The sequence below is a fragment of the Mytilus trossulus genome, chromosome 7 (genome assembly GCF_036588685.1).
Source record: "Mytilus trossulus isolate FHL-02 chromosome 7, PNRI_Mtr1.1.1.hap1, whole genome shotgun sequence".
NCBI classification, from domain to species: Eukaryota; Metazoa; Mollusca; class Bivalvia; order Mytilida; family Mytilidae; genus Mytilus; species Mytilus trossulus.
The window spans coordinates 60,212,184-60,280,344 of NC_086379.1; the positions used below are offsets into that span (position 1 = coordinate 60,212,184).

The 68,161-nt window shown below is 32.7% G+C and overlaps 2 protein-coding genes and 1 long non-coding RNA gene across 3 annotated transcripts; all 3 read left to right on the forward strand.

The window, feature by feature from the left end:
- Positions 1-7,291: 7,291 nt before the first annotated feature.
- On the forward strand, positions 7,292-8,473 carry LOC134727186 (uncharacterized). The gene is made up of 3 exons (XR_010108734.1): positions 7,292-7,390; positions 8,058-8,193; positions 8,357-8,473. It is a non-coding gene; the product is annotated as an uncharacterized LOC134727186 (long non-coding RNA).
- A 25,639-nt stretch (positions 8,474-34,112) lies between these two features.
- Positions 34,113-44,473, forward strand: LOC134726563 (uncharacterized). Its single transcript, XM_063590969.1, has 10 exons — positions 34,113-34,186; positions 34,741-34,932; positions 36,082-36,191; positions 36,865-37,006; positions 37,175-37,300; positions 38,048-38,200; positions 39,274-39,390; positions 41,595-41,663; positions 42,804-42,879; positions 44,137-44,473. Exons 1-10 carry the CDS (start codon positions 34,135-34,137, stop codon positions 44,471-44,473), a joined length of 1,374 nt encoding a protein of 457 aa, XP_063447039.1. The 5' UTR covers positions 34,113-34,134.
- A 14,540-nt stretch (positions 44,474-59,013) lies between these two features.
- LOC134726564 (uncharacterized) lies at positions 59,014-60,165 on the forward strand. Its single transcript, XM_063590971.1, has one exon. The coding sequence runs from the start codon at positions 59,014-59,016 to the stop codon at positions 60,163-60,165; it is 1,152 nt and encodes a 383-aa protein (XP_063447041.1).
- The last annotated feature ends 7,996 nt before the right edge of the window (positions 60,166-68,161 follow it).

Sequence of the window (68,161 nt, forward strand, 5' to 3'; positions counted from 1 at the left end):
CACAAACTTTTTTTTTTAAATATTGTCTGTATAAAAACAATTATGTGAATCGTTCTACTCTACTACATGTATCTTGTAAACAAATTAGAACAAATGAGCACTCAGGTACTCCACATACGATACATATCGTTTGACAAAAATGAATATTTGGAGAGTTTTGCTTGTTTATTTGTATCTGATACCTGAGAATTATATGTCTCACAAAATTATGTACAAACAAATCTTCATGTTTAACTAAGAAACTGTCCATTACACCGACTATATATTGTGTTAGCAGTGGAGGAATATGTTCTGTAAAACCTTTTGATTGGTTATCTCTGATTAACACCATTCCTAATACAAAATAAAAAAATGTTCTAAAAACAAAATCCATAATGCTTTTCAACCTGAAAATGATAGTATGAGCTATAAATTTATTAAAGATAACACAATGAACATATTAATACAATAAGATCATTGTTTTATAAAAATTATACACCAACACAGTTCTAATAGTTTAACACATGACATGGGTAAAATGTCTTTGTTCTTACCCAAAATCAAAAGATGGGACATACAACTTTATAATGTTTTGTGTAAAATGTTAATCTAAAATCAGTGTTAATCAGTTCACAGTTAAACAAGGTAATAATTTGTTTTTGGTTATTTCTGCTAAAAAAAGAAATTAGAGTATCGAAAGACATAATTTAAAATTTAATGTGGATCATGTATACCAAAACTACGAGGGAATGGGGTAAACTGCAGATTAATTTGACTTTGTGTAATACAGTAGAACAAAATTTGGAAGAAAATTGAAACGCAAGCATTTTTTTGTCTGTTCGCTAATTATTTTTTTTAAAGGACATTGCCACAGTCCCAAAGGAAACTATTTCTATTCATGGGAAGGTCGACTTTCCATTGAAAGAAACAAGTGCCTGTGTACATCTCTCCTCTGTCCATCTTCCTTTTAGTATGTTATATATTGAGGGGAAGAAAGACAATTATTCCATACCCAATAACCGATTTAGTTATACAAAACTGTTTGAGATGTAGATTATACGTTTATAAGACAGCCATCAAATGACAAAGACAAACTAAGGACATCTAGTATAGTTTTCATCAATATAGATAAGTGTCTATGGTTATGAGTATTTGGTACCGTATGTGTACTCTTTCAAAAAACGAATACGGTCGAACTGTTTTTTTTTTTTTAAATAACCCGATATCTGAGGGAATATAAAGAAAAGTTGATAAAAATATTAACTAAATTTTTATCTGCGTTTTCTGCATACCAAATTAATTATTGATATAAGTATATCATTTTGAATGAAATGTTGAACTGGTCCTTATAAGAACTGGTAAATTGATTTATAACCATGCACATTATGTTCAATTTCAAGCATCGGTATTTTCCTCAAAAATCAAGATCTTGCACGAGTTGACAAATCTTGAACTTACCATTTCGTTCACTATAGCAGACAACGTTAACCTTACATTCTTCTCTTACAATGTGACGGAAATTGTATCAACACTGATACAACAATTTGTGATACAGTTCAGACCAAAATAACATCTGACAACAAAAAGCTCTGCAATAACAGAAAAACTATAAAACAACTTGTTATGAATTTCATACAATCAAAGACCGATTCTCTATTTGTCAATTACGCTTAGAGCCGAATATTTTGAACCAAGGATGCAAAAAGAACAGAAGTCTTGATGCATGATGTTTTTGTTAGTTGTTAATGGATGTCAATTAACTGCATGTACTCTCAGATCCGTTCCTAGTGTCTTTTTGTTGTTGGGATGTACAAGTACCCGACCTTGTCCACTAGTATTTTTGTTCATCTGATGAATCAAACCTTTTTCAACTGATTTTTATAGTTCGTTCTTATAATGTATTGTTATGCGACTGTCCCAGGTTAGGGGAGGGCTGTGATCCCGCTTACATGTTTAACCCCGCAACATTATATATGTATGTGCCTGTCCAAAGTCAGAAGCCTGTAATTAAATGGTTGTCATTTGTTTATGTGTACATATTTGTTTTTCGTTTATTTTATTTATATATATAAGGCCGTTAGTTTTCTCGTTTCAGTTGTTGTCTACGTAATATGGGCTTTGCCCATTGTTGAAAGCCCTACGATGACCTATACTTGTTAATAAAATAAACGGTCCCAATTGTCTTGCACCAGATGCGCATTTCGACAATACACGTCTCTTCAGTGATGCTCGTGGCCAAAATATTTGAAATCCAAAGCTTATATAAAAGATGAAGAGCTATTATCCAAAAGGTCCAAAAAGTATAGCCAAATCCGTGAAAGGAATCAGAGCTTTGAATGAAGGAGATACATTCCGTAATTTATGTTAATTGCTTTGTCATGTTGGTCTCTTGTGGAGAGTTGTCTCATTGGCAATCATACCACATCTTCTTTTTTGATAGAAACAATTGAAGAGCTATCTGACCAAAAAGGACCTAAAAATGACCAATAGTTATCAAATGTACCAGGTTTATAATTTAGTACGCCAGACGCGTGTTTGTTCTACATAAGACTCATCAGTGACGCTCATATCAAAATATGTATAAAGCCAAACAAGTACAAAGTTGAAGAGCGTTTAGGATCCAAAATTCCAAAAATTTGTGCCAAATACGGCTTAGGTAATCTATGCCTTGGATAAGAAAATCCTTAGTTTTTCGGCCAAATCAGTTGAAGGTCAACTTTTCCTGGTGGAGTTAAAACCTTAGTCATCATATCAAAATTTATGGACAAATAACATGATTAAAGGTGATTTCAGAATCAAAACGTCGCTTTCGTCAAAATGATTCCTAAGTTATCAGTTTGATATTTGTAAGATCCATAATTCATTCCAATTTAAATCAACAATTTATTACTAAGGTCTGGAAGACGAATGGTCGAGGAAGGAAGTCTTTTAGGGGCGGGAAACAAGTTGTTGTTTTACAACGTATCAATGTTAAATGTACTCTTAATGTCGGATAACTAATGCTGCTGTATATGTTATAAAATGAATGTTCAGCTTCGATTTTTCAGTACTATTACCTCCACATCGCAAACTAGATAAAATATTATATCACAAATTTCATCTTATCTTCTGCTTGTTATCCCATGTATCTAAGTTATGACAAGCACAATTTTATATTTATATTTATATTTTTTCTTATTTGGTTTCAATCAGATATTCATCAAAAGTTGATAAATAGGGTCACTTGTGTAGTGCAGAGACACATTTAAAAGGGACACATGTACACGATTCAAAGATTAGAATAATTATATTTCTTACTGAATAGATCAGAATGGCACAAAAAATACAGAAGAAAGAAATATAGACCCCTCCCCTTTCCACACACACAGACACCCTCTCTAGCTGTATTCAAATAGAGTATTCGTTCAAAGATGTGATGGACAATATATACCATATCCTCTCAGCCGTCATAGTAATTTCATTTCAATAAATGAAAGTATTAGAAAGCCCCCTGCCTGTGCAATAAGTATTAAACTCGTTAGGCTGAATAATTTACAGGAATACTTGCATAATTCTTTAATCGCACTTAATTCTGTATTAAGTTTATATCTATAATAAAAGTGTCTTATTTTGATTATTGAAAAGGGGCTTAAATTCTTTGCTTGCATAAATATTGATATAAACATATCGTCCTAATAGACCGCTTTCGAGTTCATCCGTCACCGGAAAAACACGTCAATTATACGCGCCTTTATGACGTCATTAACCAGATAGAGGGGATCGCCTGTATACCTGCACTATTAACGTCCAGCAAGCGTCTTAGTGATCGTGTGCATGATAAACTGCAAACAATGGTTGGTTTGTAGTTACTTATGGACAATTCCCTAATAACAGCAATGCTTATTGTCCATTTTGCAAATTCAAGTTGCCGAATAATTCGTACAATATAGAACTATAGTTTTCCAACCACTCGCTCAACATTGAAATGGAAGTGACGACGCCCATTAAAAGAACAAATGACGTTCACTTAAACCAGAGTTTTTGACGGAATTGCATCGAACTCGAAAGTTGTCTATCAACCATCCGTTATAATTATTTAAAAGTTAACTTGGCATGCCATACTCGTTAAAAATTGTGGACGTGAAAGAAAGTACTCTTCTCGGTTATGCCCGCGTCACACTGTCCCGATTTTGATATAAGATGGACAGCCGAATGCGAAAAATGTAAGTTCGTACGAAGTTGGTCCCGATCTCGTTAAAATACCAAAAGGTAACCGAAGCAAGTACGATGAATAACGAAGTCTATGGATTACGATGATGGCGCGATGACCGTACGATGTCTGAAATGCGTTTTACCTGTTTTGAAGTTTATTATTCCCATCGCCTACTACCTCTAAGTTGCGTGTAGATAAATTGTTATGGACACTCTAGAACCAAAATGCTCAAAACTTGATATGGTGTTACTCGTTAAGAATAGCTTAAGCGCTATTGACTTTAAAGTTCAAAGAACAAGGCCACAGTGGTAGTTGTAATACAAGACAATATTACCCTTGTGGACACTCTAAAACGATTATGCTTCAACAGATTTTAACCAAATTTGGTATATTGTTCCTCCTTGTAATGATCTGACATTTTTTACGTTCAAGGCCAAAGGTCAAGGTCATGCAGATGGACTTGTTTTTCTCCTTGAAATAGCATAACATACAGGAAATTGGTTGCTCAATGTTTTATGTCAAAAGACAATATTAAAGGTATTTTCAGTTACTGAATGTTTTGGTTGATTTCTAAAAAAATAGTTAATGTATCTAACATGTATATTCAATTTACCATTTTCTGCATGTGTCATATACAAATATAGTGTCCATATTTGTCCCCAATATATTACACAAGTGGAGATGCCACGTTCGGCTTTGCCTTGTTTGAACTGTAAAATGTGTTGACTAGTCTGAAGAATCACTCATAATTATGCCCATGTTTACTGATCTATCTTAAAGGTAAGATAATGGGTTCGTTGATCCCTTTTATTCAAAAAGAGCTTTTTCCAGGAAAAAATCATAATAGAATTTTCATTATGTTACTTGATATGAAAAATTGACAAAAAATAATATTTGACTTGTAAAAGGGTTCTAAATTTTTAAACATGTTAAAAGGTGCGTCCGATGTTGAGGGTTCGTATTGAGTTCGTAGCACCATCCTTACCATCGTAATGTCACCGGGAATGCATCTTTGAACATCGTATTGCATTCGTGTTTCCATCGTTTCCATCGGGCAGTTTTGACATTAGGATGTGTACACGAATGAATTACGAAGCTACCCGAATGTCTTACGATGGCAACACGACATCGTGAAGACCTTTTAATACCGTCGTGTTGCCATCGAAAAAAGTACGAAGGCGACAAGATGGAACTACGACGGCAATAAATCCAGCTAAATGTAAGTTAATTTTCGCGCTAAAATACATTTAAACTGTCATGCGCGATATGCACTGGTCAGTCTAATACGACAGTTAAGAAAGACGTTCACAAAACATAAAGCTCATATCACATGATTCTATGAGAACAAGAAAGGCGACAGCGTTTTTTCTATTAATTCAAATGAAACAAGAAAAGCAGCTTATACAGGCTCAGGATTTACTTTTTCAAGTAAAATATGATTTTTTTTCAATTTTTCATATCAAGTAACATAATGAAAATCATAATTGCGCCTCGTACACCAACACTGCATGTACACGTCTATATGGAAACCAACTTTTTCTTCATTATTCTGATTTTTTATGTATCGTCTGAGTTGTCGTCACACGAATGTTTTCTCCATAACCATTTTGTTTTCTATATGCATATCATATTTTGAAGCATTTGTTGCTTTCCCAACACCCTTCCTTTGTCTATATTATTATGATTTTCTCCTGGAAAGAGCTCTTTTTGAATAAACGGAATCAACGAACCCATTACCTTACCGTTAAGATAGATCAGTAAACATGGGCATAATTATGGATAATTATTCAGACTAGTGCACACATTTTACAGTTCAAACAAGGCAATGCCGAGCGTGGCATCCCATGATATGTAACATATTGAGGGCAAATATGGACACTATATTTGTATATGACACATGCAGAAAATGGTAAATTGAATATGCATATTTGATACATAAACTATTCAGTAACTGGAAATAACTTTAATATTGTTTTTAGAACCAGCAGGTAAAAAAATGTTTATTATGCTATTTCAAGCAGAAAAAAAGTCCATTTGCATGACCTTGACCTTTGGCCCTGAACGTAAAACATGTCAGATCATTACAAGGAGTAACAGTATACCAATTGTGGTTAACATGATTTGAAGCATATTGGTTTTAGAGTGTCCACAAGTGTGATATTGCCTTGTATTACAATTGCCACTGAGACCTTGACCTTTGAACTTTAAAGTCAATAGCGCTTAAGATATTCTTGACGAGTAACACCATACCAAGGTTTGAGCATTTTGGTTCTAGAGTGTCCATAACAATTTTATCTACACGCAACTTACATGCAGTAGGCGAGGGGATAATAAACTAAGTTTTATAAGAATTAGACAAAAAGATCGATTTCCCGCCATGCATGGCAGACTTCTTCACAAACGATATGTTGTCGAAATTCTATTCGTATCATAATGATTTACAAAATGTAAATGCATCGTAAGCTGTACACGACGTCTTTTAGACATCGTATGGTCATCGCGCCATCATCGTTATCCATCATGTAGCCTTCGTAATCCATCGTGTAGCCTTCGTGATCCATTGTGTAGGCTTCGGCTGAGATATGAAGCTTAAATACCCGTCTTCGATTAACCTTCGTATGTCCATTTTTTGTAATCGTATATAATTTTGGCAACATCGTATAGACTTCGTTATCTATCGTGCTTGCTTCGGTCACTTGTTGGTATTTTAACGAGATCGGGACAAACTTCGTATGAACTTACAATTTTCGCATTCGGGTGTCCATCGTATATAAAAATCGGGACAGTGTGACGCGGGCATTAACGATACACTTACGATGCTACACAGGAAGTAACTTGCGATCAACTTAGTAGTCATTTACGATGCCTTTGTGAAAAACACGTAAGGTGAACGTAGAACCACACGTAAACGGTTTTCAAACTGATACGATGATCGTAAGTTAAGAAGGCTTTGTGAAACGGTGGCCTGTATTTTCCGACACACTTAGGGACCAGAAAAAAGTGTCGAATTAAAAAGGGTGTCGGATAAGGCAGGTAGCACTGCATATTAGTTTACAATGCTAATTCAAGAAAATCACTCGGGGAACTACTTTATTTCTTTAATTGACAGGATGTGGCAGAAGTCTTTCCCATATAGATTCGGGGATAAGTGTAAAAACGGCTGAAGACTGCTTACGACATTGTTCTGACTATGTAACTGCTACACACTTTGTCATTAAGGTTTGTTATCAGTGAATGCAAAAAAAGTAAAGAACATTGATAGGAATGTGAACATTGTGTGGGTTTGTTTGGTGCTACTCATTACTTTTTATGTATGATTGAAAATTATAGTATGTTTAAAACCCCATCTGTAATTATTAGTGACCATATCTAAATACAATTATTTTATCTAGCAATGTCTAGTGAATATTAGAATTACATGTATTCAACTGCATGTATTGTGCCGTTTCAATGCTTAGATTTGAAAAAAGTATAAATATTAAAAGTATGAAAAGCTATTGAATATAAACTCATCATAGATACCAGGACTTAATTTAGTATACGCCAAACGCGCGTTTCGTCCACAAAAGACCCACCAGTGACGCTCGAAGAACAAGATTTAAAATAAAAATTGTCACTGTTTAACATATATCAAACGCCTAGCAGATTAATTTTGAATAAATCTCCTAATCTGTAGGCTTAACGTAATTTGTTGTTTCTTTGTGAATAACGAGTTACTGTTTACTTTTTAAGAGAAGTATCGTTTATACACATTTTCTAAAACTCTCCAAAGTCATTATCTTTTTCACAGCCGATTGTGTTGCATTTGAGTTTATAAATTCAAACATTGTTAGAATGTTTGCCTCTGCATTTTATATAATATATAGATATGGGTCTGTATTTTCAGGACTCTACCTGCTATTGCCTTTCTTATGAACCTACAATCAATGGTGATATAAATGACTGCAGGATGCAATGTACAAACGCCAGCTACTCTCCTTGTAGCTCAGGTCGGTCAGCCATGGTTTTTACATTTGTTGAAGGTAAACATAAATATGATTGAAGTTGTATAGCAATCACTAATATTCGATTTTATTTTTACTCTTTTGATTTTTATCAATTTAAATCAATACTCAAAATCTTCAACACCGTTGAAATTAATTTAATGTTGTTCTTCATTCGCAATATTTTTTATTTTATTCGCAGTTTTAAGCACGAACCCAACAAAGAAGTACATAGAAAACGAGTGTCTTGCAACAACCAAAGACAAAAGCAAGTTTGTTGTCAGTGACTGCAATGAAAACTATTTATATGGATGTAACAATAATTCATGTGAGGTTTATTTTTTTATTATTATTTATCGTAATAATTAAATAACCTTGCGTATTCAACAATCTTGATCATTCTTGGTTTTCACATGTTTGGGATTGTTATTGGGAAAGATAAATCAAAATCGGACGCACCATATTGATAAACTTTCCTTTACGTGTGAAATGCCAGTCGCCTCGAGTGCTTGTGGACCGATTACATCATCAGATCAGTCGTCACTGTTTCAGTACTTACATAATTTATGATTTACATTCCTAATTGATATGTCGATAAATTGAGAAACTATTTTTAAACATAGGTACAACTCCATTACTCAAGGTTGATGTACGATGAATCTAGCAATACTTTTGATAGTCATTTGTTGGACAAACCATGTCTTTGTACGTCTTTTGACATCAAATATTGTGTTTTGATCTACCCTGAAAAGAATTTTAAACGCGATGAGTTTGTATGGACGAATTTTCATTTGCGAAAAACGCCAAGATAATATCAATAGAAAAGTGTCATTCAAAAGTAACCGTTTCTTGGTAGAAGTGGTATCATTTGGAATATATTTGTATATGTGGATAAATACGCGAAACAGCTTCACGAGTCTTCAATTAAAAAGTATTACATAGTGTTGGTGAATCAGTTTTAGTTTTTTAAAGAAATGGTACTCATGTTCATTTTCTGTCTTACATACTACTATTAGTAAAGTACACATCATCGTATCATAGATTGTATGGAGTTGATAATAAAGGAATGAATATGATTGAAATTAAAATTTGTTGTAAAGTTTGATACATTGTATATACATTTGATTCTTTAATGCTTATTGTAGTTGTTATAATACAACAACTATCTTGGTATGCATATCAAGAGAAATGTTTGGAAGAGAATAGTTTCATACTGTACCAAAAGGATACACTACCAAGAAAGGTTTTTGCAGAATCATATTATTGGACTCCGATTTTTAGAACACATACAGTTGTTACTGGTAATTTTGTAATATATTTGTTGTCTTGTTTTGTATACTATTGTCTAGTATGTTACTAAGGTAGTTACTTATTTCTGACCTGATCTGTTTGCTATATATCATGTTTCAGATAGCTGAACCTTTCACGACAGTTGTGTATGATTCATTTATAAACACATATTTAGGAGAAAAATAAATTGAACATATTTGGGTAATGTGACAGATATCGGGGGCAAGCAGTCAAAATCTGTTTAAGCATATACACAAACATACAAAAATAACTGAATTCAAATAGAAACAAACGATGGGAATAAAGTATCCAAATTATTCTTCTGTATTTTTCTTTCTCAATCTTCTGTGAATAAACAATTCATACCATTCTTTTTTTTTACTGTTCTTTCTTAATCTACTGTGGATAAAGAGGCTAAACATTCTTAGATATATATTTTTTTCAATCTATTGTGAGTAAAATGATCAAATCATATTTCGATATTTTTCTGTAAATCATATTGCAATAGTTGTCAATGCTGCCCTGCATTAACATGTAATTATCATAAATAAAAATATTTTCTTGGATTAATCTTTTGACTTTTTCAGTTTCGATTACAGTTGTTGGGATGCAAATAATTTTCAAGTACATCAAACAATCTTTTTACTATTTAAAGCATCATGCTGTTAGGGACGACATCAATCGATGTAGGATAAAAAAAAAAAACGTAAATCAAATAGTTTGGTGGTTGGGGATGGGGTGGGTGTGTTAAACTTCTGCAAGCTTTCGATTTTTTTCCCAAATTAAGTTATGAGGGTTGGGTGATGTAGACGGCAGTGAAAAAACTATGTGAATTAAGTTTTTTTTTCCTACATTGAACTTTCGATGTCGTTCCTTAGTCCGATAATATTTTTTTCTGATGAATATGAAGTAATATAACATAAGTAGATTGTTAAGTATAAAACAGGAATCATGATTATAATCAATTTTTCCATAGCTTAAAAAAACTCACGATTTTCAGTGAAGGAAACAAGATTCTGCTCATCTGTCGTGTGGCTCATGGCTTATAAAAATGCGATGATAATAATATTTTCATATGTGCAGGTAAACTTACCAAAGAAGATGGAGAATCGTGTCTTGCAGTGTCGACAGTGGAAACGAACAATTATTTAACTGTGGAAAATTGTACTGCTAGGTTGCCATTCTTATGTTCAGAAAAACGTAAGTGCTTTTTGAATTTCCTACCTTGTTTCGAATTTGTAAGCCCAACTTTTGTATGGAAAGCGTTATTACTGTTTGAAGAAAGTTTACAATTATGTATACTTATGATATTTACTTAAATATATCAATTGTAAATCATGACTATGTAGTAGTGTCAACGTATTTGTATTATAGAAATGAAATGATTTTTTTTTTAAACTGAAATCCATTTGAGATATCGGAGATAAAAAAATCATTTAAAATACAACAGAAGTATTTCCTCAAATTCCAAGCTACGTTTTTTCGTTCATTATGTCGTACCGTTATATGTTATAACGATTAAGTATCAGGAAAATTTTAGCAATAACAAACGTGTTAATTCTATTGTTTTGTAATCAGTAGATCAAGTTCATAAAATCTGTTATATTACCATTCACATACACATTCATGGTTCGTCTTTTACACTAAATCATTTAGATGGTGTATGTGTACTGATCAATATTTTAATCTGAGATGTTTTATTTTAATTTCTTAGTTGTTATTGGCTTCAAACTTAACTGAAAATACTTTCTGTGTATTTGTGTGGCTGAGATGTATAAGTACCTTGCTACTTCCTTTTTTCGGTTTTTTTAAAAGTATTTTCATCTGATTTTTATATATAGTTTGTACTTCTGTTGTACTGTTACACCACTATATAATGTTAGGGAAGAGCTTGCGCCTTCAAACTAGTTTAACTACGCGCAATATTCTGTTAGTGCCTTTCCCAAGTCAGGACCATTGGTCAGAGGTTGTCGTTTGTTTCTTTATATAATATTTGTTTTTTATATTTATTCTGTACGAAAAGCAGTTACATTTTGTCATGTCGGACGTTTTTCAAGGCCGTACGTTGAACTTTAGTTTTAATACATGTGTCATTTGTTCTCTTGTAGAAATTAGTCTCATTGGTAGTCATACTACATCTTGTTATATGTCTATGTATTCCGGTAAAAATAATTGAAGCTTTACTTTTTCGCGAGGACTCTTTATATTTGATGTGTTTTTCCCGGTTTTAATTTTAAACCGGCAGAGCATTTACTCAAGGAACCAATACTCATACACTACCTACATTTTAAATCAGCATACAATAACCTAAATACCGGATGTCGCCTTCTTTAAACCGGAAGAAGCATTTCATCTCCTTTTTTTGAAGGAAAAGTATCTTTAAACCATATATTTTCGAATCAGGGGGAATAAAGGTATCTGTACCGGAAATGACATTATCTTAATTGACAGTAGGAAACAGGAGCCTTTCAACAAGAACTAGTACTGTTCGAATTCGACTCATCGCTACTGGTAATCGTGCGATAAGACCATTTCGGAGACCTTTGCTTACGAACAAACACACAGTTTTCCGTATCCAATGTAGTGCAGAGCTCGCCAAAAGTTGAAAATAAGCATCGTGGAGGAAGATCCATTGTTCCAATAGAATTCGGTTCATCTTCCTTGGCCCGATCGTTGCCCGGATTTGAACCATATCGAGCATATATGGGACACTATTGGTCGGAAAGTGCACGAAAGGACACCCCAGTTCAAACACATCATGAAATAAACAATGCCCAACATCAGAAATTGTTGCTGCTACCTTAGCAACAAATAAGTCGATTTATGGCAGGAATCAGAAGACGCTTAGATGCGTTTATCCGTTTGAATTGAGGCTGCGCACAAAGTACTAATTCTTTGGCGTATAGCGATCAACCATGATGTGAACAGTCCTCTGAAGATTAATTTTGAAATGTCTGACTGTGTTAAGTTGGTTTACAGTAAAAGTTGTAAAATGGATTTTTTTGTTCAAAAGCACTTCATTATTATTAAAGTTGTGGTTATATAAATCATTTTTTTTCAAGCATTTTTTGTTCGTTTCAAAATGTTCAATGCCAATGTTATCATAAACTATGTTTCAATAATATTATACAAATATTTGATTATATTTTATCCTAAAAAAGAGGCCAATTTTTCAAGTTTTAAAAAATCAAGGTGTTGCAATACTTTTTTCCATGTGTATATTTTCAGAATCGACTCAAAGAAAGCTATCATATGAGTCTTAAAATAATATATGCCTCCAATATTTAGGACAAATGAATATGCAACCATACATTTTCAGAATCAGTAAAAAGAAAGATATGATTTTACACCAACATAAGTTTTGAATAAACCAAGAATAACTTCTCATTGATATCTACAAATATAATGTTGAAAGACCTTAAATTTATCACGGAACATTTCTTTTTATATACATATCTTTTGGAATTGTATTGAACAGTATAGGAATTGGTTCGAAATAAGATTTAAACTTATAGGTTGAGGAATAGACGTTAGTGTAAGGAGTAGACAATATAGAGAAATAATGAAATAAACATTCTTCATATATTATATCCATGAAAAATGTAGATTAAGTGTTTTTAAAGTATTTCTTATATTTTTAGAAAAAAGGAACGCAATCGATAATAGTACACTCAATAAAAGTCCACGCTTCATAACTCTTCCTTTAACTGGTAAGTTGTTATGCAGATGTATACAAAATGTCAAGGGGATTATAGAATGATAATCGAAAACAATGAAAACAACTATTTGGTTCGGTTTTAGCGTCATATTTAAAAAAATGAATAAAACAAATGGTATCTTAAAGAACGAAATCTAGTTAGTGAAATGATGTAAAACAACTTAATTTTTTTTAAAGACGTTAGCGGCTTGATTTAACAACTATATAAACCAATTAGTGGAATCCAGTGGTATGTTAACAGCTAATACATATGAAGACACTTGTTCTTATTGTTGTTTCGGAAAGGAAGGGCTCGACGAGGCTTCAAAGCTCCATTCTTCTAGCCATTGTATCTCCGTCTCTGTAATAAATCAGTCGTCACAATCCTGAGTAGATTTATCTATAGATTACAATTACGCAATTATTCGTAATGCATTTTCCATAGGGTACCACTAGTGTTCCGTATTTTTTTTCTCGAAGACTACACAAACTAGGGAAAAACGGGTAGCAGTTCATATAACTAAAAATGCCAGTGTTGCATTACAACTAAAAAAATATATAGGGTCATGCGGCTCAAATTGACTTAAAATGCAGATGAAGAAGATCGTTTACTTTTTTCGCTTAATGTCCGACGTACAGAAATTGAAGATATTTTCTATACTTCGTAAAATGTGACTATGATTTTCGGCAATTTTTAAACCTAATTGGATAAGCTTTCGATTAAATGTAATTCCAATTCTGTATCAAACCATCAGAAGCCGTATAGCAGTCTATTCTAAGTACCATCTTTACGTTTTCTCAGATATCAGTATTTTTGTGATTTTACTTTTTAACCATATATGTGTATAGTTTGATTGACAATTGTTCTATTGTCTTTCACACAGAAATAAGAAAACCCACTGTAGTGCTAAATCTATCAATAAGCAGTCTTTTGTCATTATAACTAATCAAAGTTCCTTAGAGTAACACTTTGTGTTTACATTTTAAAATAATTTCATTTATTGCGGTTATAAAGTAAAATGTCTATTTTATTTTAGTTATAGTAGCAGTCAGTTTGCTTGTTTGTATCCTGATATTTGTAATGATTATAATAAGTATCAAAGCATTTCGAAAGTAAGTATGCCAAGTTAATAAACGAACAATAATTCATCTGGGATTACATATTTGAGAAAGCTTACACATGTGCTATCATTGCCCTATATTTGTATTGTAATAAACGAAAAAAAAACTCGATACTTTGCGTTGTGTTGCTTTTGCTGGCGTATTAAAATTTTGAACTTGTTGCCTTTTATTGGCTGTTGTTCGTGTGATTCTTTGTCAATTGTGTTCTCAAATTTATTCATATTGTAGTCCTGTGTTGTCATTTTGATGTTATATTTCACATGGCCATAAAAGTGCGAGGTTTGGCATGCCACAAAACCAGCTTCAACCCACTATTTTTTCCTTTAAAAATGCCCTGTATATACCGAGTCAGGAATATGGCCATTGTTTTATTATAGTTCGTTTCTGTGTGTATTACATTATAACGTTGTGTCGTTTGTTTTCTCTTATTTTTTAGTGTAAATTCACATTGCGATAAGTCGTGTCACGGTACTTGTCTATCCCAAATTCATGTATTTGGTTTTGATGTTATATATATGTTATATTTGTTATTCTCGTGAAATTTTGTCTATGTGTGTTACATTTTAGTGTTATGTCGTTGTTCTCCTCTTATATTTAATGCGTTTCCCTCGGTTTTAGTTTGTTACCCCGATTTTGTTTTTTGTCCATGAATTTTTGAGTTTTGAACAGCGGTATACTACTGTTGCCTTTATGTATGCTCAAAATCTATATCGAAGTCGCCCATTCAAAGTAACGTCATAAACATAAGATGCAAATACGGGAAACAAACGTTAACATTTGCATGATATTCTCAACATACTTGGGGGCCGCAAGTATATCTTTGTACAAAATTCAAATATTTCTTTAAATGTCAATATATTTAACGAAAAAATATGATTTAAAATATAATGGGCAATTACTGTCTCTAGTAATCACTATGATAAAGTTAAAGATTAACAGTCTCTTTAACGATTTTGAAATCGGACACAAAATTAATGTCTAAGAAGTTGTCCAAGTTTTAATGTTCTCCTTTGCACGCATAGTTGCCTTTCGCATAGACATTGTTCTTCTTGTATCTACTTTATTCGTTTCATCTGCTGTATTTCGTAGGTCCTCTTTGTTGATCTCTAGCGGATAAATTTTGACGATCTGGGAAAATTGCTATTTTCCACCGTGTTCGTGGTTTTTTTTCTTCATAAACTTGCACAATATCTCCGACACGGATGTTAAGTCTGTTGTCCCTTCTCTTTTCCTGAAACTCTTTAACGTGATCAGTTATCTGTTTTGTTATAATATTTCTCCTAGTGACTCTATTTTGATGCGTTTTTTTATTTGATTTTGCCATGTGATTATGCACTTTCCGATTTGATTTTCCTCTTAGTTCAGTATTTTTATGATTTTACTTTTTTTTAAACTCTGCCGGTTTAGGAATTGTCAATATATTGAACATTCCTTCTGCTCCCGATTTACGATTCACATCTGGTGATGTCGGACCAGACAATAGGTAACCATAATTAGACTTAACAGCTGTCGGACCTATTCCTCTAATAACGGTATCCTCTTTAAAAGTAAAGATAGTATAATAGTGTTGACGTTCGTGTTTGGGTGTGCTAATCTTAATTCTTCTAGATGTTTGCAATCTCGTGTTTTATATGCACTATAATTTTTAATCGGACTTGTACGGTGACCTATAATTGTTAATGTTTGTGTCATTTTGGTCTTTTGTGGATAGTTGTCTCATTGGCAATCATACCACATCTTCTTTTTTATATTGCAATAGTAGGAACTACTGAAACTTCAACGGGTATTTTCTCTCCTTCTATTGGCTCAAAGTATAGAATTGCTTTCGATAAGTGCTGAACTTAAGTGTTTGTATTTCCAAATGTAAAAAGATTAATTACTTTGGTACCTTCTGCCTTTATGTCTTGTTTTGAAGCTTATTCCTCGGTCATGAAAGAACGCTGTGCTCCTTCATCGAACAATATATTCGTATACATTCCTTGATGTTCACTCCAAACGGGTGCTACGGCGGTTTTCAATAATATCCTAGAACGGGATTGCATCGTGGACGAACAACAACTTGTGGCAATGACAACACTTTCATTGTTGACTACGGCGTTAACTGACGTATCATATCTACTTTCATTAGCGGTTTTTATCAAAGTAGGATCCGTCGGTATTTTGGGTACATATACTAGTATGGTGATTCTTGTTACAGAATCTGCAACGAAATTGTGATCTACATTCATTTGCGCGGTGCGTTCCTAGGCAATTAAAGCATAATGTCTTGTGTTTTATTATTGTTATACAGTGTCCATAATCTGGAAATTTTAAGCATTTTGCTTGGTCATGCATATCGTAGAAATATATGCAACGTTTCTAACGAATATTCGTACTTTGTTTCTGGCGGTTTTCAAATCTATCTTGTCTTCGCGGGTAATCTCTTTTATTGGCGCCTGTCAAAAATTATCTGTAGACGGTAAACTTTCATTAACTACATTGGTGCGTTTTCCTGCTTCCAAAATTGATATTTCTTTCAAAATCCCATGTCTTAATCCTTTTAATTCCCAATTATCGGTTCCGTTTTCTCTGGCTTAGTTTTTTCTTGCAGCTGACAGCTTATTTAAGATGATTGGGGTGAGCAGTGCCCCATATGAATCTCCCGATCTACCTAACGATTCTAAGCCTCCTATATATACTTCCTATTTGTCGCATTAATTACGGAGGCTGGTTAGGTTGTATTGTGGTGGTGGAAGGTCTAACATGGCTTGCATGTAGGCATTTGTGATTTTGTGTGGCTGACCAAAACGTTATTTTAGCAATTTTAAAGCTTCCGTATGATTATTATTTGTGAGCGGTAGTCAATCAATACATCGCGCGGATTCATTACTAAGTTTCGATTTTAAATATGTGAATTTCTTTATGTCGGTGAGTGTTGGATTATAGTGTACAGATGATTCGAACAAGTCCCCAAAAGTTTGCCATATGAGTGTTTCTCCTATAAATGTAGGTACGGTGAGTTTCGGAAGTTGGTGATTTTGCGTAACGTTGGGCGGAACATGGTACATTTGTTATTGAACAGAGCTATATATGTTTTCTACTGAACTATGCTGATTCGTATTATCCGTTGATTGATTAGGCAAGGTGGTAATATTCGAAGTTGGTGAATTTGAGTATTTTTTACGTATGTGTCTAATTCTAGTATTCAGAAAGAATTTATACTCATCTGTCTGTAGATTTCATCCTCAGCATCCTAATCCTTTGTTAAATCAAGATTATTTTTATTCAAAGCACTAATAATCTTTTGTTTTTGCGAAAGTGTTTCTAATAATTCTGTACTTTCTTCTATCTCCAAATCCTGCTCTTCTTCCGATTTTCCCAAAAGTCTTGTTACAGCACTTTCATGGCCTGCTCTCACCGCTCTCAGTTTACTTTCCATGGCGTCACAGTACCAAAATGTATTGTATTAAACAAATAAAACTCGATACTTTGCGTTGTGTTGCTTTTATGCCCAAAATCTATATGATCGAAGTCGCCCATACAAAGGTACAAAGTAAAGTAAAAAAACATAAGATGTAAATACGGGAAACATAGCGTTATCATTTACATTATATTTTTAACAATATTATACATAGTACAGTATACAGTGGTGTGTGTCACTTTAACGATATTTTGATGTTTAGTAATCACTACCTTATAATTCGTATAGTTATATTTTCTTGTTTTTCAACTTTTCCAATTTTTATCAAAATGACAATGGTATTTTTTTTTAACTGCATTCACGTTATTATTTAGGAAAATTAACATAAGATAAGGTACCAATAACTTACTACAAACATACTTTTGCAGAATACGAATATATCAAGAAATTTTAAAGAGTGTTAATGAAAGATTACCTGGTACCGAATTTTCAAATTATACCGGAATAGAAGATACTAACGAAGAGCTAACTGATTCTGAATATGAAGAATTGGCTGAAAACGTTCCACAACCTACATCACACCGTCATGAAGAGATAACGGATAAATCAAAAGACACGTTGGATTACCAAGGTTATTTGGTACCGGAACAGCACTACCATACTATTCCGGATGTGGAAGTACATTACGCAGCAGCAGACGAAGAAAGAAATTCATACAAAGAACATTTCGATAAAGATGACTATTTAGAACCTATAATATGATATAAAAATTGTGTTTCAAGAATGATAATATACACTTTTTTATTGTATCATAATACAAAATTTGAATTACAGAATCATTTATTATTTATTTTTTACAAAAACAAACCCAGTTGTTGGTCAATAAGCTAGCATAAAAGAAAACAAACTGAGACTAGTAAATTGCAAATAACAGAACAAAGTTAACAACTTAGGAAAAAATAGTTTTGAACACAAGAGTCCATAATGTTAAGATTTTAACAAGTTACGGTATATTATATGAAAAAAAATCTGTGTATTATTACAGTATTAATGCATGCTTAAAGAGTATCAACAACATTAGTACTGTCAAAACATGTTCCATCGGCTTTTGTCATAATATAAATAATTATCTGAAAAAGGCTATAAAAATCCATATCATTTCTACCCTTTACACAAACAGTTTATTGTTTTTAATACATTCAGGCATATTTTGAATAAACCAGAGGATAAAAACACACAGCATATCAAGTGGTCACTATGCTCAGTTTTCGCATTGATAACATATGTATTGAATTTTGGGTAGGATTTCAGCAGATTGTCGGCATTCCTCTGGCACAAGATAATTGCCATTTTAATATTTTCTTATGAAAAAAAAATTTCAAATTTTGTCAGTCACTTGTTAAAACCAGACTGTCAGATAAACTTGATCATTTTATTTCACATACAGGTACATTGATGATGTTCTTTCCAAAACAAATATAATCTTCAAATATAACTCTCCATTTTACATCTACGTGTACATTGAATTTGTCTGCAGCCGTTATCTTTGTACAAGAATCAATGAGAAACACATTTTAAATTACATATCTTCCGCACCTTATCAGAAATCTTCGAGCGTCGGGCGTCTCAACAAATACCATGATTAAGAGCTTGCAGCTTCTACTCAGAATTTGAAAAACGTTTTAGACTTTTCATGTCGGGTATTCTATAGCTGGCTAATCAGTTTGGATTTTTGCATTGTTGAAGGTCGTATCGTGACCTTATATTGTTGATACATGTATCTAAATCATTCAATTCTGACGGATAGTTGTTTCATCTCTTTATTCAAATAATAAATAAGCTGATCAATAATCAATAAACGACTGAAACTCAAATACATGTTATCTTAGACATGCATTTCATTTTGTTTAGTAAAAGACGAAAGATGCCTATGAGACATTACAAATTCATAAGCCGAGTGAAATTAACAACACCACTGCAAAAGTCGATGAATAGACAAATAAGATTTTAAACACCACAGAGAAAACTATTAAACGAGCAACACGAATACTACCATGAACTTACGGTGGTCTCATGTGATTCTGAAGGGTACACACATCTTTATGAATCCGTCATGTTACAAATGTGCTTCTATAAAGGAGAGAACGTTGATAAGATATATATTGACTAGTAATTGATCATTCAATAGCGGATAAGTAACGGTCTCTTAGCAGTAACCGGCTGTCATCGCAATAAAACGTAGACCACTTGCATTTAATTCACATACACTTGCCCAATGTTAAATGTTGACATTTAAACTTTATTTAAAAGACTAGAATAGACAATATCAAAATAAGATGTTGTTATGATATTGTAATTATTATGTTTATTTATGCTGACCTAATTTGTGTTGTATGGCCTGATAGTTGTTTACTAAAGAATACATGTATTATAACTCTGCAGTTTATGAATCACTGGAACAATCACAGAATGATTGGAACTTTCTAGAATGATTCTTATAAAAAAATGCGTAATTTAACTTCTACATTTTACTAGAAACTTCCGTTGTAACTTTCTAGGACTTTCCACAATGTTCCATTATAGAGTGTTCTAGAATTTTCCATGACAACATTATATATACAGACACTAAAGTCAAACTCTCATAATTAGAATTAGACTTAGACTCAGACATCGATAGACATTAGTATTCACAGCATTTGGATTGACAGTTTTATTCTACAAACAACATCATACTGGATTGTGACCTTAGTAGTGAACGTAATATTCAGATTGGATTCCGAAAGATTTCCGGATACAGATGAAGATAAAAGATCGGACTCATATTTTGACAGTTAAGTTAACAGTAATATTTGTGTAATACCTTTTGTAAACTTTTGTATATTAAATATTGTTAAATTTTACTATTTATTTGTGTCATTTGTTGGCTACAATTTAAAGGCGATTTCAGGCCGTAACAGAAATTGGGGGCTCGTCCGGGATTTTAAAAATATTTTATTAAAAATTTGTTTAGTATTTTTATTATAACTAGCCAACAAAATTCTACAAAATTTGATGCTGGTAAATTTTTGAAAACGCCAGACCTGGAGAATTTTGATAATTTAAAGAAAGAGGAATTAGTGTTGCTTGCTAAACAACTGAAATTAGTTTTTAAAGTATCTATGAGAAAACAAATTATAAAAAAAATGGTTATAGACAAATTAGTTGACGCAGAAATTATAGGTGAAGAGGCTCTTGAACTTAAGGTTAAAAATGTTGACGCCTTTAAGTTAAAACAGCTTGAATTAGAACATGAACTCAAATTAAAAGAAATGGAAATGAAGGAGACGGAGAAAAGAAAAGAAGATGAATTTAAATTAAAACAGACAGAACTGGAAATGAAGGAAAGGTTATAAATTGAGAAAAAAGAAAAAGAAGATGAATTTAAATTAAAAGAACTTGAAATGAGAGAAAGGCTAGAGATGGAAAAACTGAAAATTGAAATGGTCAAAGAAGAAAGCAACACTAACGTCCAGTCAAAGTCATATTATTTTGATGCAGTAAAAAATATACGTTTTCCCAGATTTTGTGAAAAAAAACAGTTGATAAATATTTTCCACAGTTTGAGAAAATTGCTCGTAATTTGAATTGGCCAAAGCCGTATTGGACTACAATGCTACAAAGTGTTTTTGAGGGGAAGGCCGCTGAAATATACTCTGCACTTCCATCAGAAAAAAGTTCCGATTATGACACGGTAAAACAGGAAGTTTTGAAAGCTTATGAGCTAGTTTCAGAAGCATATAGACATAAGTTTAGATCATATAAAAAGTTTGATTCACAAACCTATGTGGAATTTGATCGGGAAAAAGAAGATCTATTCGATAAATGGCTTACGTCAAAGAAAACAGGTAACAATTTTTAAAATAACCTAAGACACCTGATGTTATTAGAAGAGTTCAAACAATGTGTTCATTTAGACTTAAAAACACATTTAGATGACAAAACTGTTGAGTCAATACATGATGCAGCTGTTATTTCAGATAATTATACTCTTTCACATAAAAGAAGTTTCAAGGGTCAAAATGTTAATACTTCCAGTGGAAATTACAAAAATCAAAGCACTGAGCGTACTGATAGTAAGTATGTTGCTCTGAATAAGAGTCAGTCCAGTTATAATATGTCTAGTCCAAAATTTGATACTTTTGAAAAGAGGTCACTGATTTGTGCTTATTGTAAGAAGAATGGTCACCTAATGGCTGATTGTTTTAGACTCCAGAACAAGAATGAACGAGATAATAAGCCAAAGTCTAGTGCTTGTACGACACCTTATATTACCAGTGCGTTGGTATGTCCTGCGAGTCAGGCTTTTAAGTCCAGTTTTTGTGATTATATGGAGGAATATAAACCCTTTATGTCTGATTGGTTTGTTTCTATTGTTGATGATACCACTCTTCAGCCTATTAAGATTTTACGAGACACTGGAGCATCTCAGTTTTTATTGTTAGAAGGTGTGTTGCCTTTGTCCGAGAAGACTTCTGTTGGTGCCTCCGTTTTGTTACAAGGTGTAGAGTTAGGTTGTATAGATGTTCCTCTCCATCGTATTTATCTGAAGTCAGATTTGATAACTGGACCAGTTGTTGTAGGTGTTCGTCCTAATCTCCCTGTTGAGGGTGTTACCTTATTGCTAGGAAATGATCTAGCTAGGAACAAAGTGGTTGCTGAACCAATTGTTACCAGTGAACCGGTGGTGGATGTTAAATCACCTGAAGATGATGCTGAATTGTATCCAGCTTATGTTGTTACTAGGGCGATTGCTAGAAAACAACAACATGAGAATTTGCAAAAAGACAAGTTTTATTACATGGACCTTTCTGACACTTTCCTGGCTGACATAAAAGGTCCGGGTAGCTCAGAAAAGGACATAATAAGACCACCTAGTGTTAGCAAGAATGTTATTATGCCATGGCCAGACGTAAACAGCCATTCATTAGACCGAAAGCATTAACTGGAAGAACAACATAAAGACCCTGAGGTTCTTCAGCTCAGCCAGAGGGCTCAACCACAGGAGGATGCAGACAAAGTGGCCGAATGCTATTACCATCAGGACAGTATTTTAATGAGGAAGGGGAGGCCTCCTGATGCTACCCCAGAGGAGGAATGGCGAGTGTTATACCAAGTGGTTGTGCCTAAAGTTTATAGGCAAGAAATTATTGGTCTTGCCCATGACAACCCCTTGGCTGGACTCTTAGGTATAAGGAAGTCTTGCCTAAAAATCTTACAGCATTTCTATTGGCCAAGACTTAGAAATGATGTCGCAGAATACTGCAAATCATGTCATATATGCCAGGTTGTTGGTAAGCCTAACCAGAAAATACCACCAGCACCACTTCTGCCTATTCCAGCCTTTGACGAGCCTTTCAGCAGAGTTCTAATTGACTGCGTTGGACCTTTACCAAAGACCAAGACTGGAAATGCATATTTATTGACAATCATGTGTACATCTACCCGCTTTCCTGAGGCTATTCCGCTCAGAAATATCAAGACACCTACTCTCGTCAAAGCTTTGATCAAATTTTTCACATTTGTAGGACTTCCTAAGTCTATACAGTCCGACCAGGGATCAAATTTCATGTCAGGTTTATTCCAGCAAGTCGTGTACCAGTTAGAGATTGCTCAGTACAGATCAAGTGCTTATCATCCAGAATCACAAGGTGTCTTAGCACGTTTTCATCAAACATTGAAGAACATGATTAGAACTTTTTGTCTTCAATTTGACAGAGACTGGGATAATGGAGTTCATTTTCTACTTTTTGCGGTCTGAGAGGCTGTTCAAGAATCCCTTGGATTTAGTCCCTTTGAGTTGGTATTTGGTCACACTGTAAGGGGGCCGTTAAAATTGATTAAGGAAAAGTAAAATTGAGAATGGAAATGGGGAATGTGTCAAAGAGACAACAACCCGACCAAATAAAAAAAACAACAGCAGAAGGTCACCAACAGGTCTTCAATGTAGCGAGAAATTCCCGCACCCGGAGGCATCCTTCAGCTGGCCCCATAACAAATATATACTAGTTCAGTGATAATGAACGCCATACTAATTTCCAAATTGTACACAAGAAACTAAGATTAAAATAATACAAGACTAACAAAGGCCAGAGGCTCCTGACTTGGGACAGGCGCAAAAATGCGGCGGGGTTAAACATGTTTGTGAGATCTCAACCCTCCCCCTATACCTCTAACCAATGTAGAAAAGTAAAAGCATAACAATACGCACATTAAAATTCATTTCAAGAGGAGTCCGAGTCTGATGTCAGAAGATGTAACCAAAGAAAATAAACAAAATGACAATAATACATAAATAACAACAGACTACTAGTGGCTTACTGAACATACTGACTTGAATCTTTTAGACTATGTATCTTGATTTATAGAAAAATTGTTTACTGCTTGTCAAATTGCTCAGAAAAACTTGAAAAATGTACAGAACAAGATGAAAATATGGTATGATAAAGATGCCAGGGACATAGTTTTTGAGCCTGGTGATAAGGTACTTGTATTTTTGCCAGTCCCTGGACATCCTTTACAGACTAAATATTGTGATCCTTATACAATAGAAAGTAAAATTAATGATTTGAATTATATTGTAAAAACTGCAGGTCGGCGCAAACAAAATAGAGTGTGTCATATTAATATGTTAAAAAACATATTTTGAGCGTACTAATGAATGTGAGAGTAAACCAGTTGCCACTTTAGGCGTGGTTAAATTTGAGAACAATCATTACAAACCAGAGGTAATTGAACCACCTTTTAGTTGTAAAACTATGGAAGAGACAGTAAGATTAAAAAATTCAGAAATTTTGTAAAATTTAGACTCAAAACTTGCACATCTGTCTTTTGATCGTAGAGAAGAAATTAAAGCTTAGGTATTTTCTTTTAAAAGATCTTTTTCCAGATGTGCCAAACAAAACCACTGCTGTTTGTCATGATGTTGATGTAGGAGATGCTTCTCCAAAGATAGATGATTGTATTGACAATATTGGTCAAGCAAAATTTGTGAGCAAATTTGATTTGTTGAAAGGTTATTTGCAAGTTCCATTGACACAGAGAGGTCGTGAAATATCAGCTTTTGTTACACCAGATGGCTTATGGAGTATACTGTAATGCCGTTTGGCATGAAAAGTGCTCCAGCTACATTTCAAAGAATGATCAATAATGTTATAAAAGATTTAGACTGTTGTTATGCTTATATTGATGATCTTATTGTATGTAGTGATAGCTAGGAAAAGCATTTAACACATTTGTATGATACTTTTGATAGATTGTCAAAATCAAATTTGACTGTTAATCTTGGTAAAAGTGAATTTTGTCAGGCCACTGTTGATTATTTAGGGCATACAGTTGGCCAAGGTCAAGTGAAACCTATTATGGCTAAAGTGGAAGCTATTTCCAAATTTCCTCCTCCTACAAATAGAAAACAACTTATGAGATATTTAGGCATGATTGGATTTTACAGACAATTTTGTTCAAATTTTGCTACTGTTGTTCAACCATTGACTCATCTTTTACGGAAAGATTCCAAATTTATCTGGAGTGAAAATTGTCAAAACGCTTTTGAAAATAGCAAATCACTTTTAATTAATAGCCAAGTTCTGATTACTCCAGACTTTGAAAAACAATTTAAACTTGCCGTTGATGCAAGCGATGTAGGAATTGGAGCTGTTTTATATCAAGAAACAGATGATAATGTTGAGAAGCCTATATCAGATTTTTTTAAGAAATTAGATAAACATCAGAAAAATATTCAACTATTGAAAAAGAGTGTTTTGCAATGTTGTCAGCATTTCAACATTTTGATTTTAAACATATTTTATTCATTAAGATATGAAAAGGATTGAGCAACAGGCACTATAAAAGCTCTCTCCATATTACATGTTCAAGGTATAACTCAATTATAACAACTGTATTCAAAATAATGCAATATAGTGGAACATGCATGCTACTTATGAGCATACACGAGAAAATAAATGTTTACAGTGTTTCTTACTAAATGCAAAGTATATTTAAGTATATAAAGGCAATTACTCATCATGTATTCAAGAACCTTGAAACATGCAAATATCCTTTATAAATCATTAGAAATATATATATATATATATATATATGGCTTGAAAGAGGCTTTCTAAGTGGATAAAATGAATTAATGTTTAAGTGGAGAAGAAGAAAAATAAAAAATAAAAATAAATGAAACAAAAAATAGGTAAGTTTTAAACAAAACGATAAGTGTCACTGATATATTTATGAACAGATTTAAAAATAGCAATATTCATATCATATGAAAATAATCTGTTTCCAAAAAGTAATAATTCAATATTTATATCAACATTATCAGCAATGGAGTTAATGGAATCAAGAAGGATCTGTCTTACATCATTGTACTTAGGGCAAATGAAAAAGAAATGTTTGTTATCCTCAACAGGGTGATTACAGTTTACACAAACAGTGTTCTCTGATAAGAACTGATTAAACAGATGAGATTTTAGGTTGCTAGTATTATTTCTGAGTTGACAATGACTTATATTAAGTTTCCTTATTCCATAGTTAAAAGGTTTAAAGATATCATCAGTCTTATAAAACTTATCCAGTCCCCTTCTAAATATACCCACACTTGGGGATTTTTGTAAACTCAAAGGAAGACTATTCCAAAGTCTTATAGTGGAAGGAATGAAACTATTAAAATAAGAGCTAGTTCTAGCAAGAGGCGGATGAAAAGTGTTATTTTCATTCCTCAAAGTATAAGGGGTTTGTCTGGGAAGATATGGCTGGACTAACTCATATAAGTATGCAGGTGTCATTCCATTTAATATTTTATAGAATAGTATAAGCTTATGTTTATTACGTCTATTCATCAGAGTTTCTAAACCTAATTCAATATAAAGTTTTTGTCTGGAGGAATTACGTCGTAAGCCTGTACTAATTCTGGCGGCTTCTATCTGAATACTTTCAAGAAGCTCAGACTCGTGCTGGGAGCAATTGCCCCATACAACATCACCATACTCTAATATAGGTCTAATAAAAGCATAATAAATACGTATAAGTGAACTCCTATCTAATAAATGTTTGACTTGACGAAGCACAGATAGACGAGAGCATGCTTTTTTATAAATAATATCAATATGTGCGTTCCATGAAGCTGATGACTGAAATATTATCCCAAGATGACAGTGAATATTTATTTTCTCAACCTCTTCCCCATTTATCCCAAAAAACACAGGTAGGTGTTCCCTTTCCCTTCTAGTAAATACAATATTTTTAGTTTTCTTAGAGTTAAATTGAACAGCCCATGATTTTGCCCAATTTGAGATAACATCCAAGTCATCAGTCAAAGAAGCAGCTGCTATAGCAGGATCATCATCTACTATAACAAATAAAGAGGTGTCATCTGCAAAAAGTCCAATATCATTAGAAATTTCATTCACTATATCATTTATATAAATAAGAAACAGAAAGGGTCATAAAACTGATCCCGGGGGGACACCTGCATGTATACTTCTTAGAGTTGACGAAAAACCTTCTGAAACGACCTTTTGTTGACGATCTGAAAGATAACTCTCTATCCAAGATAAGAACTGATCATTTATGCCAGATTGTTTAAGTTTAAATAAAAGTCCTTTATGCCAAACTTTATCGAAAGCTCTAGATACATCACAAAATACAAACCTTACATCCCTCCCACTATCCATATTACTAATAATTTAATGATATATTTCAATTAACTGATTAACAGTTGAGCAATCTGGCTGGAAACCAGATTGAAACTTTGACAAAAGGTTATTACTTCTCATATAATTATACAAATGTTCAAATAGAACTTTTTCCATAATCTTACAAACAATACTAGTAACAGACATTGGACGATAGTTTAGAGCTGAATGTGAACTACCTTTTCCTTTAAACATAGGATTAACATGTGCAATTTTCCATAACAGTGGAACCTGTTTAACTGATAGAGACATATTAAATAACTTAGTTAATGGTTTAGAAATAAAGCTAGCAACCTCTTTTAAAATTCTAGGACTGATACCGTCAGGTCCAGCAGGTTTGTTAACATTCAAGATTTTTAACTGATCTAAAATTTCTTTCTCAGTGATGACAACATTATTTAAATGACATGGAGGAGGATCATTATTATCAGGAATTTCTGGTTCTGTATCAATATTATCTATATGAGCAAAATGATTGTTCAGGATCTCTGATTTGTCCAATGGATGAATAAAAATTTGGCCATCATGTTCCAAAAAAAGGGGGAGAATCTCTATTTTTGGTAAAATTTGATACAGACTTGGCAATGCGCCACCATTTACCAGGAGGAATATTTTTGTCAATAAGTTGAGATGTCAGTTTGCACTTATAATCTTCTTTTGCCTTTCTAGCTAAGCTGATAATGTCATAACGAATTTCTCTAAATTTTTTCCAGTGATCTGGATTATTTGAAGTTTTCGCTTTGTGGTGAATTCTATTACGATGTCTTATCTTGTTTCTTATTAAGTTGTTCATAAAAGGTTTATCATTTGGTCTTACTGTAATAGTTTTAGTAGGTATATATCTATTTACAGTACTTTCGAATGTTCTGACAAAGTTCATATAAACATCATTTATGTTATTTGAATTAAAAACAACATCATCCCAGTCAGTATCTTTCAACTGGTTTTTTAAACCTTCATAATCTGCACGCTTAAAATCACGAATTTGTCTTTTAAACGAGTGTTGTTTAAAAGTTTTAAATGAAATTTCGACTGAAACAGGAGAATGAGAGCTGCATATCGGTGTAAGAACAGTTACTGAGTTAATTAAGTTCTTGCTATTAGTCACACATAAATCAATACAAGTTCCAGTTTGGGTTGTAAAGTTGGTAGGCTCCCAAACAACATTTTCTAAGTTTAAACGGTTAAGTAACTTTTTAAAAGAGTTACTTATGTTTGACATCATATCGCAATTTAAATCACCACAAAGGAAAATTGGCAAATTACAATCAAGTGCTATATCTATTGACTCATTAAATAATTCCCTTATATTAGAGTTTGAGTTGGGAGGCCGGTATAAAACACCAACTAAAAAATTTTCATCACTATAATTCCTCACTTCAACCCAAAGCAACTCAAGATTGCTTACAGATATGTCATTCTGTATAATAAAATGTAGACTATTTTTCACATAAATGGTCACACGTCCACCATGTCTATTTCTATCTAACCTAATAGGCTTATGAAACCCATTTAATTTAATTTGGTCATCAGTAATTGACTTGTCAAGATGAGATTCTGATATACAAATAATGTCATAATCATGTAGTTCATTATTAATGAGATCTAACTTAGGAAGTAAACTACACCCATTATTGTGTACTATTTTCAAATTCTTTTTGTTACTCTGATCTGGACTTGGATTTTGCTCAATTCCAGCAACCAGTAGCAAAAACTGTATAATACTACTGAGGATAAAAACATTTTTTATGATTATAGGGAGGATTATGTAGTGATTAATATTATAGCTTTCTAAGTTAAAGATTAATGTTAAGAACATTGATCAGTCAAAATTATCAAAACTTATGATGAATATATAGTGAAACATAAGCACATGATGTAAACCTTGGACAGACCTTCGAAACCAAAAGCCGGCATATGCATTGATTGACAGGACACTCAAAACTAGACGAGATAAAGTACAAAAAAAAACATACATGTACATAACATATATACAAAAAGAAAACATTGATAAATAACAAATGTTAGCGATATCAATTATCACTTATATTGTGATACTGTTATACTATTGAACAAAGAATAATTTAGCAAGGTCTGTGTTCATGCATTGCAGCAATAATCTTTGTTTTAGAGTTACAAAGATGTTGGCAGTAATTGTAAATTGTGAGACTGTGAAATGTAGAAAACAAAACAAATCAAAAGCAAAATAAATAAGTAAAAGTAGGATAATATTTAGCTTGCATTTCAGACAGAAAATGAATAATGAACAGTGATATTGACTAGATTAATCAATAGAATATGCTGAACAAAAAATATTAGACTCGACTAAATTTCATTTATCAGTGTAGACGTGAAACACATATTTATATTCTCTATATTTTTGATTCTGGGTATACTATAGTTATGAGAATAAATGTATGGGACAAGCTTTACTATTATAACCATTTGCCAGTTGTTTTTGGGTAAATCTCATGTGTAAAACTAGTTACATATGGATATAATAATAAGATATTTATGTTTACAAATCTGCAAGCAAACCGGAAATATGAGTTTTTTTATAAAATTAAACCAAATACGTAGGAAACGTATATTTTCCGGAAAATAAGTATGAAATACAAATAGTTCATTGGTATGAGAGAAAAATAGACAGAATGTCAACCCTAGGTTCACATTTGTGTTATAAACAAAAAATAATGATAACTGAACAGGAATTATATAAAAATACATATTTGAATCAAATATTGAAAGCATGTTATAGTTAAAAGTGATATACACACATTTTATTTTTTCAGTTTTTTGGCTATGTCGTCAAATATTTCTTCAACATTTTGATGTATATTTGAATCCAACTGTGCATCCTATTCTTGTTTATACTGATCATAATCATCTCACCTTCATACATAAAATGAGAAACAAGAATCAAAGGTTGACTAGATGGAGTTTATTGTTACAAGAATATGATGTAATTGTAAAACATATTAAGGGTAAAGATAATGTAATAGCAGATGCTTTATCTAGAGCTTATTAAAAAACTTTGTATATATTATGTATTTTTTATTGTTCATGATAAGTTTTTGTTACACTAAAACTTCTTTTAAGGGGGGAGGTGTTATGATATTGTAATTATTATGTTTATTTATGTTGTATGGCCTGATAGTTGTTTACTAGATAATCTTATAACTCTGCAGTTTAGGAATCACTGGAACAATCACAGAATGATTGGAACTTTCTAGAATGATCCTTATAAAAGATGCGTAATTTAAACTTCTACATTTTACTAGAAACGTCTGTTGTAACTTTTTAGGACTTTCCACAATGTTCGATTATAGAGTGTTCTAGAATTTTCCATGACAACACTATATATACAGACACTAAAGTTAAACTCTAATAATTAGAATTAGACTTAGACTCAGACATCGATTGGACTCATATTTTGACAGTTAAGTTGACAGTATTATTTGTGTTATACTTTTTGTAAACTTTTTGTATAATGAATTTTGTTAAATTTTACTATTGATTTGTGTCTTTTGTTGGCTACAATATAAAGGCGATTTCTGGCCGTAACAATGTGGTGTGGTAATATTTTCAAAGAAACAAATCTCAAAAAAGATACCTCATACTGTTGAGAGCAACACTTATATAACAACGTACGGCCTTTATCAATGCTAATTACTCATAGCGCACATTATCTTTTAAAGCCCCAGAAATGACAAATGTACAACGATTATTTGTTATACGAAAACATTGACATTCTGGGTTATAAAACAATTAACAAAAAAATAAGATATGAAATACAGCAAACATTAACAACCACTGAATTACAAGCTGCTGGCATGCATGTTTTTAGGACACGCACATACAGAATCTGACGGGGTTAGCCATGATTACTGACGTGAAATATTCCCCTTTGATTAAGGCAGTGTTCATAGTTACTGAAAGCTAGTTCACTGCCAATAACAACTAATAAAACATCATGTATCTATGACACAAATGTATATAAGTTTCGATCAAATGATCAATAACTTTGATGTAAAGACGTCATAAACAGTCAGATGAAAACATGTGCGATGCCAATATATAGTGTTATAAATATTTCTAAATTATATAAACTTCGATTTATTAATTTTATCAAATTATTATTGTTTAATCTAGTTAGTTGTTTAGTGTAGGAAAAACCTTCGGCAAGTCATTTTACAGAACAACAATAAGGATTTATTAAATAAAAACTATACATATGTCTTACCTTAAATATAGTTACTATTTGATGGGCAGATCCAGAATAAGGTTTCGTAGTTTAATTTCGATGTTTTTTTTAATTAAAATTTACTGGAACGGTCAGGCAATGCTGTAAACTCAGCTGTTTGTTTGGAACAATAACCCGGTTTTAGCCCATTGAGTCGGTGAATATGCAAAACTGTCAAATTGGGTTAAATGTATTCCCCTCGGACTAAAGCCCTCATGCATTCACCATTCATCGGGTGTACTTTATTTGGCTTTTTAAACTTTTTTTTATTCGAGAGTCACTGATGGGTCTTTGTAGATGACTTAATGAGTGTCTTGTGCAAGTACAAAATTCCATACGATTATCTATGATGAGTTCATTTACAACCACTGGGTCGATGCCACTGCTGGCGGACACCAACACAGTACTCAGCACTTCTGATTTGATATGAATTATCATAGATAAAGTCATTATTTTAGTTTTAATTTTAACAAAACTTAGAATTTTTGAATTACTTCGACTCTTTTACCTAAGGAAAAAGTTACTTCAGCTATATTTGCCAAATTTTTAAGAATTTCTGGTCCTCCCTGCTCTGGAACTTTTCTTTTATTTCGCTCTTTTTTGTTATAATCATTCGCGCGTCACTGATGAGTCTTTTGTAGATGAAACATGCGTAAGGCCCTTATACTAAAAAACTTCTATCCTGGTATCTATGATGAGTTTATTCATACTATATATTGTTCGGTATAATAAAACAGTTATATTTCATTGAGTCGGTGAATATGCAAAGCTGTCAACTCGAGTTAAGCCCCCGTAAATTCACCCTTCCTTCGGGTTTACAAGTTTTAATATTTGCCTCCTTTTCGAGTCAAAATTGTATATTGATATTCATGTAAAGGCAACAACTATACCAAATAGGTACGAACCAGTCGTCGAACTATGAATGTAATTTTAGGTATAACAATGATATCTAGTTTGGTTTTAATTGTTTGATTAAGATAGTTTTGGTACCAAAAATAAAACATGCAAAATCGTATTACAATGTAGTAACCATATAAAATACATTGATTAGAATGGTCAATGTATACCGGATTGTGTAAATAGATATAGGAAGATGTGGTGTGAGTGCCAATGAGACAACTCTCCATCCAAATAACAATTTAAAAATTAAACCATTATAGGTTAAAGTACGGCCTTCAACATGTCGAACTAGTAACCCTCGTGGTATCAAACTAACAATTGTTAAAACAGTTTACCAAATTGCAGTTTGAACTTTTTACAAATTGCTCAAGTGAAAGGTTGTTAGAATAAAGTGAGTGATTTGTAATCAAAAGTTATACTTACCACATCCAACTTCTGATAGTTGAAGTCAAAATAAAAGCTTTTTATAATTTTTAAAATCACCAACTTTCGAAACTCATTTTACCTACATTAACAGGAGAAACACTCATATGGCAAACATTTTGTGACTCGTTCGAAACATCTGTACACTATAATCCCACACTTACCGACAAACAGAAATTCACATACTTGCAATCGCAATAGTTATCAAAGATACCAGGATTATAATTTAGTACGCCAGACGCGTGTTTCGTCAACATAAGACTCATCAGTGACGCTCGTATCAAAATCTGTATAAAGCCAAACAAGTACAAAATTGAAGATTATTGAGGATCCAAAATTCCAAAAAGTTGTGCCAAATCCGGCTAAGGTAATCTATGCCCGGGGTAAGAAAATCCTTAGTATTTCAAAAAATTCAAAGTTTATGTTTTGTTTAAAATATTAAAACCCTTTATGATTAGGAAGGAGACTGTTACTGTTAAGAAATGTTGAGTTAACTGAATTTAACTTCTCAACATTTCTCAAAGGTTTAAGATTGAAGTTATTAAAAAGTTACCATCTAGAGGAATGGATCAAGAATTGAAGACAATTCACTAGTTTGAGAAGTGTCAGGGTTTTCAGGTTCTCACGAATAATTGTGATAAAAGCCGTTACTAAACTTAGGGTTATCTAGTGACATTATTACTACGAAGTAACTGTCCTTGTGGAGGGATCCTAACACCGTTTGAATCTTTCGATTAAATTATCCTTCAGAGACTCGTCTCACTTAATCTATATAAGTAAGAAACTGAAGTTTAAACGATTGCAATTTATTACTTGAATCATGTAAGTACTTGAAAACTATTCAATGTTGATAACAGTCCATCACAGATAACACCAATCAACAAGTAGTTTGCTATGTTTGTAACAATATATAAATGATAAAATATATGTACCACAAAGGACTAATTGAGAATTTAATGACTAGAAGAAACCATAAACATTACGGATTGTACAAAAATAATGAATAAAATCAAACCCCCTTCTTTGTCACTCAACATTAGGGTCGTGAATACTAGCATGCCCAAATTTAGTCGAAATTGCTTTTTTCCGGCACAATGAGGTCATATATGAAGTCATATAAGGACATAATTAAAATATATTTAATCATAATATAGATATTTATGAAATAGAAATGAATAATATTATGCAGGTGTTTATTTTGTTCATTTTAATCTCATTTTCTGGTAAGTTATTTATTAAATTACTTTTTATGTACAAAGATCCAATATGATTGACATTTACCAAATGTTTTTGATAATCTTGCTGTTAGTGGCAGTGGGTTTTTTAATGCCGATAAAAACACCTACAACAGAGCACAGAGTGACCAAAATACAAATAAGAAATGTCCACATAACACAAAATAGTATATAAATTATAAAACATCAGGAATCTCACCAAGCAGCTTGTTGCTCCAAAAGAGTAACAGTTCCAGCTCTAATTTACCAGTGAACCCTTCGAATTTTAACAAGGACAAAAGTAGAATTGTTGTTAGTCACCAAAATATAGATGCTGCTCAAATTCTGCTCAAATTCTGCTCAAATTCTGCACAACAAAGGTGATCAAACTAGTAAAGGTTTCTCATTTATTTTGAAATAAAAATGTTATCCTATGTAATCTAAACAAACTATTTAATCAGTTACTTTTGATTATTTAAATGAATTTTTATCAATGTATGGTATTTATTACTTTTAATGTCAATGCAAATTGATGTAGACTTGATCATCTTGTTCATTGGCAGGATGTTCATTCTTCATCGGACTCCCAGAAAGCAGCTGGACAACAAGTTCCCAGGTGTGCACACTTCCAGGGATAGAAATGATAAACACCGATGACGTATTTAATAGATCATCAGACTATGTGGTGTATAAGGGAGTAGAAAAGGCTTGGACAGGAACAGTGGTTAAACACACAAGATGGGCTGCGTTTATAGGTACGTCACGTGTCCAAATTGTAGAAGTAGTGGACCTAACATACATATGTTGAACCGGGAATGGAGAACATTTTAGATTTAAAACACCCGATTCATATAAATGACACTTTTTATTAATTCAGTAGTACACATCGGTCCAAATAAGTTTATATTCCGGGAAAATCAGTGTTTCCAATCTTTAACAGTACAATAACCATTAAGAGCGTCCCGTAATGCAAATAGAAGATAGCTTCCGAAAAATATTTCTCCCCTTTTTATTTATTTTATAAGACTTGTGACTTATATTTTACAAATACATTGTGTTGTAAATCTACCATTAATACAATTTCAGAATGATTATTTTGAAAACATAAATTAATTGATTTAACACAAACAAATTTTTGATAATATTGTCTGTATATGTAAATCGTTCTACTCTACTACATGTATCTTGTAAAATAATTAGAATAAATGAGCACTCAGGTAATCCATATACGAAACATATCTTTTGACAAAAATGAATATTTGGAGGGTTTACTGTTTTGTTAGTATCTGATATTTGAGAATTATATACCTCACAAAAGTATGTACAAACAAAGGTACGTTGTCGGCTTATCTTCGTGTTTAACTTAGGAACTGTCCATTAATATAAATTTATTACTTTGGCATACCATACTTTGGCAAACCATACATAAATTTATTACTTTAGCATACCATACATAAATTTATTACTTTAGCATACCATACATAATATTTATAATAGGGAACACAAACGTAAAACATGCTACACAGAGGAGTAATTGTTCAGTATACTGCAGTAACTAATTGACGCTTATTTAGTTTTCTATGTTGAGTCGTGTGTGCTATTGTTTGTCTGTTTGTCCATAAAATATTCAAATTATTATCTAGTTCAACTTCAAGAACCTTCGGTTCAGTAGCTTCCCCGGATAAAAAAAATCAGCACTCTATAACTTTTAACTGATTTTATTGTTCCCTTTCGAGTACAGAGAAACCGGTATTATCCGACGCACTTAGAGACAAAAAAAAAGTGTCGAATTAAGAAGGGTGTAGGATAAGGCAGGTTGCACTGTATATTGGTTTACATTGCTAATTAGAGAAAAAAAACATAGTTAGTCACTCGAGGAACTACTTTAATTCTTTAATTGATAGGATGTGGCAGAAGTCTTTCCCATTTGAATTCGGGGATAAGTGTAAAAACAGCTGAAGACTGCTTACGACATTGTTCCGAACATGTAACTGCTACACACTTTGTCATTAAGGTTTGTTATCAGTAAATGCAAAAAAGGTAAAGAACATTGATAGGAATGTGCACATAGTGTGGGTTTGTTTGGTGCTACTCAGTACTTTGTATCTTTAATTGAATATTATAGTATGTTTAAAAACCCATCTGTAATAATAAGTGACCATATCTAAATTCAATTTTTTTTTCTAGCTATGTCTAGTGATTTTATTATAAATACATGTAATCAACTGCATGTTATGTGCCGTTTCAATGTTTAGATTTAAAAAAGTATAAATTCTAAAAGTATGAATTGCTATTGAATATAAACCTTTCATAGATACCAGGACTAAATTTGGTATACGCCAGACGCGCGTTTCTACCACAAAAGACCCATCAGTGATGCTCGAAGATCAACATTTAAAATAAAACATTGTCACTGTTTAACATATACCACATATATTGCAGATTAATTTTGAATACACTGCCTTATCTGTAGGCTAAACGTAATTTGTTGTTTTTTTGTGAATAACTAGTTAATGTTTACTTTTTAAGATAAGTAACGTTTATACATTTTCTATGACTCTCCAAAGTCATTATTATCTTTCTTTCACAAACGATTGTGTTGCATTTGAGTTTGTAAATTTAAACATTGGAAAAATGTTTGCCTCTCCATTCAATATAATATGTAGGTATGAGTCTGTTTTTTTCAGGACTCTAGCTGCTATTGCCTTTCTCATCCTCATCAACCTAAAATCAATGGTGATATAAATGACTGCAGGATGCAATGTACCAACGCCAGCTACACTCCTTGTAGCTCCGGTCGGTCAGCCCTGGTGTTTACATTTGTTGAAGGTTAACATCAATATGATTGAAGTTGCATTTCAGTCACTCATTTTTTATTTAATTTTACTCTTTTGATTTTTATCAATTTAACTCGATACTCAACATCTTCAACACCGTTGAAATTAATTTAATGTTGTTCTTCAATAGTTACATGTATACTTTTTATTTTATTTGCAGATTTAAGCACGAACCCAACAAAAAAGTACATAGAAAACGAGTGTCTTACAACAACCAAAGACAAAAGCAAGTTTGTTGTCAGTGACTGCAATGAAGACAATTTATATGGATGTAACAATAATTCATGTGAGGTCTATGTATTATTATTATTTATCGTAATAGTAATATAACCTTGCGTATTCAACAATCTTGAACATTCTTGGTTTTCACATTTTTGTGATTGTTATTGGGACAGGTTAATCCAAATTGGACGCACCATATTAATAAACTTTCCTTTAAATGAGAAATGCCAGTCTCCTCTAGTATTTGTGGACTATAAGTCACCGATTACATCATCAGATCAGTCGTCATTGCTTTAGTACTTACATAATTCATGACTTATATTCCTAATTAATATGTCGATAAATTGAGAAACTATTTTTAAACTTAGGTCCAACTCCATTACTCAAGGTTGATCTACGATGAATTTAGTAATACTTTTAATAGTCATTTGTTGGATAATCCATGTCTTTGTACGTCTTTTGACATCAAATATTGTGTTCTGATCGCCCCTGAAAAGAATTTTTAACGCGATGAGATGGTATGGACGAATTTTCATTTGTGGAAAATACCAAGATAATATCATTAGAAAAGTAACGCGTCACGCGTCTTCAATTGAAAAGTATTACATATTGTTAGTGAGTCAGTTTGAGGTTTTTAAAGAAATGGCACTCATGTTCATTTTCTGTGTTACATACTTCTGTTTGTAAAACCCATCATCGTATCAACGATTGTATGGAGTTGATAATAAATGAATGAATATGATTGAATTTAAAATTTGTTTGATAGTTTGATACATTGTATATACATTTGATTCTTTAATGCTTATTGTAGTTGTTACAATAAAACTATCTTGGTATGCATATCAAGAAAAATGCTTGGAAGACAAAAGTTTCATACTGTACCAAAAAGATACAATACCAAAAAAGGCTCCTGCAGAAAAATATTATTGGACTCCGATTTTTAGAACACATACAGTTGTTACTGGTAATTTTGAAATATATTTGTTGTATAGTTTTGCATACTATTGTCTAATATGTTACTAAGGCAGTTGCTTATTTCTGACCTGATCTGTTTGATATATATCATAATTCAGCTAGCTGAACCTTCCATGACAGTTGTGTATGGTTTATTTATAAACACATATTTGAGAGGGCAAATAAATTGAACGTATTTTGGTAACGTGACAAAGACAGGGGACAATCAGTCAAAATCTGTTTAAGCATATACACATAAATACAAACATAACTGAATTCAAAAATTGAAACAAACGATGGGAATAGAGTACTCAAATTATTCTTCTATATTTTTCTTTCTCAATCTTCTGTGAATAAACAATGCCTATCATTCTTTTTTTTTATTTTTATTTCTAAATCTACTGTGGATAAATATGCCAAACCATTCTTAGATATATTTTTTTCTCTCAATCTATTGTGAATAAAATATTCAAATCAAACTCCGATATTTTTCTGTCAATCATAATGCAATGGTTGTCAGTGCTGCCATTAACATGTAATTATCATAAATAAAAATATTTTTTTGGATTAATCTTTTGATTTTTTTAGTGGTGATTACAGTTGTTGTGATGCAAATTTTATGCACCATTCTGTTAAGGACGACACCAATCGATGTAGGAGAAAAAAAAACTTAAATCAAATAGGGTTTTTTTTGGAAGGGGGGGGGGGGGGGGGGGGGTGAAACTTCTGCAAGTTTTGTATATCTAAAATCGATTTTTACATATATCCCTATTGGTCATAAATTTTTGTCAAATTACGTTATGAGGGTGGGGAGCAGTGAATAAACTATGTGAATCCATTTTTTTTTATCCTACATTAAACTTTCGATGTCGTCTCTTAGACCGATAATATTTTTTTTGATGAATATGAAGTAATATAACATAAATAGATTGTTAAGTATAAAACACGAATCATGATTATTATCAGTTTTTTCATAGCTTAAAAAAATCACGATTTTCAGTGAAGGAAACAAGATTCTGCTCATCTGTCGTGTGGCTCATGGCATATAAAAATGCGATGATAATAATATTTTCAAATGTGCAGGTAAACTTACCAAAGAAGATGGAGAATCGTGTCTTGCAGTGTCGACAGTGGAAACGAACAATTATTTAACTGTGGAAAATTGTACTACTAGGTTGCCATTCATATGTTCAGAAAAAGGTAAGTGCTTTTTGAATTTCCTACCATGTTTCGAAATTGTTAGCCCAACTTTTGTATGTAAAGTGTTATTACTGTTAGTCTTATATAATCCATTTATAGGCACTGCTAATTCAATTTATTTAATTATTTGTTTTGTTAATCATCAATTTACAATTAAAACGCTGCGTTAAGCTAGCAGTGACTATTTCGAAATTGAAATAAACTTGCGTTTTATCTTGATATAATGATTCAAACCAGTAATTGATATGCAGATAATGTACGGATCATGACTTTTATATTCCCCTTAATAAATTTTCTATGACTAAAAAAAATAAATAAAGAAGAAAGTTTACAATTATGTATACTTATGATATTTAATTAAATATATCAATTGTAAATCATGACTATTTAGTAGTGTCAACGTATTTGTATTATAGAAATGATGTTTTTTTTATGAAACTGAAATCCATTTGAGATAATGTAGACAAAAAGTTATTTAAAATAACTTAGAAGTATTTCCTCAAATTGAAACATTACGTTTTTTCGTTCATTATGTCGTGCCGTTTTATGTCAGAGTTATTACGAAGAAGTATCAGGGAAATTTAAGCAATAACAAACGTGCTATTACTATGGTTTTGTAATCAGTAGATCAAATTCATAAAATCTATTACCGTAAACCAACTGATTTTCGCGGATACTTTATTTCGCGTTTTCCTCTTTCTTGTCGACTTCACGATTTTCTAATTGACTTGATGTAGTTTGGTAAGGATAGATGCAAGATTTATATATTCGCGACGGTTTATTTTCGCGTTATTTTTTCTACTCGCGAAAGTCGCGAAAATTAATCGCTCGCGAAAATAAGTTGGTTTACAGTATATTACCATACACATACACATTCATGGTCCGTCTTTTGCACTAATTCATTAAGATGGTGTAGGTGTACTGATCAATATTTGAGTCTGAGATGTTTAATTTTAATTTCTTAGTTGTAATTGGCTTCAAACTTAACTGAGAGTATTCTCTGTGTATTTTTGTGACTGGGATGTATTAGTACCTTGCTACTGCCTCTCTGTGTTTCTTTTCTTAGAAGTATTTTTTTCTTGAAAGTATTTTCATCTGATTTTTATATATAGTTTGTACTTCTGTTGTACTGTTACACCACTATCCAATGTTAGGGAAGAGCTGGCGCCTTCAAAATAGTTAAACTACGCGCAACATTCTGTAAGTGCTTTTCCCAAGTCGGGAACATTGGTCAGTGGTTGTGGTTTGTTTCGTTATATCATATTTGTTTTTTGTTCATTATTCTGTACGTAAAGTAGTGACATTTTGTCATATCGGGTGTTTTGGAAGGCCGTACGTCGAACTTTAGTTTTAATACATGTGTCATTTGTTCTCTTGTAGAAATTAGTCTCATTGGTTTGTCATACTACATCTTGTTATATGTCTATGTATTCCCGTAAAAATTATTGCAGCTTTACTTTGTCGCGAGGGCTCTTTATATTTGATGTGTTTTCCTCGGTTTTTGATTTTAAACCGGCAGAGCATTTATTCAACGAACCAATACTCATACACTATATACATTTCGAATCAGCATACAATAACCTTAACACCAGATGTCGTCTTCTTTATATCGGAAGTCGGATTTCATCTCCCTTTTTTAAAGAAAAAATTTCTATAAACCATATATTTTCGAATCAGTGGGAATAAAGCTATCTATAGCGTAAATGACATTTTGTTAATTAACAGTAGGAAATTATCTCCCATACACACAAGGAAAGGTATATAAAGCATATATTTTAAAAATCGATGCAAAGAAAGTTATCATATAAGTCTTGAAATAATATATGCCTCCAATGTTGAGTACAAATATATATACAACCATATATTTTCAGAATCGATAAAAAGAAACATATGACTGTACAACAATAGAAGCTTTGAAAAAACCACAAATAGGTTCTCATTAACTATCTACAAATATAATGTTGAAAGACCTTCAATTCATCACGGAGCATTTTTTTTATATACATATACATTTCTTTGAACATTATATGCACGAAATATGATTAGAAATTGGTTCAAAACAAGATTTAAACTAATTTGTTGGGGAACAGATGTTAGTGTAAGGAACAGAAAATATAGAGAAATGATGAAATAAACATTCTTCATATATTATATCCATGAAAAATGTAGATTAAGTGTTTTTAAAGTGTTTCTTATGTTTTTAGTTAAAAGAAACGCATTCGATAACAGTACACCCAATAAAAGTCCACGCTTCGTAACTCTTCCTTTAGCTGGTAAGTTGTTATGCAGACGTATACAAAATGGCAAAGGGGGTTATAGAATGATAATCGAAAACAATGAAAACAACTATTTGGTTGGGTTTTAGTGTCATATTTAAAATAAAAAAATAGAACGAAGTCTTGTTAGTGAAATGAAATAAATAAACTTGATTTTGTTTAAACACGTTAGCGGCACAATTCAATTAACAACTATATAAACCATTTATTGAATCCAGTGGTATATTAATAGCTAATACATAAGAAGACACTTGTTCTTATTGTTGTTTCGGGAAGGAATGGCTCCAAGAGGCTTCAAAGCTCCATTCTTCTAGCCATTGTATCTCTGTCTGTGTAACCAATCAGACGTCACAAACCTGAGTAGATTTATCTTTATCTTGTCTTATCAATTCGCAGAAATATTGAAAACAATATTGTTAACGTATTATAAAATACAAACCGTTCAAATAGCAACTGCATTATAATTTATTTTTTATAACACGCCGACAATATTGTTTTGGAGATTTCTGCAAATCGATAAGACATCTAGTGTCTATGAATATATAAAAAGAAAAGATATGGTATTATTGCTAATGAGACAAATCTTCACGAACGTTGAGCTGCGGTATACCACTGTTGTTTTTATAATTCAATTGTAACAGCCTTTCGAAGATAAGTGTAGCAGCCTTCAATATAGATATATAAGTTTGAACGTATTTTTCAATTTAGACTTGTTTATATTTTTTCGTTTGGGCTTGTATCATATTTTCCTTCCGGTTTATATGATCCGTTCATCCTATATTGACTATTAAAATTTAAGTGTTTATCTGAGAAAATATCTGTACCAAGTCATGAATGTGAGTTGTTAACCATCTGTTTTATGTGTTCGAGCTTTTGATTTGTCCATTTGATACTTTACGTCTTCTCAGATAACTGTATTTTTGTGATTTTACTTTTTAACCATATAGGTTCAGAGCATTTTGTTTGAAAATTGTACTTTTGGCAGAAATTAGAAAACCCACTGTAGTGCTAAATCCTTTAATAATCAGTCTTTAGTCATTACAACTAAAAAAAAATCCTTAAAGTGACACTTAGTGTTTACATTTAAAAAAAAATCATGTATTGCTGTTATGAAGTAAAATGTCTATTTTATTTTAGTTATAGTAGCAGTCAGTTTGCTTGTTTTTGTCCTGATATTTGTAATGATTATAATCAGTATCAAAGCATTTCGAAAGTAAGTATGTCAAGTTAATAAACGAACAATAATTATACCCCCGCTTTAAAAAAAGGGGGTATACTGTTTTACCTCTGTCTGTCAGTCCGTCAGTCCGTCAGTCCGTCAGTCCGTCCCATTAAACTTTTGTCAGATTTTTCTCAGGAACTACACATCCACCCTTTCTGTATCAACATTTATATATGTCAGCCATACCGTGTGATGCGTTTTCAGATTCATCACTTGACAACTTCCTGTTTCCCGAACACTTGTATGATTTTACACATGATAGCCAGGTTGAAAATTTTCGTCACATTTGTCTCAGGAACTACAATACAAGGATTTCTGAAATTTGGTTTCAGGATTTATATAAGTCAGCTATACCGTGTGATGCGTTTTCAGATTCATCACTTGACTACTTCCTGTTTACCGAACACTTGTATGATTTTACACATGATAGCCAAGTTGAAAATTTTCGTCACATTTTTCTCAGGAACTACAATACAAGGATTTCTGAAATTTGGTTTCAGGATTTATATAAGTCAGCTATACCGTACGCGTGTGATGCGTTTTCAGATTCATCACTCGACAACTTCCTGTTTACTGAACACTTGTATGATTTTACACATGATAGCTAAGTTGAAAATTTTCGTCACATTTTTCTCAGGAACTACAATACAAGGATTTCTGAAATTTGGTTTCAGGATTTTTATAAGTCAGCTATACCGTGTGATGCGTGTTAAGATTCATCACTCGACAACTTCCTGTTTACCGAACACTTGCATATTTTTACACTATTAATATTATCCACTTGCGGCGGGGGTATCATCAGTGAGCAGTAGCTCGCAGTTTCACTTGTTCATCTGGGATTACATATTACATCTTTGCCCTATATTTGTATTGTAATAAACGAATAAAACTCGATACTTTGTGTTGTGTTGCTTTTATGCTCAAAATTTATATCGAAGTCGCCCATATAAAGAAACGTCATAAACATAAGACGTAAATACGGGAAACATAACGTTAACATTTGTATTATTTTCTTAACAATATTATATATAGTCCAGTATACAGTGTTGTGTGTCACTTTAACGATATTTTCCTGATGTTTAGTAATCACTACCTTATAATTCGTGTAGTTAAATTTTCTTTTTTATTTCAACTTTTCCAATGTTTATCAAAATGAAAATTGTATTTTTTTAACTTCATTCACGTTGTTATTTAAGGAAATTAACATAAATAAGGTACCAATGACTTACTACAAACATACTTTTGCAGAATACGAATCTATCAAGAAATTTTAAAGAGTGTTAATGAAAGGTTACCAGGTACCGAATTTTCAAATTATACCGGAATAGAAGATACTAACGAAGAGATAAATGATTCTGGATATAAAGAATTGTCTGAAAACGTTTTACAACCTTCAGCAAACAGTCATGAAGAGATGATAAATACATCAGAAGACACGTTGGATTACCAAGGTTATTTGGTACCGGAACAGCACTACCACACTATTCCGGATGTGGAAGTACATTACGCAGCAGCAAATGTAGAAGAAAGAAATCCATACAAAGAACATTTCGATAAAGATGACTATTTAGAACCCATAATATGATATAAAAATTGTGTTTCGTGAATAATAATTTACACTTTTTATTATATCGTAATTAAAAATTTGAATTACAGAATCATTTTTTTTTTTACAAAAACAAACCAAGTTGTTGGTCAAGTAAGCTAGCATAAAAGAAAATAAACTGATATTAGTAAATTGCCCATAACAGAAAAAAGTTTACATTTTAGGAAAAACGGTTTTGAACACAAGAGACCATAATGTTAAAATTTTAAAAAGTTATGGTATATTATATGAAAAAACATCTGTGTATTATTACAATATTGATGCATGCTTAAAGAGTATTAACAACATAAGTACTGTCAAAACATGTCCCATCGGCTTTTGTCATAATATAAATAATTCTCTGAAAAAGGCTATTAAAATCCATATCATTTCTACCCTTTACACAATCATTGGGGTAAAGCTGATGACCGTAAACTGCATTCACGGTCATCCCAAGATGTCGGACGTAATATTAGGTCAGTTTCTGTATTGTCTGTTAAATTGTTTCTATATCATTTTCTTTACAAATCATACATTGAAACGATGTAAATTTATAAAAGAATCACTCGGAAATCACTTATTACTTCCAAGAAATGTGCATGAAACGGGAAATTCGATTTGAAAAAATCATTAAGATGACCGTAAATCATAATCAAAATATTTTCATGGTGACCGTAACATAAAACAAGGATGACCGTGATTGGTAAAAATATGACCGTAACTTGTAAAGGATGACCGTAATTTGTAACTAAAGACTGACTATAATTTATGTAGGACGACCGTAACTTTTATAGGATGACCATCAATTTTAAGAAATATCCGTATTGTCTTCAAAGCTTTTTTGTTGAGTTTGTCGATCTCAATTGGGGCTCGGTTAGCGGATATAAATATGTTTCATAAATTTCTATTTTTTAAACTATAATATGATTGGCTGTATTTTGGATTTATGATAATGATAGTAAACTTGCATATTTCTCGAAAACAATGAAATATTTATTGAAAACGACGTTAAAATTTTTACACAAATTGACAGCGATACGACGAAAATTCGAAGAAATATGAATTTGTCCCTAGTACACGGAGGCCTCATCTACACTATCATTTTCTATGTTTAGTGGACTGTGAAAATGGGATAAAACTGTAATTTGGCATTAGAATTAAAAAGATCATACCATAGGTAAACTGTGTTTCAATTTTATTTACCTCTAAGCGGACGAACGTACGCACAGACCAGAAAAACTTAATGTCAATAAATGGAGCATTAAAAACATTAATAATACATACGAATATTTGGTAATCGAGCCCATGTGTATTGTTTCAGAGGAAGCAGATTAACATCTTAATGTGTCTTGATATATGCAGGCGGAGACTCTTTTGAAATAGAACAAAAGAATCGAAGCTCTTTGTTTATCGAGAAAGCGATAAATGTTTACTGTAATGTTTGATATAGTAACAACATTTTAAAAAGTTTATAGAAACAAATAAAAAGACAATTCTCAATTACGAAGTGTTTTATTTTAAAAACACCATTTGCATAAGTTTTCAATGTATCTATTACATAGTAATGCAAAACAATAAGATATCAAGTCGACGACATGGGTATCTATAAATTGGATGTAGAAAATGCATAATCTGTTTTTTTAATTTTTTACCACGGACGGAGAACATATCAATATTTTAGTTCAACAATTTCGTGTCTGCCCTTCCATTATGTGAACCATGAAAAAAAATCCCCAAAATAGGTAACGATTGTATCGGAAAGAGAAAGTCAAGTGCACCTTTTTTATGTCAGGGCATGTTTGTTGTATTAGATTTTGTCTTACGTATTTGATATAGAATCTCACTTCAGATTCTATCATTTTTATATATCAAAGCTGCAGGTTGATTTCATAACGTCAAAAAATCACAGTACTAAAAGATGAAATATACGGGTCAAATGAAATACCTATCTAATGAATCACAAAAACAGAGTAGGTGTGTTCGAATAGCTATTTTTTTCTTAAAGTACTTGACGTCAGTCTTTTAATTTGGATGATGAAAATGGATATCTTCGGAAAAAAATATGACTTTCTTGTGTGTGATAACTAGGGTTTATAATCTTCATCCACTGAAAATGTTTAGTCGGCCCTTCTACGGCACGAAATATTCAATTACAATGTTTTTAAATGCTTAAGAATTTTCCAAAATTCCACCTGACATCCGAACAGCCAATATTTTTAAGTTTAATCAATGCAGACGAGATCATTAACTGATGCTCATTAGCTAGTAGATACATTTGTCTTTTAAGATATAACTGAAATATAACGATCGATCGTAATGGTACTATGTGGATAAATTTATCAGTTTTCAAGAGCAAAATTGGCAGAGAGTCATCCCTACAATGGCTTCCATTTCTACGATTGTGAGCATGAACTGGCGTAATGGGGAGACAATTTTGAAGAAGTAGAATCCTGACTGTATGAATAACATTTCTGTATAGATACAAATTGACAACGTTCCGCCTTGTGATACGCTATTCGTACAAGACTATTTTAACGATCTACTTTGCGGGAGCTCACCTTCACTAGTTTAGTCGTATAATATTTTCAAAATATTTCTGATATTTTATTTGCACGACAAAATGGAAGACGATATAATATCAATGGGTTTACATGCATTGAAATTTTTAAAAACGTGTATTTATTATATGTCATTAAAAGGAATCCTAGAGATAAAAAAAAATCTTTTGTCGAGCAGTTGGGCCTGTGCACCGCATTTTTTTTTTTATTATACTTGTCATTTTATCGCGCTTTTGTAGCATGTCATTTTGCAAAGTCATTTTAAACATTAAATCCTCTACTGTAAAAAAGATACATATTTTATGGCAATCTTTGCATTTGAAGCACGACTTATTTTCTTCTACCTATAGGATAATACTCTCATATTAATATAAAATTGAGAATGGAAATGGGGAATGTGTCAAAGAGACAACAACCCGACCAAATAAAAAACAACAGCAGAAGGTCACCAACAAGTCTTCAATGTAGCGAGAAATTCCCGCACCCGGAGGCGTCCTTCAGCTGGCCCCTAAACAAATATATACTAGTTCAGTGATAATGAACGCCATACTAATTTCCAAATTGTACACAAGACACTAAAATTAAAATAATACAAGACTAACAAAGGCCAGAGGCTCCTGACCTTGGACAGGCGCAAATATGCGGCGGGGTTAAACATGTTTGTGAGATCTCAACACTCCCCCTTTACCTCTAACCAATGTAGAAAAGTAAACGCATAAAAATACGCACATTAAAATTCAGTTCAAGAGAAGTCCGAGTCTGATGTCAGAAGATGTAACCAAAGAAAATAAACAAAATGACAATAAAACATAAATAACAACAGACTACTAACAGTTAACTGACATGCCAGCACCAGACTTCAATTAAACTGACTGAAAGATTGTGATTTCATCATATGAACATCAGGCACAATCCTTCCCGTTAGGGGTTTAGTATCATACCATCATAACATATATGAGAAGAACATAACCCGTGTCATGCCAACAACTGTTTTTAGAATAAATGTGTTCAATTCCGACGCAAAGACCTTATCAGTGACTCAATATTAACGCCAAAATATGCAATCTTTAATGACTTGACAACAGTATCGTAATTATATCCCTTCTTAATAAGTCTATTCAAAGGTTTTGTAAGTTTCTGAGGTGAATACTGACACCTTTGTGCTTTATACAGAATATTTCCATAAAAAATTGGATGTGAAATACCTGAACGTATAAGAGGTCTGCATGTTGAGCTATATTTACGAAAGATGTCTTTATACCGATGATAAAATTTAGTAAATGTTTTGACTAGTTTGTGATATCGAAAACCCTGGTGTAATAATTTATCAGTAATACATAAATCTCTCTCGTTAAAATCTAAAACATTGTTACATACACGACCGAATCGTACAAGTTGAGATATATAAACACCGTAAGATGGTGACAAGGGAACGTCACCATCTAAAAACGGATAATTAACAATAGGAAATGAAAAATCATCCCTTTCATCATAAATTTTAGTATTCAGCTTTCCGTTAGTGATATAGATATCAAGATCGAGGAAAGGGCAGTGGTCATTGTTAGTATTAGCTTTATTTAAAGTAAGTTAATATGTTTATACCAACACGATTAATCATTTGATACAAAAAGGTAGTTATATAAATACGAATATTTCTTAGAATTGAGGGTCATCCTTTAAAAGTTACGGTCATCATTTACAAATTACGGTCATCTTAAGAGCAATTACGGTCATCCTTGTTATGAATCGCTGATTCTGTTACGGTCATATCGATTGTGATTTACGGTCATCTGAGCGATTTTTTCAAATCGAATTTCCCGTTTCATGCACATTTCTCAGAAGTAATCAGTGATTTCCGAGTGATTCTTTTATAAATTTATATCGTTTCAATGTATGATTTGTAAAGAAAATGATATAGAAACACTTAAACAGACAATACAGAAACTGACCGATTTTTTCGTCCGACATCTTGGGATGACCGTGAATGCAGTTACGGTCATCAGCTTTACCCCAGTGACAATACAGTTTATTGTTTTAAATACATTCAGGCATATTTTGAATAAACCAGAGGATAAAACATACTACACAGAATAGCAAGTGGTCACTATGCTCAATTTTTGCATTGTCAACATATTTATTGAATGTTCGGATAGGATTTTCAGCAGATTGACGGCATTCCTCTGGCTCAAGATAATTGCCTTCTATAGTTAACTTTTTAATATTTTCCTATGAAAGTTTTGTCAGTCACTTGTTAAAACAAGACGATCAGATAAACTTGATCATTTTACTTTACATACAAGTACATTGATAATGTTCTTTCCTAAACAAATACAATCTTCAATAATTTGTTTCTATTAACCCATCCACCTGCTCTAGAGAATAAAAAAGACACCTGTAAAACTTTTAACTCCTCATTTTACATCTACGTGTACATTGAATTTGTCTGCAGCCGTTATCATTGTACCAGAATCAATGAGAAACACATTTTAAATTACATATCTTCCACAACTTATCAGCAATCTTCGAGCGTCGGGCGTCTCAACAAATACCATGATTAAGAGCTTTAAAAACGTTTCTGATTTTTCATGTCGGGCATTCTATAGCTGGGTAATCAGTATGGATTTTCCCATTGTTGCAGGTCATATCGTGACCTTATATTGTTGATACATGTATATTAATTATTCAATTCTGACGGATAGTTGTTACATCTCTTTATTTAGATAAAACATAAGCTGATTAATAAGCAATTAACGACTGAAACCCCAAAACATGTTATCTTAGACATTAAGAGGCCGTGCCAATAAAGATAGAGCTTCATACTGTACAAACATGGAATGTGCAAAAATTTAGATTGAGTTTAAAGTGCTCTTAATTGATTTGTTATACCATAAAAAACATGTTAGAGACAAAAAAAAATTTTCGATCACATCATTACATCTTGTATCTAAGGAAAAATGTTTCCTTAGTTACGAGTCCAAAGAAAGTACTAAAATTAGACAAAAATCAACACATTTGCAGGCTACCTAGAGCAAAAGTGTGACTAAGAGAGTGGTTATTGTTACAAGTACAAAGTAAGGTTACCACTGCAAATCATATAAAACATTTTTATTAGTGATGATGTTTTTGTTATACGTTGCTATGGCAACGGGAAAATGCAAAGGAATTTATAGTGGAAATATCAAGGAATTTGACCCTATTTGTATCATATAAATACAAAAATCTAGGCTAACAGTGATATGATGTATTATGTAATCCTAATATTGAATATCTATACTGGTAATTAAAAAAATAAAATTGGGTAGACTCTTAAGAGAATTTTTTTGCTGACGGTTTCAAAAATGCCTTTTTCCCCATTTTTCTAAGTTTATCTGAAGCGAGCCAGATAAGGGGTGTACCCTGAGATGACGTGTTGTCATCCTACTGCTAACCTTTTAATAGTATTACACTATTTAGTTTCATTATATAAATGTTTATAGATGGAAAATGCCAATTATCAAGCACCTATGACTAATTAAGGTGGATTCAGGGTTTGAAAAAAAAGGGGGGGAGGTGCTATTATTTTTTTTGAAATTGGTTTAAAATGTCTAAAATATTTATGATAATCATGATAATGGGCATTTAGAATTCACAATTTCAACCCTTTTTTATTTCACCAACCCTGGGCTGGTTATGCCCCTATAATGTAATACGAAGTCCTGAATTTCATAAATGATTAATATTAAGTTCATTCATTCCAACTTTTCCAATTACACAAATGATATTTTTTACATGTTCAACAGTTGATAACTTTACAGAGTTGGTCTGATTAGAGTTCACTATAATTATTGATCTAACTTCCTTTTCTAAGTAAAGCACCCACAACATCCTATTTAAATAACCTAAACGTTAATTATTTGTTTTACTTCAACAATGGTCAAGCATCTTTAATTCAAAACCTGTTGATTTTTAAAATCAGTCAATTTACATGGTATTTGCTGGAAGATTCTGAACCAATTTGTATCGAAATTTTACACTATTGTTCAAGACTAGTAGGGTTAGGCTTGTAAACAAACTACCTCCTCACCTCACACACAATGTAAGTGCCTGTCCCAACTCTTACATATGATTCAGTGGTAGTCATTTGGTTGAGTTAATGTGTCTTTGGCGTTAACCCCATTTTCATTCTCAATCATGCATGTTTTTTTTTAATTATTTGCTTTAAATATTTGTTCATGCTGCTGTTTTTTTCATTGTTTATAGCTTGCTATAGAGTATTGGGTTTGCACAATGTAGAAGGTTGTAAGATAACCAATAGAAGACACATCAATTTTGGTATTTTGTGTGGATTTGTCTTATTGGCAATTATACTCCTTATTTGAGTTCATCTGATACACACACAAAATCTGTCTTTTACTGAATCTTCTCTCATTTTATAACTGATATATATCCATGGAAGAAATATACATAAAACTTAAACTGCACCAATGTTGTATATATTGTATTAGTATAAGAGGGAAGGGAAGAAGGGGTCCTCATCCCGAAATCCCTGGCTTAAAAACTCGAAATCCTGTCAGGTCAACTTTAAATAAATTTAAATCCCAACATTGCGAAATTGGAAAAAAAAAGATTCCTTTATCTCGAAAGAGTCAATCCCGCAATCCCGAGCTTAATCACACCCAAACCCAAACTAGACCCAAAGTTGAAGGTCCTATCTCCTTGGTTTTCCCCCCTCCAGGGACCGTTTTGAATACCAGTATTTTAAGGTCAAATGTATTCCAATAGCATACATTCTTTTCTATATATGTGATGTCCCTAATTTCTGATGAATAAGCTCTTAAAAAACTCTGATTAAAATATATTTGCTAAGAATACAAACTTTCATTGCAGTTGGATCCCTTTTCATCAATGCCAACTTGAAAAAACATTGATTAATTTTGCGGGACAAGGTAATGCAGAGATTGATCACCAAATTAATTACAAATATGAAGAGATTGTCAAACATTTATGGAGTCCCTTAAGTGTCATGTAAATAACATAGATATTTTCTTTATCCAGAGATTTAATGTGATGCAGACCAGTTTGAAAAATCGTGCCGAATTTATACTGATGTACAACTTTAAACAAAAAAGCTTCGCCCATCGCAGCCTGACTTCGACTAAGACGACATCATACAAATATACGACGCCAAGAAATGTTTGCAGTCGTTTAAAAACTAGTGACCACGACTTTCAAACAAAGTTGACTTACTCAAAGTAGCACTATTTTTGAAAGTTATGCACACATTTTTTTTTAAACTTATGCGCATAACTTAAATGTGTTCGCATGATGTTCGAAGTCATGCACATGCTTTAAAAAGTCATGTGCACCAGTTTTTAAAGTCATGCACACGATTGTAATGATTAAATCCCAAAAGTTTAAAAAGATAAAAATATTAAACCTTTAATATTCACAAGCCATTATTTAGACCCTGAAATTGCAGAAAAACAAAAAAAAGTAAATTTATTCAAGACTGTTAAAAGTTTGATAAATCTATTGATAATTATCGGACCACAGATGAATTATCACGTCGTGATTGGTTAAACGCCGTCACGTGGTGACCCCCTATGAGACCGTATGGGGTTAGTAAGTTTCATATGGGGTTCATGACGCGTTAATGGCGACGTCATCTATTAATGTTGTTGTGTTCCATTGTTTATTTTTCAACAAAACGCCGTAGAAAAAGGCCAGCGTCCGATAAATTCGTTATACGGTTAACTATTGACCCCCTACGGATCCCTATTGATTTTTGGAAGTTTTGGTTCTAACAGTTTATGAATAAGGGGCCCAAAGGGTCCAAAATTTAACTTTGTTTGATTTCATCAAAAATTGAATAATTGGGGTTCTTTGATATGCCAAATCTAACTGTGTATGTAGATTCTTAATTTTTGGACCCATTTTCAAATTGGTCTACATTAAGGTCCAAAGGGTCCAAAATTGAACTAAGTTTGATTTTGACAAAAATTGAATCCTTGGGGTTCTTTGATATGCTGAATCTAAAAATGTACTTAGATTTTTTATTATTGGCCCAGTTTTCAAGTTGGTCCAAATCGTAGTCCAAAATCAAACTTTGTTTGATTTCATCAAAAATTGAATAAATGGGGCTCTTTGATATGCCAAATCTAACTGTGTATGTAGATTCTTAATTTTTGGTCCTGTTTTCAAATTGGTCTACATTAAAGTCCAAAGGGTCCAAAATTAAACTTAGTTTGATTTGAACAAAAATAAAATTCTTGGGGTTCTTTGATATGCTGAATCCAAACATGTACTTAGATTTTTTATTATGGGCCCAGTTTTCAAGTTGGTCCAAATCATGATCTAAAATTATTATATCAAGTATTGTGCAATAGCAAGAAATTTTCCATTGCACAGTATTGCGCAATACCAAGAAATCTTCAATTGCACAGTATTGTGCAATAGCAAGTCTTTTAAATTGCACAGTATTGCGCAATAGCAAGAAATATCTTATTGCAAAACATTGTGAAATAGCAATTTTTTTCTAATTAGAGTTATCTTTCTTTGTCCAGAATAGTAAGCAAGAAATATCTAATTGCACAATATTAGGTAGTAAGGAATGTTTTAATTGGAGTTATCTTTCTTTGTCCGGAATCAACTTAAATCTTGGTTATATACAATATACAATGTATATTCACTTTTTACTACCAACTGATAGATTAAAACAATCTTTACCATTCAGTGATAACAAGCAGTTTTTCTACATCTTAATATTTTATGATGTATTTAAAAATGAGTAGTTATTGTTGCAAACTCCATTAGAAATTTTAATTGAGATCAGTTTTGGAATAAGGGAAAGGGGGATGTGAAGAAAAAAAATTGGGTTCAAATTTTCTCATTTGAAATTTCATAAAAAAAAAGAAAATTTCTTCAAACATTTTGAGGGAATTAATATTCAACAGCATAGTGAATTGCTCTAAGAGAAAATAAAAAAAATAAGTGCATTAGAACACATTCAATCTGTGTCAGAAACCTATGCTATTTAATCACAATCCAAATTTAGAGCTGGATTCAGCTTGAATGTTGTGTCCATACTTGCCCCAACCGTTCAGGGTTCAACCTCTGCGGTCGTATAAAGCTGCGCCCTGCGGAGCATCTGGTTAAACCTTACTTGTATTATGACTTTATTTTCAAATGCAGAGGGCCGAACATATTTATGGACATCCTCTCCTTTCGTATTAAAAAATCAAATAATAGTGTTATTAGGGCATACGATACAGCTTTGATCCCATATTGAAATTAAGATGAAAATTTGCATATAACATGTATAAGGTACTATTAAATTTATACCAGTCCTGATTAAATCAAATATGTAATAAAATATATACCTTCATATGCTACTTTTTGAGTAAAATGAGGTCGAAATTTCGGATATTTGCATAAAATTTGGATTTGTGGACTTTATTTCCATTCAAAGAAATACAGAACTTTTTTTATTTTAAAAGATAAACACAAGCTGTTTTTCATGAAATTATCTGTAATTTCTGTTTTAAAAAAAAATCTTTAAATTCAAGCAATTTTTTTTTTAAATAACTCATATTTATCAAATATTCATGAATGTGGAATAACGCTTTTTTTGCTGTTTATTTATTAAAATAAAAAAAAAATGCATTATTGACACTTTCTTGAAACTTGATACAAATTATCTTCAAACATAAAAAAATACAAAACATTATTTAAAATAAAATGTGTCCATGAACTTGTTTTCAAATTAAATCGGTTTAAATGATAAAAATCAGTCGAATTATACATTTTTTCCCGATATGTCCCAGTTTGACGTCGCGAAAATAATATTTTGCGTAAGTAAGCGTAAAAAAATGTTACCTCCCCTGTAACTAAGTATATCGTATGCCATTAAACTTGAACCTTGGTCCAGTCACAACTTCCCAAAAGAGCCTATGCAATTATTCGCGTATTGCTGTTTCAAAGAAAGATTGAATGCATTAAATCATCGAACAAAGTTGATTCTTTTTGAATTATCATGAAAAAATATAATTTAATTACGGGTGCCACATGTGGAGCAGGATCAGCATTCCCCGCTCGAGCACCTGACATCACTCCAAGGTTTGTGGGGTTGGGGTTGCTTCATCTTTAGTTTTCTGTATTGTGTTTTGTAAACTATTGCGTGTTTGTCATTTTCTTTTATAACCATGGAATCGTTAGTTTATTTTTTATTATGAGTTTGAATGTCCCTCTGGTATCTTTCGTCCCTCCTTTGCACCACATGTGCCGGTTGATATGCAATAAGTAGTGTTACATCAGATATTTTTAAACAAAAGATCAATATGCACATGATGCATAATTGATCTTTTTATGTTAGTTTAGTTTTAATCAGGTATTTATACTTTGAAATTGTGCTTGTTATCCATGAATTGAGCGTGGGTATTTTCAAGTATCAGTTAGTTGCTAGGCATTTATGTCTTGAGTAAGTGTTGCTTAGGAGAGTTTCTCATATCTTAACGCACAGTTTGGCTGTTATTGTGTTTTATTATATTGCCAGCAGGCTTAAAGTGACTTATTTTGTGCATTTTTGTTAAAAATCAACATTGTATATTTTCAGCCTCAGTAGGTTGCTATGCAAAACAGATGGTTGCCATGAAGATTGTATGCATATTTTTCTACTCAATGGAATACACTTTTATGTGCCACTTATTTTGTCAGTACAAATTAAATCATATGTGTATTTTTTTATGATAGTGACGCCTATTAGGTGAACAAATTTGTAGTTTTTGTAAAAAAAAATGCTTCCGAAACATCATAAAGTTGGGTGGCTGCCACCAATAAAAACTCAATTGTCTACCCATTTTTTTTTTTTTTTTGAATTATATGATAGTCACTCATTTAAGTCAGTACCATTTTTTATTTTATATACATCTGGATTTTTTTACAATTTTGACCCAAAAATTGCTAATTTTTGTGTAAAATTTATAAACTTGAACCCTTTGATTTTCCTGTTACCATAGCAACCATAAATAAACATTTTTTTAAGAAAAGATTTTTTTTTAGCTTTTAGTTTTAAGGTTATATAATTAGAATATTTACTAACAATAACCACTATTCTTAATTGTGATACTATTATTCATGTCGGAATATCCTGTTTTTTTACCTCAAATAGTGTCTTAGATTCACTAGTTTCTATGGTTACCATGATTTAACTGCTGAAAAAGTTTTTTTTTCTCAAAAATTATCGTCATTGTTTGTCGCATGATCTTTTAAGACTAAGATATTTATTTTAAGCAAGGTTTGATGATTTTTTATTTTTTTCACTTTTTACCTGAAGCTCTATGCTTATTGGCACGGCCTCTTAACAACACCAGTGCAAAAGTTAGATGAATAGACGAACAAGATTTCAAACACCACAGAGAAAACTATTAAACGAGCAACACGAATACTATCATGAACTTATGGTGGTCTCATGTGATTCTGAAGGGTACAACAATCTTTATGAATCCGTCATGTTACAAATGTGCTTCTATAAGGAAGAGAGCATTGATAAGATATATATTGCCTAGTAATTGATCAAGCAATAGCGGATTAGTAGCGGTCTCTTAGCAGTAACCGACTGTCAGCGCAATAAAACGTATACCACTTGCATTTGATTCACATACACTTGCCAATGTTAAATGTTAACATTAAAACTTTATTTAAAAGACTAGGATAGACAAAATCAAAATAAGATGTGGTCTTGTAATATTATCAAAGAAACAAATCTGCAAAAAGATACCAAATAATGTTGAGAGTAAAAATTATGTAACACCGTACGGCCTTTATCAATGATAATTACTCATAGCGCACATAATATATTAAAGCCTCAGAAATGACACATGCTCAACGATTATTTATTATACGAAAATAATCGACGTTCTAGGCTACTAAACCATTAACAAAAATATATAGTATGAAATACAGCAATTGCAAACATTATCAACCACTGAATTACAAGCTCCTGGCACGCATGTTTTTAGGACACATACATACAGAATCTGACAGGGTTAGCCATGATTTCGACGTCGTATTGTCAGTGACGTCGCCTTGGGCGGAAAAACGTACTTGTATATTAAATGTAATGGTTGAACAGTTGTTGTAATACCGTTGCCTGAGCTATCTTTATTTATGGTTCCTTGACCGATAAATCTCTTAAAATTGAAATCAGTCCGATCGGGGAACAGAAGCTATGTTACCAGATTATTCCGAAGATTAGATGAAGCAAAGGAGAATTCGAACTTTGACAAAGAAGTTATTGCAACACTCGGAAAACTAGTGCAAAAACAAACATTGTTTTAGGACTTACACGGACAAATTCTAAAGTTAACAGAACGGGAAGGTGTGGAAAATGAGATAATAGATTCAGATGAATATTCAGTGGATATGGAAACAAAGATTCGCCACATACATAAGTTCATACAAAATGTCAAAACACCACAGTCCAGTCATATTGGTTCATATACAACAACCCACACATTTAATCCAGAAATTATACCGTTTGTTCCATCGCACAATATAGACAACCCACACATCGCACATTCGTTTGAAACCCGTCCGTACAAGCCAGTCACACGTTCAACACGCAGCAAAGTACTTTTTCATCAGAAAGTAATCACCGCCTACCCAAACTTTCGCTTCCAATATTCTCAGGCAACATCTTAGAATGGCAAACTTTCTGGAACTCATATAAGTCGGCCGTACACATTTACTTGTCACTTACATATGAACAAAAATTCAATTACTTGAAAGCATAACTAGAACATGAAGCACTATATTCTATAACGGGGTTCGCACTTACAAATGTAAACTACGATGAAGCCGTAAATTTGCTAAAAGAGAGGTTCGGTCAACAAGACAAAACAATAAATGCATACATGCAGGCATTATTAGAAATCCCTTCGCCCAGAAATCATGTAAGAAGCTTACGAAGTTTTTACGATAAAATGGAAAGTTACGTCAGAGGATTAGATCAGACACAAGAAACATAAGGCACTCTACTTGTTCCAATTATTATGAAGAAATTACCCGGGAAAGTCAGACAACATCTCGCGCGAGAACATAAAATACAAACTTGTGTATTACGGGACCTCCGTAAAAGCATTTTAGAAGAGATAAATATAATGAACGCAGGACAAGAGTTAGAGTCGACAAAACATTTGCCCACAACATCGTCTTTCTTTGCCGTAGCGAAATCGGCAAAGTCCAAATCTTTCAAGAATATTGAGACAAGACCTTGTGTGTTTTGTCATGAAATACACACACCTACCCAGTGCAGTAAAATAACCGACACATAATCCCGTATGATAATAGCATACAGTGATAAGTTATGCTTTAACTGCCTTGGTAAACACAGAATAAATGAACGAAATCTAAACACACATGTAGAAATTGTAATAAGAATAACCATACAAGCGTGTGTTATTCACGTCCAACAATCAACATAAACCAGTGAATGAGGTAAACCATAGAAACGGGGGTATTAACTCAGCGCATACGAACTCCCATGCGAAAGATAACCAGAGTAGCAATCCGTCAAATCCGCCATCGATAAACGTTCATCTCGTAAATGATACAGAAGTAGATACTACCATGTTGTACTCTCAATCGACAGAATCGTGATCAAATGTACTTTTGAAAACCGCCGTATCTCAAGTAGGCTCAAATCAACACTTTTTCGATACGAATATTCTATTTGACGAAGTGGCTCAAATATCGTTTTTAACGCAGAACTTAGCGAATAAACTCAATAAAAAGATAGAAGGGACAGAGATAATACATTTATCGGCATATGAAGAGACAAACACGAGACACTTAGAAAAGACAACAATATATCTGAAAACCGACGCAGGACACGTTTTGCCAATCAAAGTTCTGATAGTACCGATGATCGCCAGGCCTCTACAGAATCACATACGTAATATTGATACACAGAACGGTTATTAACGTGGTTTTAGGCTAGCACACACGATGACGCAGCAAGATTCATTTGAGATATCCTTGCTTGTAGGTGCAGATCACTACTGGGACATTGTAGAAGACCATATTGTACGGGGAAACTGTCCGACCGCCGTGAAATCCAAGATCGGATATTTGCTTTCGGGACCTACATACAGTAAGAAAACTAATACGTCTAAAACTAGCATGTTTATTGTTTTGATATCATACAGAGATGAAGAATACAATTTAGAGAGATTTTGGAATTTAGAATCAAAATGCATTAATAGTAAGGAGTTAGACGAAGACGACGATGCCTACATTAAAGCATATCAGGACAGATCAATTGAATTCAGAGAAAATGAATATTTCGCTAGGTTACCATGGAAACGGGATCATGATGAATTGCCTACAAATTTAGCAGTCACGAAGAGAAGGACAGAACACGTCATGAAAAGACTTACCCAAAAACCTGATATGTTAAAGAAGTACGGGAACATTATACAAGAACAGGAACGAAGGGAGTTCATAGAGAGAGTGGATGAAACAGCTGAAACTCAAGGAATAATACACTATATTCCTCATCATCCAGTACAGAAGGAATCAAGCACTACGCCTATCCGAATCGTTTATGACTGCAGTTGCCGCAAGTCGCCTAATTTGCTTAGTTTGAATGACTGTCTCATGGCGACATCGACGAAACTAAACGACCTGACAAAAATTTTAAAGAGATTTAGAGCCAACCCTGTCACCATAACAATGGAGATTGAAAAGGCCTTTTTACATGATGGATTAAACGACGATGACCGAGACGTTACACGTTTCTTGTGGCTCAGTAACCCATCCGACCCTTCAAGTAATCTACAGACTTACAGGTTCAAATCCGTCCTTTACGGAGCGACTTGTTCGCCGTTTATGCTAAACGCCATGATACTGAAACATTTACAACGTTACAACAGTACAATAGCTACATTGATGGAAAGAGACTTGTACGTGGACAACATTCTGACAAGTTTACAGAGCGAGGATGACGCTATTACGTATTATACGGAAGCGAGAACAATGATTAAGGAAGCCGGATTCAACATACGATCATGGACATCGAACAGTGAAAATAAACGCACACTAGCCAAGACAAAAAATGTACTAGATAATGACATCAACAAAAAAGTACTTGGTATGTAATGGAATAGCAAATCCAATGATCTGATGTACCAAAAATGTGAGATTCAACTACGAGACATTGTAACAAAAAGGGAGATTTTAAAAGATTCTTAAAAAAATATACGATCTACTTGGAATACTTAGCCCCGTAACAATACGAGCAAATATGCTTATACAGGATCTATGGAAAAGTAAAGTTGATTGGGATGAACCAGTTCCAGAAAACTTGAAGGCTACATTTGTACTTGGATTGATGTAGCAAGCGACTTGGAGGAAGCCACACAAATCGTATTTCCCAGATATTATTTCTCCGGTTATTCTACTTCGACACAATGTGAACTACACGTATTTGACAATGCGAGTCCAAAAGCGTATGGAGCGACTGCATATCTGAACAACGGAACCGAAACTACGTTAGTGATGGCAAAAAGCAGAGTGGCGCCAGTGACAAACATAACATTACCGCAATTAGAACGTATGGCCGCTGTTATTGGAACTAGACAAGCGTCACATGTAAAATCGACTTTTGAATGTAAAAACGTGGTTTTCTGGTCGGATAGCTGCATAGTATTACTCTGGCTAAAATCATCGAAACCGTTAAAACGATTTATTGCAAATCGAGTGCGAGAAATTACAGATTCTATAAATCAACATGAATGAAGATATTGTCCTACAGAATACAATCCAGCAGATATCTTAACACGAGGTATTTACGCCGATCAATACATCAATAGTGTCGTTTGGAAAACAGGACCAAATTGGAAAACGAATCGAACAAAATCGCCAGAATTATCTCCTACAAGTAAAACAGTATTGACAACTACAGGAGAAAACGACGACGAGGAATTTCAAAACAATGACGTTCATACTGATTACTATGGTATTAGTAACATTATAGACATTTCAAAATATGGGACTTTCAGGAAATGGATTCGAGTAACCGCTTACGTTCATCGTCATATCTAATTGCCGATATACCAAACATCTGAGAAAAAGTGGAACCTTAACGACAAATGATATTAATATCGCGGTGCGTTTATATATATTAGATTGCAAAAAATCTTCATACTCCGCCAAAATAAAAAGTTTACAGGACACTCGAAATAAAAACACAATAAAATATCCAAGAATAAGACAATTACGACTCTTTATAGATGACGATGACCTTGTGAGATGCAACGGAAAAATTCACAATGCACCGATTTCAGAGAATACTAAATTTCCATATCTTATACCTGTAATTCATCCATTTACAAAACTGATAGAGATAGACGCACACGAACGTTCACTCCATTCTGGACTAAATGCTACGCTAACTTATGTACGACAATCGTATTGGGTACAGACACTTCGACAATTTGTTAAGTTATTAAACAAATGTGTAACTTGCCGCAAAGTTATGGGGAAATCTTACAACAAACCGGATCCGCCACCCCTACCGAAAATCAGAGTACAGGAAACTTTGCCATTTACCGTCACAGGTGTCGTTTATACCGGTGCTTTATACATAAAGGACTCGGAAGGAACTTTAAGGGCATACGATACAGTTTTGATTCTGTATTTACAAGTTCGTGAAAATTTGCATATAGGCTATTTTTTACCTGATTAAATCAAATATGTGATAAAAAAAAATATACCTGCATGTGCTACTTTTTGAGTAAAATGGGGTCGAAATTTTGTATATACTATAATAATTATGTATTTTTTATTCAGAAATAACTCTAATTTATCAAATGTTAATGAATTGAGGAAAATACGTCATGTTTTGCTGCATGTTTATCAATATTTAAAAAAACCTCTATTTGCAGTTTTATAAAATTTGGGTCACATAATCTCCCTGCAAAATGAAACAAATTGCAGTTTTGAAAAATAGGGGTCCATGAACTTGTTTTCAAATTAAATCAATTTGATTAATAAAAATCAGTCGAAAAATGCATCTTTTCCCGATATGTCACAGTTTGACGTCGCGAAAATAACATTTTACGTTAGCAACGTCATTACCTCCCCTGTAACTGTATCGTATGCCCTTAAGGGAAGCGTATACTGTTGATTTATTAATATTCGTGGCATACCAATTTTCGTGGCTTTCGTAGGTACTGGCGAACCATAAAATTAAATGTTCAACGAATAACAAATTTTCTATAGGCTTGTATGAAGACTTTGGCAAAACCACGAAATTAAATACTAAGTATCCACGAACTTGCAAGTTTTCCATAATCCACGAAAATTGGTACCAACGAAAGTAAATGAATTTACAATATATGTTTATTTACATGCGCATCGACAAGAGCAGTACACATCGAAGTTCCAAACTGAAGCGAACATTCATTTATGCAGGCATTTCGACCCTTTGTTAGCCGTAAATCTTTGCCTAAAATTATCATATCTGTCATTGCAACTACATTTATTGCAGGATCTGCAAAAATAAAAAGATTATTTGAATCGGATATAGTGAAAGATACTTTATCAACAAACGGTGTAAAGTGGAGATTTATAACGAAACGTGCACATTGGTATGGTGGATTCTTGGAGCGCTTGATTGCAGTGACGAAAACAAGTTTGAAGAAAGTGCTTTGACGATCCCAAGTAAACATGGAAATATTACAAACAGTTGTTACGGAAATAGAAACTATCTTAAATGACAGACCGCTTACATATCCATCATCCGATATCAAAGACTATGAAGCTTTAACGCCGTCTCATCTATTATACGGAAGGCGCATTTCGCCATTACCGTACCCGCAATCAGAAATTGATAATATCCTAGACCCAACTTACATGGGACATAAAGATATTAATAAAAGTGTACAAAGAAAAACGCAATTGATTCAACATTTCTGGAAAAGATGGAAATCCGAATACCTTACGTGTTTACGTGCATTTCATAGGACAATCGGAAAAAATAACAATTAATAAATACAGGAGACATCGTACAAATTCACAACGAATATCCGAGGATAAACTGGAAAATTGGGACCGTAACCGAACTAGCCAGAGGTAATGATGGACTTGTAAGATCAGCACGAATAATGACCAGCACAGGAGAAACTACATGACCGATCGCAAAATTATATCCGTTGGAAGTAAAACAAACGATGAAAAACAATTAAAACGTTCTAATTGATGAGCAGGAACATATGGAGAACAGACCGAAACGAAAAGCTAACCTAATGGCCCGAGAGACCATAAAGACGTGGATTTATCAGTGATGTTATCGATGAACATAAACAATTACACGTTTAGTTACCCCGATTTTGTTTTTTGTCCATGGATTTATGAGTTTTGAACAGCGGTATACTACTGTTGCCTTTATTTATCACCACCGGACCGGAATCTCTGCTGGTGGACAATCTGTCTCCGAGGATTCTACCAGTCTGGTAGCCTAACAGCATGAGTTGCGTTTTGCTGTTGTGTCGTTGTTCTCCTCTTATATTTAATGCGTTTCTCTCGGTTTGAGTTTGTTACCCCGATTTTGTTTTTTGTCCATGGATTTATGAGTTTTGAACAGCGGTATACTACTGTTGCCTTTATTTAGTGCAAAGTTGAATTTTCATGAGAGACTTTAATTGAATTTAATCGCTAAATGTAATTTCCGTTTTTATATGATTTGCTCAGTATTAGAAAGAAAAACACAACGTGAGAGATAATGCAATTGCAAAGTCTTATTATTTATCAATAGACAATTGAGTTTTTTTTTAGAAAATTGTGATAATTTTTACTTTTTCGCGGCCCAAGTATGTTGAGATTATCGCGGGAACCTAATCTTCCAACTATTTTACATGTCTATTGTGGACGTCGTATTGTCAGTGGCGTCGCCTTGGGCGGAAATACGTACTTGTATATTAAATGTAATGGTTAAACAGTTGTTGTAATATCGTTGCATGAACTATCATCTATAACGTCATAAACAGTCAGATGAAAACATGTACGATGCCAATATAGTGTTATAAATATTTCTAAATTATATAAACTTCGATTTATTAGATTTATCAAATTATCATTGTTTAATCTAGTTAGTTATGTAGGGTAGGAAAAACTTTGGCAAGTCATTTTACAGAACACAAATAAGGATTTAATTGAATAAAAACTATACACATGTCTTACATTATATAACGTAATTATTTGATAGGCAGATCCAGAATAAGGTTTCGTAGTTTAATTTCGATGTTTTTTTATTTAATTTTACTGGAACGGCAAGGCATTATTGCACACTCAACTGTTTGTTCGGTACAATAACGCGGTTTTATCCCATTGAGTCGGTGAATATGCAAAACTGTCAACTTGGGTTAAAGTTACTCCCCTTGAACTATATTGTACATTGTTCGGTATAATAAAACAGTTATATTTCATTTAGTCGGTGAATAAGCAAAACTGTTCACTCGAGTTTAGCCCCCGTAGATTCACCCTTCCTTCGGGTTTACAAGTTTTAATATTCGCCTTCTCTGCAGGTAAAAATTGTATAATGATGTCCATGTAAAGGAAACAACTATCCCGAATAGGAACCAACCATTCGTCGAACCATGAATGTACTTCTGGATATAACAATGATATCTAGTTTGTTTTTAATTCTTTGATAAAGATAATTTTGGTACCAAAAATAGAACATGCAAAAATCTTATTACAATGTTTATGAGTAACCATATAGATTAAATTAATTAGAATGGTCAATGTATACCGGATTGTGTCGAACTAATTTCCGGTTGATCTCATCAAGTAACCCTCGTGGTATCACATTTATCAATTGTTAAAACAGTTTACCAAATTGCAGTTTGAATTTTTAACAAATTGCTAAAATGAAAGGTTGTTAGAATAAAGAGAGTGTTGTGTAATCAAAAGTTATACTTACCATATCCAGCTCCTGATAGTTGATGTCTTTGTCAAGAGTTTCATACCAAATAAGAGCTTTTTATAATCTTTAAAATCACCAACTTCCGAAACTCACTTTACCTACATTTACAGGAGAAACACTCATGTGGCAAACTTTATGAGATTCGCTCGAATCATTTGTACACTATTATCCCACACTTACCGACAAACAGAAATTCACATATTTGAAATCGCAATAGTTATCAAAGGTACCAGGATTATAATATTGTACGCAAGACGCGCATTTCGTCTACATAAGACTCATCAGTGACGCTCATATCACAATCTTTTTAAAGCCAAACAAGTAAAAAAATGAAGACCATTGAGGATTCAAAATTCCAAATCCGGCTTAGGTAATCTGTGCCCGGGATAAAGAAAATCCTTTTTTTTTTTTTAAAAATCAAAGTTTAGGTTTTGTTTAAAATATTAAAACTCTTAACGATTAGGAAGGAGAGTGTTACTGTTAAATAATGTTGAGCTAACTGAATTTAACATTTCTCAAAGGTTTTAGATTGAAATTATTAAAAAATGACCATCTAGAGGAATTGATCAAGAATTGAAGACAATTAACTAGTTTAAGAAGTGTCACTCAAGATTTTCAGGTTCTCACGAATATTTGTGATAACAGCACTTACTAACTTAGGTTTATCTAGTGATATTATTATTAGGAAGTAATTGTCCTTGTGTAGGGATCTTAACACCGTTTGAATCTTTCGATTAAATTATCCTTCAGAGACTCGTCTCAATTAATCTCTATATGTAAATACTGAAGGTTGAACGATTGCAATTTATTACTTGAATCATGTAAGTTCTTGAAAACTATTCAATATTGATAACAGTTCAACACAGACAACAGCAATCAACTCGTAGTTAGCTATGTTTGAAACGATATATAAATGATAAAATATATGTACCAAAAAGGACTAATTGAGAAATTAATGACTAAAAGAAACCTTAAACATTACGGATTGTACAAAAAAAAATCAAATCCCCTTTGTTGTCACTCAACATTAGGGTCGTGAATACTTACATGGCCAAATTTAGTCGAAATTGCTTTTTTCCGGCACAATGAGGTCAAATATGAAGTGATATAAGGACATAATTAAAATACATTTAATCATAATATAGATATTTATGAAATAGAAATGAATGATATTATGCAGGTGTATATTTTGTTCATTTTCATCTCATTTTCAGGTAAGTTATTTTTTAAATTACTTTTCATGTAAAAAGATACAATATCATTGACATTTACCAATTTTTTTTTATAATCTTGCTGTTAGTGGCCGTGGGTTTTTTCTTCCCATTCTTCCAGAGTGACCAAAAACAAATGAGAAATGTCCACATAACACAAAATAGTATATAAATTATAAAACATCTGGAATCTCACCAAGCAGCTTGTTGCTCCAAGAGAGTAGCAGTTCCAGCTCTAATTTATATTTGAGCCCTTCGAATTTTAACAACGACGAAAGTAAAATATAGATGCTGCTCAAATTCTACACAACAAAGGTGATAAAACCAGTAAAGGTATCTCATTTATTTTGAAATAAAAATGTAATCCTATTTAATCTTAACAAACTTTCAAATCAGTTACTTTTGTTTATTTAAATGCATTTATATCAATGTATGGTATTTATTACTTTTTGTGTCAATGCAAATTGATGTAGACTTGATCATCCTGTTCATTGGCAGGATGTTCATTCTTCATCGGACTCCCAGAAAGCAGCTGGACTACAGGTTCCCAGGTGTGCACACTTCCAGGGATAGAAATGATAAACACTGATGACGTATTTAATAGATCATCAGACTATGTGGTGTATAAGGGAGTAGAAAAGGCTTGGACAGGAACAGTGGTTAAACACACAAGATGGGCTGCGTTTATAGGTACGTCACGTGTCCAAATTGTAGAAGTAGTGGACCTAACATACATATGTTGAACCGGGAATGGAGAACATTTTAGATTTAAAACACCCGATTCATATAAATGACACTTTTTATTAATTCAGTAGTACACATCGGTCCAAATAAGTTTATATTCCGGGAAAATCAGTGTTTCCAATCTTTAACAGTACAATAACCATTAAGAGCGTCCCGTAATGCAAATAAAAGATAGCTTCCGAAAAATATTTCTCCCCTTTTTATTTATTTTATAAGACTTGTGACTTATATTTTACAAATACATTGTGTTGTAAATCTACCATTAATACAATTTCAGAATGATTATTTTGAAAACATAAATTAATTGATTTAACACAAACAAATTTTTGATAATATTGTCTGTATATGTAAATCGTTCTACTCTACTACATGTATCTTGTAAAATAATTAGAATAAATGAGCACTCAGGTAATCCATATACGAAACATATCTTTTGACAAAAATGAATATTTGGAGGGTTTACTGTTTTGTTAGTATCTGATATTTGAGAATTATATACCTCACAAAAGTATGTACAAACAAAGGTACGTTGTCGGCTTATCTTCGTGTTTAACTTAGGAACTGTCCATTAATATAAATTTATTACTTTGGCATACCATACTTTGGCAAACCATACATAAATTTATTACTTTAGCATACCATACATAAATTTATTACTTTAGCATACCATACATAATATTTATAATAGGGAACACAAACGTAAAACATGCTACACAGAGGAGTAATTGTTCAGTATACTGCAGTAACTAATTGACGCTTATTTAGTTTTCTATGTTGAGTCGTGTGTGCTATTGTTTGTCTGTTTGTCCATAAAATATTCAAATTATTATCTAGTTCAACTTCAAGAACCTTCGGTTCAGTAGCTTCCCCGGATAAAAAAAATCAGCACTCTATAACTTTTAACTGATTTTATTGTTCCCTTCCGAGTACAGAGAAACCGGTATTATCCGACGCACTTAGAGACAAAAAAAAAGTGTCGAATTAAGAAGGGTGTAGGATAAGGCAGGTTGCACTGTATATTGGTTTACATTGCTAATTAGAGAAAAGAAACATAGTTAGTCACTCGAGGAACTACTTTAATTCTTTAATTGATAGGATGTGGCAGAAGTCTTTCCCATTTGAATTCGGGGATAAGTGTAAAAACAGCTGAAGACTGCTTACGACATTGTTCCGAACATGTAACTGCTACACACTTTGTCATTAAGGTTTGTTA

Bases quoted from the DNA above. Each gene is read 5' to 3' on its own strand.
- LOC134726564 (XM_063590971.1), top strand. From the start codon at position 59,014: ATGACGCAGCAAGATTCATTTGAGATATCCTTGCTTGTAGGTGCAGAT.
- LOC134726563 (XM_063590969.1), top strand. From the start codon at position 34,135: ATGAATAATATTATGCAGGTGTTTATTTTGTTCATTTTAATCTCATTT. The intron at 38,201-39,273 runs GTAATTTTGAAA...TCAAATGTGCAG, and splicing joins AACACATACAGTTGTTACTG to GTAAACTTACCAAAGAAGAT. The intron at 41,664-42,803 runs GTAAGTTGTTAT...ATTTTATTTTAG, and splicing joins CGTAACTCTTCCTTTAGCTG to TTATAGTAGCAGTCAGTTTG.